Below are 72,089 nucleotides of genomic sequence, written 5' to 3'. Positions count from 1 at the left end.
CAGACCGCGCAATCCAGGGCTCCAGCTCGGGGAAATAAAGCCTCAAACCTCTGATTGAAAGCGCCCGTGGGGGTTGGGGCGGCAGCAGGAGAGACTCCCAGCCTCACAGGAGAGGTTGTTGGAGAGACCCACAGGGGCCTAGAGTGTGCACAGGCCCACTTACTCGGGAACCAGCACCAGAGTGGCCCAGTTTGATTGTGGGTAGCGGAGTGAAAGATTGAAAGCCAGAGGAGAGTGAGGCGGGCGCCATTGCTCCCACTCGGCCCCGCCCCCACGTACAGCGTCACAGCGCAGCGACCAGCGTTACCCCGCCCCGGTGAACACCTAAGGCTCCGCCCCTTAAAGTAACAGACGCGCCAAGACAGACAAAAAAAAAATGGCCCAAATGACAGAACACTTCAAAGCTCCTGAAAAAATACAACTAAGCGACGAAGAGATAGCCAACCTATCGGATGCACAGTTCAAAGCACTGGTTATCAATATGCTCACAGACTTGGTTGAATCTATTCGAAAAACAGATGAAAAAATGAAGCCTATGCTAAGAGAAACAAAGGAAAATGTACAGGGAACCAATAGTGATGAGAAGGAAACTGGGACTCAAATCAATGGTATGGACCAGAAGGAAGAAAGGAACATCCAACCAGAAAAGAATGAAGAAACAAGAACTTGGAAAAATGAGAGGCTTAGGAACCTCCCGGACGCCTTGAAACATTCCAACATCCGAATTATAGGGGTGCCAGAAGGAGAAGAGGAAGAACAAAAAATTGAAAACTTAATTGAACAAATAATGAAGGAGAACTTCCCTAATCTGGCAAAGGAAATAGACTTCCGGGAAGTCCAGGAAGCTCAGAGAGTCCCAAAGAAGCTGGACCCAAGGAGGAACACACCAAGGCACATCATCATTACATTACCCAAGATTAAACGCAAGGACCTACATCCAAGATTACTGTATCCAGCAAAGCTATCATTTAGAATGGAAGGGAAGATAAAGTGCTTCTCAGATAAGGTCAAGTTAAAGAAGCTCATCATCACCAAGCCCTCATTATATGAAATGTTAAAGGGAGTTACCTAAGAAAAAGAAGATCAAAAATAGGAACAGTAAAAATGACAGCAAACCCACAGTTATTAACGACCACACATAAAACAAAAACGAGAGCAAACTAGGCAAACAACTAGAACATGAGGGTTGCCAATAGGGGAGTGGGAGGGGGAGAGGGGGGGAAAGGTACAGAGAATAAGTAGCATAGATGATAGGTGGAAAATAGACAGGGGGAGGGTAAAAATAGTGTAGGAAATGTAGAAGCCAAAGAACTTATAAGTATGACCTATGGACATGAACTATAGGGGGGGAATGTGGGAGGGAGGGGGGTGGGCAGGATGGAGTGGAGTGGGGGGGAATGGGACAACTGTAATAGCATAATCAATAAATATATTAAAAAATAAAATTAAAAAAAATTTAAAAAAAAAGATTAAAAAAAAAAAATAAGAAATGGGCAAATGCATTGAAAGAGTCTTCAAAAAAATTCACTGAAGCCAAAGGCAGCCTCTCACAACAACACCAACTAGCCCACTGATACAGATGGGTCCTAGAACACTCACCTAGCAGGGGAAGACTATACTACTAGGGATGCACCCTCCAGAAGATAATTCTGGTGGTTTTTTGGGTCTCACTTCAAACAAAACGTATATATCACAGATACATGTATTACAGATGTGTATGTATATGTTGCATATGTTACATATTTGTGTAGGTGAGTAAAGTGATAACAAAGAATTCTGTTATAAACTTAGCCAAATCTTACACACATCTTCTTATGACCTTGAAAAAGAAGAGCAAGTTATTTCACAGTAAGTCAAGTTTGACAAAAGATACTTTGAACTACTGTCACATATTAATTTAAAGATTTTGTAGTCAAGGCACACATTGTACTCTGATGCTGGTAAGTCATGTGCTCATTCTCAGCGCATCAGTGATAAAATGGAAACTCTGCATGCAAATGGCAGATACCCTACTGAGAGTTTCTGTTTGACTGGCTAAATCAAATATGCTTGTTCTATTTCATCATAAATATTAGTATTTTAAAAAATAAGTTTTTTATTTTTCAGTTACAGTTGATGTACAATATTGTATTAGTTTTAGGTGTGAGTAGACGTTTATATAACTTGTGAAGTGCTCACCCTGATAAATGTAGTAGCCATTTGACAACAAATACTGTTATTACAATATTACTGACTATAGTCCGTATGCTGTATGTTACATCCCATGACTATTCTGTAACTGTCAATTTGTACTTCTTAATCCCTTTGCCTATTTCATCCATCCCCCCAATCTCCCTCCAATGTGGCAACTGTCAAAATGTTCTCTGTATCTATGAGTCTGTTTCTGTCTGCTTATTTATTTGTTTTGTTTTTAAAATCTATATATAAGTGAAATCACACACCATTTGTCTTTCTCTGCCTGACTTATCTCACTTTGCACAATACCCCTGGGTCCACCCTATTGTTGCAGATGGCAAGATTGTATTCTTTTTTCTTTAAGGCTGAGTCATATTCCATTGTACATATGCACCACTTCTTCTTTATCCATTCATCTATTGATAGATACTTAGGTTGCTTCCATATCTTGGCTATTGTAAATAATACTACAAAGAACATGTCCATGAATCCTTTTCCCTTTTTGCAAGAACAGTGTGATGATAGTGGGGTGGTGGTGGGGGGGGCGGGGGTATAAGGGAGATAAATGGTAATGGAACAAATACAATAAAAAAGAATTTAAATAATTTAAATTTTTAAAAATAAATTGTTAATATTTATAAAGTAAGAAAAAAGAACATATGGATGCATATGTCTTTTTTATTTAGTGTCTTGGTTTTTTTTTCAGAAAAATACCCAAAAGTGGAAATGTTGGGTCTTTTGTTGATCTCTTGTTATAGCCCCAGCTTTTTTTCTCACTTCCATTTTCAAGCAAATATCTTGCCCTGACTGGGATGGCTCAGTGAATTGAGTGCTGGCCTGTGAACCAAAGGGTCGCTAGTTCAATTCCCAGATCAGGGCACATGCCTGGGTGTACGGGCCAGGTCTCCAGTAGCGAGTGTGCAAGAGGCAACCACACATTAATGTTTCTCTCCCTCTTTCTCTCTCCCTTCCCCTCTCTAAAAATAAATAAAATCTTTTAAAAAGGAAGTATCTTTTACTATCCTTTTATTTTCAGTCTGTCTGTGTTTTGATCTGAAGTGAGTCTCTTATAGAGAGCATATGTAAGGATCATGTTTTGTTATTCATTCAGCCACCATATATCTTTTGAATGGAACATATCCGTTTGTACTTAAAGTAATTGTTGATAGATATATGTTTATTACCACTTTATTATTCACATTTTTTATCTTTTCTTTTTCATCTTAAAGAAGACCCTTTAACATTTCTTGTAATACGGATCTGGTGGTGATTATCTCCTTTAGCTTTTTCTTGTCTGGGAAGCTCTTTATCTGTCCTTCAATTCTTAGTGATAGCTTTTCTGGGTAATCTTGGTTGTAGGTCCTTGATTTTCATCACTTTGAATATTTCATGCCAATTCCTTCTAACCTAAAAAATTTCTCTTAAAAAATCAGCTGACCGTTTCATGGGAACTCCCTTGTGATAAATAACTGCTTTTCTCTTGCTGCTTTTAAGATACTCTCTTTATCTCTAACCTTAGGTATTTTAATTATGATGTGTCTTGAAGTGCACCTCATTGGGTTCATATTTTTTTTAGCCTCTTTGTGCTTCCTGGACTTGTATATTTATTTCCTTCGCCAGGTTGGGGATGTTTTCTATCATTTTTAAAAATATGTTTTCAATTCCTTGCTCTTCCTCTTCTCCTCCCAGCACCCCCATGATGCAAATGTTGGTATGCTTGAAGTCGTCTCAAAGTCTCCTTAAACATTTTTTGGATTTTTTTTTTTTTTTTTTTTTTTTGCTATTCTGATTGGGTGTTTCTGCTTCCTTATCTTCCCAGTAACTGATTTGATTCTCAGCTTTATCTACTCTTCTGTTATTTCCTTGTAATGTATACTTCATTTTAGTTAATGTATTCTTTATCTCTGACTGGGTTTGTTTGTTTTTTTATGTTTTCTATCTCTTAGTTGAAGTTCTCACTAAGTTCATCTATTCTTCCCCTAAGTTCATTGAACATCCTTATAACCAGTGTTTTAAACTCTGCATGTGGTAGATTGCTTGTCTCCATTTTATTTAGGTATTTTTCTGGAGTTTTGTTCTGTTCTTTCAGTTCGGACATGTTTCTTTGTCTCCTCATTTTGGCAGCCTCCCTGTGTTTGTTTCTATGTATTAGGTTGAGCTGCTCCTATGTATTAGGAGGAATTTCTCTGCTTGGCAACCTCCACAGAAGAGATATCCTTCCTAACCTCCCAGTCTTGGTAGTGTGGCCTTATATAGTAGGGTCCTGTGAGGCCCAATGGCTCAGCCTTCCCAGGCACCTGAGCTGAGTCCTCCAGATGCATCCTCTCCCCACCCAACCCTGTTTGGGCTACTATTGTTGAGCCTTGATTGTTGTTGTTACATCAATTGGAGGGATTTACCCCCAGTTCAATCTGCTTCAAGGACTAGCTGTGACTATTGTGGCAGAGCTGATGTGCAAGGGATGACTCCACAAAGCAGTACTCACTTCAGGGGGACCTGGGTACCCAATGAGTCCACCCCTTGAGTCTGTTGCTCTGGAGGTGGTAGGAGGTCCCCTGGTATGGCCTGAAGCTGTCCATCAAGCACACTGGCTCTGGGGCCTACCATAGGTGCAGCCAAAGATCAGCTGCTGCCTGCCTTACCCAGAGCCACCTGGAATGAGCTACAGAGTGATCTACAGATGGCTGCTACTTCTGTTGGGCTTGGCTGTGCTCAGAAGAGGCCAAGCTGAGAACTGAGGCTGGCTATCACTAGTGTGGGGTTTGGGGCCACTCAGCAAGAGGTATGGGAAATGCTGAGGCAAGGTGCTGCTAGTTTGGGATCTGTGTATCTTTGAAAGATTTTAAGAGAGCCCACAGCATGAGGTAAGACAGGCCATTTGTATGGAAGAGCCACTGGAAATGGTTTAGGTGAGCTTGAAGTTGGGTGGGGTGGGGGTCTCAGGGAATCACCAGGGTAGTGTGAACAGTGTTAGCTGTGTTGATAGAGTCTCAGATATGGTGTATGCCTGCCAGCTGTGTTGGGAAAGGCTCAGCAAAGAAATCATGGTCTCTACCATCACTTCTGTCTGGAATAAAGCTGTCCCCCCCAGGTCTTTTTCTGATGACAGACAGTTTAGTTCCTCCCTATATGTCCCTGGTACCTTTTGAGCTGCTTCCCTAGCACTGCAGCTCAGAGCAAGTGAATCTGAGTAAATTTGTTCATGGACTCTTTAAGAAGAATGTCTCAGACTCCAAAAGCCCTCCATCTCACTCACATACAATCCCCACTGGTTTTCACAGCCAAAAGTAATGGGAACTTCTCTCTGGCAGTGGAACCCTGGACTTGTGGGCCTGGTGTGAGGCTTGGGACCCTTTGATCCTCAGGGGCAACCTCCACAGCAGAGATATCCCTCCTAATTTTTAACCACCATCCCATTCCACATCTCTGTCCCTCCTAGCAGTCTCAACCTGGGTTACTTCTCTATATTCTTAGTTATAGGAATTAGTTACTAGTTATTCTTAGTTATTCTCAGCTAGATTTGAGGTGTTTTTCAATCATAGTTTTTCTGTAGTTTAGTTGTAATTTCGATAGGGTTGTGGGGGAAGGCGAGTACCATATTTACCTACTCCGCCACCCAGATGGAAAACTAAACATTCATATTTAAACTTTACTAAAGTCTAACATTCTTAAAAGTTTACTAAATCTTTTTTTAGTTTTTTATTTTTAATTACTGTTTGTATTCAATATTATTTTATAATAGTTTTAGGTATACAGCACAGTGGTTAGATAATCATATATTTATAAAGTGATCCCCCCAACATTTTAAGTACCCGCTTAGCACCATACATAGTTATTACAATATTTCCTACACTTTACTATACATCTCCATGAGTTCTACTAAATCTTAAAAGTCAAAGGGATAACCCAAATAAAATTACTCTGTAGGTCTTTGGTTTTCCTCAATTATAACAGAAGGTAAAATGGAAACTTAAAAAATATTCTATGTTATTACTATGTATTATATAGATTACTATGTATTTCATAGACAACTAACATGAAAAATGTATGCTTTTCAAAAAAGAATAAGAACTCATTTTGTGTTTTCTCAGATAAGCCAAATTTGTAGCATAGTAACTCTTCCCTTTATTTTAATACATATATCCAAATAGCTGTTAGAGTAAATCAAAGATGAAGTGTTTTGCAAAGATGAAATGTTTTTAGTAGAAGAAATGCTTAATAATAAAAATCCCTCCTACCTAAAATCTTTGTTTTTACTGCTTATTTGAAAAAAAATGACACATTTTCCTTCCTGTGCTTTCCTCATACATCAATAGTAAAATCAGCTTTTTATTCTCATGAATAGAAGTGCCAGCTGCAAATGTGCTGAGTACAAATTGCTTTCAGAAACATCAAATAATCACATTCATTTTAACATTGTGAATAAAAGGTTCAATGCCTAATAGGTTCACCCAGCAAACAAACTATTATAACACTATTTACTGCCAGCAGTATTTAATTATTACTCACATATAATATACATACTTACAATCCCAGGATCTTGAGAAAGACTACAACCCTTGAAAAGATTGTTTATACAACTTTGCCATAGTAAATAACTTGATTACTTTGTGTTTCTGTACAGCTGAAACACAAAGGTGAGGCTATAGTTGTCTTGATTAAGGTAATATGGTCCTGCAAAAGGTTTACCTGGAATAAACATGTTACATGCTTAGTATCAGCATGAGAGAAACTTCACCATTCTGATTTAAAGAGTCTGCTACTTTAATCCTGTCTATAACTGAAATGCCTGTGATAAAGATGACTATAATCAAATATCAAATTGTGTCATTAATAATTATTATACTTCATGGCCTCCAAAATAAGAGCTAAATTTCACTATTTTTGGAAATAGGCTTTGTCCTGACTTCTAATCTTGTGGAGTAATAATAATCAACAGAACCAAAAGGCAAGTGGGCAGTGGTAAACACCGAAGTTCAGGTTCCAAAGGTTCCTCAACATTAAGAAACACACTTAGAGTTATTATGCATACAAGTTAGAAAAGCTGGAAGTGCCTGAACTCTGGGAAACTGTTCACTGAAAATAAATTTCAAGTTGTCTATTTTTCAATTCAGTTCTTTAAACATTTGATTTTTGTTTTGTTTTTTTTTTACAAAGAAAAGAGCAGTTGACGGAAGGGCATAGACTGACATTTTTAATTATAGTAACAATCAAGTCTTTGCAGAAATTGACAATATAAAGACTCCCTAAGTGGCCTGCAGCAATGGTGTAGGGGATGCTGTGATGTTCTTTCCCAGAAATTGCCCTCCACAGAAAGGATCTGCTTTACCTAAAATTATACCCCTTCCCTGGGGGCAGCCAACATCTTATGACTAGCCCTTTCTCTCAATTAGAACAGCTCTGACAGACTATCCCTGCTCCAGAACCTTCCCCCCAAATCAGATGAGGCCTCTGTTGCAACTGTATCATGGTTCGACTTCTTTGCTCAGTACTGCTTCCCTCATTTTCTTGCACGTGGTATTGTTGAGAGCACACTCCAGTTAACCTCCTGCAAGCAAATTTCTGCCTCAGAGACTTTTCCCCATTGAACTCAACCTAAGACATAGGGAAAGTTCTTTGGTAGGATTAAAAATAACCATCTTTATACCATTGTAAATGATTGCTTTATTAATTTGATTTGAGTGAATGGACTGGCTGCATGAAGTAAATTCCTGCTGGTTTTCCTGTGGATCAATCTGATTAATTCTAAAGATGTAGACTTGGCTACATATATGTTAATTTTAAAAGGAGTTTGAAAAAATTAAAAATTGTGAAATATGTACAAGTCTGTTTTTTTTTTTAAAAAAAAAAACAGAATTAACAAGCTTGCCAAATCAGAGTAAATACATGAATAGATAGGAGAGACTCTTCAGTTGCCACTTTCTCAATGATGTGCATTCTACTTGTAATATAACTATGAATATTGGATAACTGCTGAATAAGAATTAAATACATGACCACGATGTACCTGGTAAAACCATGGTATATCCAGCCAGTAAAAGAGACAGATTTTGTGAAAGATCTTAACTGTCATCCCTGATATCAACTTCAACATGTCAGGAATTTTCTCCAAAACATTCATTTTTGGCACTGCTTCCTAGCACTGCTTTTGTAGAAGCTATCCTGTGATTTTTGCTTGTTATAACTCCCCCATTAGACTAGGACTGTCTCAATAGGAAGTTATTCACCTTTGGATCTTACCACCTCTTGAACAGAACACAATAATTAATAGATACTCATTGAATTTCAATTTCGATCAGTACAGGATTTATTAGCACTTATGAGATCATGAGCATTAATTGTTAGTCACAAAAAATTAGTCACAATTATTTCCCTCAAGGAAGTATTTTGGGGCTTACAATATACTTTTATATTTTTGGGTTTATTACATACTTAAAAAACTAGAGACCATTTGAAGGTGGACACGGTTTGAATATTCACATTTATTTTTTATATTCCTGACATTCCACTAAAATAAGTAAAGAAATACAGAAGTCCTAAAACCATAGGATGAAGAAAACTTGAAAGAATATCATCAGCAAATAGAATTTCAGCAAAAGTTTGGAACTATGTAATTGCCTATGTATTGCCTAAATAGCCTGGAGAACACTAAAACCTAAGCTTGCCAGGCAGAAAGCCAAGGAAGAAGTCAATTTTTCACACAAAACACCAGAAAGCCTCAGGAATTATAGATACCAGGATGACAGAGTGGAAGTAGGAAAAAAACCACTCACTTGAAAGTTTATATAGGGAGCTGTTAAAACGCAATTCCTCCCAAATGAAGTGCCAGAAACTGCCCTCTCCCCAGTACAAAAACAGAAAGAAAGCTTACTCTGGAGACGATGACCAGAGAGGCTATGGATTCAGGGACACAGGACACAGCCAATGAAGGTTGAGTTGCCTTACTGAAAACAGGAAGATGAGTCCACAAACTGAATGTTGAGATCACCTGGCCCTACTCATCTCAAAGAAAACTGGCCACCAGACTTATATCATTTTGTAAAATGTTAAAGAATTCCTTTCTGGGAAAAGGAGATGTCTACATACAATGACATTTAGACTATTGTTAATGAAATTCCCAGGTCCTGACCAATCATACAGTGGTGAAATCCATCAATCTACAAATCCAAGTCACATGCACAAAGCTTTCAATAAGTGTTTTGATTTCTCACTCCATATGTTAGAATACCAAGGGCTACCATATATTTGAGGAAATCCTCTAACATGAGTGACAGAGACCAAAACAAACCACAGAGAAAATTTAGAAAACTAAGAAGCAAAGCAAAACAGATCTTTAGAATGATAAGAGAGGTATTACTCTAAGAAACAAGAATAAATTTCATTAAACACATCCATTTAGAGAATAAAATTTCAAAAAATTAAATACATCTATATCAGTATGGGATCAGCATATAAAAACTAACAGAGAGCTGAAAATGAAGTTGAGAGAATCTCCCCAGAAGTAGAACAAAAAACCAAAGAGATGGAAAATAAGAAAGAAAGGAGAATTATAGATAAAAAGATACTAAAAGCTACTTGGAAGAAAACTTCAGATCACGTACAAATGATCAGGACTCAAAAGGAATCAGACTTCTCAACAGAAACAGGAGTTAGAAGACAGTGAACAAATGCCCTCAAAATATCAAGAGTATCTTTATATTTCCAGTGGAGATTTGGAATGTGTTAGTAGTAAACAAGTTGGAAAAAGTGAGGCAATTATTAATTCCAGAAAACACAGAAAGTTGTGTTTTACAGGATAGGCAATGTAATTATAGTATACTATTTGGCTAAGATGTGAATAATAATTACTTAGAATGTAAACACTGTATACTAATTTAACAAAAAATTATGATAGAAATCTATTGGGAAAATAAAGAAGAAAATGTGTGTGTTCATTTAGATGGCAAGCAGAGTAAAAGAGTTATAATTTCATTTAGTAGGATAATAATTGATACATCAAGAAGCAGCAGTAAAAGAATGTTATTTGGGACAAAAAGGTAAATACCAGAAGAAATTAAAGTGATTGCCCAGAAGAATAGAAATGAGGATTGGAGGGGGTAGAGCAAGAACTATCTTTTTATTATAATTTTACTTTTAAATTGTGCATGTGTTTTCTTGTAACATTAAACATATGTTCTAAAGAACTAACTATGATATTAAGTGGAATACAGGTGTTTTCTGTCTGACTTGTGAAATAATTCTGTTCTGAAAAACCATTTGCAGAAGGTGGAACTTGAAAGAAAAATAGAATTTGGATGGGCATAAGTAGAGATATTCAGGGTATGATCACATGACCTTGGATTTGGCAAATTATAAGGGGAAGAAGGGAGTAGACAGGCCAGTTGCCAGGAGTCAAGAAAGTAAGCTGTGAAACAGTGGGAAAATCCTGCTCACATAAGGGGCGTCAGATGACAATAGGTCTTGGCATCTAAGTAGAGGAATTTGAACCTGTTTGAGTAAGAAAAATGGGAGTTGTAGCTTGTTGAGCAATGAAATGATATAATAAAAGCAATGTTTTAGGAAGTTTAATCTGAAAATTGCATGCAAAATAGTGGATATGGAAGGAAAATTTTTAGTCTTTTTCACAATTGTGTCCCCAGCACCTGTCTTAGTGCGTGACTCATAAAGAGCTCAACCATACTTACTGAATGATCAAGTGGGAGGGAGGCTGAGAGCTGTAGCAGTAAGGCAGGCATGAAGTAGTAAACTCTTGGAGTAGGAAGGAGTAATGGAAATGGAAAGAAACAGATGTTTCTTGTACACATTTGAAAAAGAGAAATGCTGTAATGTCCTATTCTAAATGCTCATTTAAAAAATTTCATTTCATATTAAACATAAAACTAATTTCTTATAGTAATAATGTTATAAACAATATTTATCTTTTTAGAACCCCCTGCAAGTACATTAAAAATACAGTCCAATCTAACTACATCTATTAAATATAGGTAACATGTTATAGGATCATTTCCAGGAGATAAATTTCAAGTTCTAAGTTGTGGGTTATTATTCCAGTTATCCATTGCTATGTTACACATTTTCAAAATCAAGTACCTTAAACCAATAGTCATTTAATTATATCCTATGATTTTATGCATCAGGAATTGAGATGCCTCAGCTTGGGTGATTCTTCTGCTCCAAAGGTGTCAGTTCAGATTACTCACTGGTATTCAACTAGTGGGTGTGCTGCTCTGGACAGTTCACGGTGGCTTCCCTCACAATTCTGGTGCCAGTGGGGGATGGCTGGAAGGCTGGGATCAGTTGGGACTATTGACTATAGTGTCTACATATATGTGGCCTCTCCAGCATGGTGTTCTCAGAGTAGTTGGTCTTCTTATGTGAAAGTTTGGAGCTCTTTGGAAGAGTGTTCCAAGAGACCTAAGTCGAAGCTACATGATTTCTTGATTTCTTCTCACCTAGTCTTGGATAGCATGCAGTGTCATGCTTCTGCCACATTATAATGTTTACAAGTCAAAGGACCACCTTCAAGGAGAGAGGTAACACAACTATGTGAATCAGGTATTCATGGCCTGTTGGAGGACAATCTTTGGTGGCTAACTTCCACAGTGGAGAATTAATGTTCTAAGCTGTATAGATGCAAGTACCACTCACATTTTAACAAGAAAAAGTTATGTTAATGAGTCTCAAACTGTACTTTCAAGGAAACCTACTGCTTCACTGCTAATGTTGAATAATCATGGTCTTTTCTATATTTGGCAGAAAAACTAGGATTAACTAGTTGGATTTTTTAAATCAATCCTTTGTTTCTCTATAAAAATATTTCCTAAATCCTATTGCCTGGTACCAAGATTCCCCACTAACGAGAAAGGCCACATTTAGTACTTTTTTTTCACACAGCGTTTTTCTTTGTCCTGGTCTGTGCAGAGTCAGGCTCTTTGTCCTCCCTTGCCTAGAGGAGGTAGGCATGTCAAATCTGAAAGCAGAAGGCTCTTGCAGACACTTCTATTTTTGGATTTTGTTTTCATAAAGTGTGAGCTTCCAGGATCTGTTGTACAGGAGGATAGAAGAAGCAAGAATTGATAGGCAACCCAAGTGCCTTGAACAGCAGGGGTTCCTAGAGCTTCACTCTTTGTTCCTTTCATTTACTACTCCTTTCTCTTTCCACATTCATGAAATCTCCTTTCAGAAGATTTCAGAAGAAATCTGAAATTTCACATTCACAATGCTCCACATTCAGAAGAGTCACCTCTTCTGAACCTCTATTCCATGGAGTAGAAATTGAAAATCACTGCTGTAGATCAATCGTTCCTTGGGTCTTTTGAGTTGGGGAGCAAATGGGAATGGTGGGTGAAAGTTGAGGAACTTCAGATACAGACTACCATGTTTCCCTTTTGCATGTATAGAGGATGAAGGAAATAGTGGTTACAGGTGATTGAAACTCTTTTAGCCTGGGAGTATGAAAGAAGAGTGATTCTGTTACAGGGTGATCTGGCAAGATTGCTGTGAGCAGGGAGGGAATCCTAAAGTGGCAGGGAAGGGACTGCCTTCCCTGGAAAAGGGAGGGGTTGGGAAGTGTTGGAGTTGGTGGGACTGGAACTGCAGCTGGTGCAAGATAGATTTCCATACCCCTGGGTATATGATAAACAAACCAGCAAATGACTCCTCACCCCAGGCACAGGTGCTGATCACAGTTAGAAACCCTCCTTCCCACTTCTGGAACATGGCAGCAAGGGAATGGGCAGACCTGCCAGTCTAGCCAGGACTGGCTAGGAAAGCAGGATGCTTCCAGAGTGCATAGAATTTGGGGCCTGAATATTTAAATGGAGGGCAGGCAGAGTCTTGATCCTTTTCCCTTCTGCCCCCCTTGCTCACCAGGTCAGGAACTGCCTCACAGGGGCTGAGTCCTGTGCATTGGCCCCTCCCTGGGCATGCCCAGTGGCAGCCTGTGAGATGCTGTGGCCCCATGCCACATGGGTCCTGGACTGCGCCCTTTCTCTCGCTTTGAGACCAGAACATGGATGCATGGCCTGGAACGCCTGCCAGCCCCAGGCCGAGGTGGGGCGGAGGATGGAGGAGGATAAGCAGTCTCCGGCACAGGGCCTTGTGAATGGAGCCCCACTGCATGACCGACTGCAGTGATCTGGCAGCAGCCCTGAGCCCCAGGAAAGGGAAACAGCTTCAGGGAGGCAAAGGCAGCACTGGCCCCACAAGTACACATTCTAGAAAGGGAGCCCAAAGCCAGAGACTCATTCACGTAACCGCTTTGGACCCCAGGAGAACAGATAAAAATGGAGCGGGGTTTCTGGACACTGTCTCTGGTTTTGGGGGTGGTGGACAAGAGGAGCCTGGATCCAAGGGGTTCTCTGTTCCCCCAAATCGGGCAACATTTTAATAAAGACCTTTTTCCTTCCCCATCAATCTTTGTGTTAATGCTTGTGTTTGGTGGCACGCAGCTCAATCCCACTCTGGTAACAATTCTGCATCAAAACTATGAAGTTGAGTAGGTGAATTAAATATTTGCAGGGAGTAGAGAATAATTAATTTCATTTCTGAATTCTAAATTTGAGGTTGTCAATATAAAAAACATCCAAACCTGTAGGGAATTTTTATGAGCTTATTTGAGCCAAACTGACCACATATGCTGGTCTCAAATGCTCCAGAGAATAACGGTTTTACAATTTCTTCTATGAATTTGAAATTGAGGAGGAGATGTAAATAAGATTGGAAAAGCAAGGTGGGGATTAGATTACTTGACAGTTAAGATTATGTGCTGGTTTGAGGGTTAATTTCCAGGGGCATTACTTCTGGTATTTCAAAGGTGTTAACCTAGATGCACAAGAACAATGGACAGGACTTGTTTAAACTCTTTCATTAAAGAAGTTATGGACCTGGGGCATGACTACCTATCATGATCAGTTAGGAATTTATGATCAGATCACCTTGTGACATTACTTGCTGTAGAACTTTTTTTCTGTCTACAGGTAGAGCATTATAAACAAGGTGGCCTATAAGCACCTGGAGAGATGGAAATATTACACAGGTGAAAAGTTCTGAGTTGTAGAAAAGGGATTCCAGGAATTATTAAAGAAGTGAGTTCAGAGAGAAAAGAACATAGGGCTGAGGGCAGAACCTTCATGAGATCCTGCTGCCAAGGTTAAAAATTGGTGGTATATCTGCCACAACCTCTTCTTTGAGTGATTACTGCTTCCTTACTCACTAGAAACTTTGTTTTCCAAAACAAAGCTTATCAGAAACTGTTTGAAATTGCATCAGTAGGAATAAAACATTCCATAGTTGCCTGGAGGATCTAAGTCATAAGAAGCAGACTTGATTGATTTTTTAAGCCAAGCACAGAGCTTTGAGACAGGGGTTACTGAAGACAACATTCCACACCTACCTTAACTTTGTATTTCTCAAGGAAACAGGAATGAGGGGACATTTGTAGCCCAGACCTGATGTCACAGGTCTCCTTTGTTTGGAATCTATTGCTAAAAAACAAAATTGAACTGAGTAAATTTGAAGCTCTAATTTGTTTTATTGAGTGATTCATGTATCATGGAGCATCCCATTGAGCAACTAGAAGGGGGATCTGAGGAATTGTACAAAATGGAAGGATTTTATAGGAAGAACAGTGGGGCAAGGGAACTATTATCAAAAGAAAAGAAAGGATTATTCTTAAACCAATACATCTTTTCTTCGGGTGAAGAAAGAGTGGAGGATTTTTATGGTGTAGATTGTTTGCTTGTTCTTCCTATGAAGGTTGGAGAAGGCCTATGTAACATTACCTTACTGGTCCTTGGCCAGAAAATTTCATACTGGTTGATTAAGATTATGTTTCTGGAAGAGGTTGAAACTACAATTAAATTAGGTATTAAGTGTAGGTTTGGTATTCAGGGTTTTTAGCACCAATGATGCCATTTGGGGCCTCTGTTATCAAGCAAGGGTTCGCTGACCTACGTTGCATAGAAGCTGGTACTGCAGCACAGGCTTTGAAGAAAATTAAAAAAAAAAAAGCTTTATTGTGAGATTAACCAGCAGGGAGACAAAAGGAAGAGCTCAATTCTATCTCCTCATCAAGAGTTCAGAACAAGATTTAAGGGGTTGAAGGGAACAGGCTGTTTTGCAGAAATGCTGGCAAGGCAAATTTCAATTGAATAACTTTGGAACTTAGCCATATATGGTAAGATGTGGAAAGGGGCTTCAGCATTGGAACTTCCTGACAAAGGGCTCTTCATTTCTGAAATGGGTGCTTTAGCTGTGTGTGTGTGTGGCGGCGGCGGTGGGGGGGGGGGGGCGCGGGGGTAGGTGAAGTTGAAATTTTGGTTCCCAGTTTTATTGGAGGTCAAAATTCTCTCCCCTACTTACGCTTGGCTGCATGACTTGCAGTTTTGTTCTGTTGTCTCTGAAAAAACTCAGTATCTTGTTAGGAATAGAATAGGGACATTTTGAGGTGGTTCTGCAGTTACACCTGTGGTTTCAGTTTGTTTTTTCTTTAACACTATCAAAATGCAGATTCATTTAAATTTTACCTGAACTCCACACTTCCTCCAAAGCCCTGTAACAACTCCATCTTTTCCTTTGTGAACCCTGAGGGCCAAGAAGGGATCCTCGTGGCTAACTTGGCAAAACAACAACAAAAAAAAAACAGAGCCTAGCAGCCATTTCTGCACAGGGACTCCCTCACACAAACTACACTTACCAGAGAAACCTCTTCACTAGGATGCCTGCCTCTACACTGAACTGCCTTCCTGCACTGTGTTTCTGCTATCTAAGCCAGCCCTAATATAGGAGTTCCTGGAGTACTATTTCAACCAATACGATTTTTGGTTGAAAAAATCTCTGGTTGAAAAATCTTTCCCCATCTCATTGGGGTTGCAGAGCTCTGACCAATCAGAGCAGCTCTATTCTAACCTATCAGGGACCAGGGTTGGGGACTTCTGTCTATATAAGCTAGGTCCCCAATGGCTGTAGAAGTGTACTTTGTGGGGGACCAGGGTCCAGGGATGGACACCAAAGACTGGAGCAGAAGGTAGAGTGGGATAGAGTAGAGCAGGGTGGAGTAGGCCATCTCAGAGGAAAGCTTCCTAGCTGGAGGGGGCCTGGCCCTGGGCCATTTGGCCTGTGCTATAGCACTGGGGCCAAAGTAGGTTTACAGTTTTATATGAAAGTTTACTCTATTATTACATATTAATTATTTCCCACATGAACAACTGTAAATCTACTTTTTCCCCACCCTGTATTGAACTGTTCCACAGCATTGCTGTTTTTACAGCCATATTGTATTAGTGTTGAACTGTAAGCACTAAAGTTTCCTTCACCTCTCCCCAAACTGGGATCTCCTGTTGGCACTGAGTTGGCACCAAGGACAATGGACCATCAGTTAACACTTTTCTTTGGGGAGATGCTCTACAGATCCTATGGTGGGATCGTCCCCTCATTGCAGTAGATCAATAAACCTGAATCTGTTAAACAATGCATTCATTTTTGGAGGTATTAGGATTGGGCAAGGGCAGAGGGCATTGAAGGTTTTCATAGTCCAGTCCTTTACTTTACAAACCAAAACGGGGAACCAGATGAAGGATTCCTAATTATCTTTGCAGTACTCCTACCACAGCACTTCAAATACACTTTCATGAGAAGAGCCATTATGGTATTCTTCTACAATAGGAGGCAAGAAACAACTGTGGAGTGGTTTTCCTCAGATATTTAACCAACAAATTTGTCCAAGACCTTTGAAATCCAGGAGAATGACTACACTCCAGGTTAGTCATTCCTCTGGTTTTGAGACTGATGAGTTCCATTCGTTTATTCCTGGAGAAGAGGGACCTCCCACTAAGAGCCTTCTCCCACCTCACCCTATTTTTCCACATTTCTTCAGTAACCTTCATTCCTTAGAAGAAATTTCCTTTTTTCTTTTTTCCTGTCTCCCCAACCCACTGTCTCAGGAAATACCAACCGCTTAAACCAGAGAACATGTCTCTTCCTTGATTCAAATCTTCCCTTTTCTGGCAAAGAGCTCTAAAAAGGTGACTAGGAATCAATTTTACCTCCAGACCAAATAGAAAGAAAACATGCCTTATCGTAATACAGTATTATATTTAAACAAACGACAACATAGTTTTTAAAAATCCATTGTTCTCTAAAGACAGCTAACTGCGTTTTTGCTCTAGCTGTGCGGAACTCTGAGGCCAGACAGCAATGAGAGGAGTGGCCGCGTCACCAAACTTTGGGGAGTAAGCACCCAGTAAAACTTGAATCTGCGACCTCCGAACTGACAACTGGGACTGAGGGGCAGTGCCTTGGCCTGGCGCGAGCGCGGATTGGTCGGCGGGGGAGCGCGGATATCGGCGCCTGCGCTGTACTCTCGCGCACCGCCCGTCCCTCCGGCGGGTCGCGGGTTTGTGGGCTTAGGAGTGGCCGGGAGGTCCTCGGTAAGCCGGCAGGGACGCAAGTAGGCAGCCGCGTGGGGAGACAGTAGGCATCGCCTGCTTCTTTCGAGGAGAAAGGAGTGGGCCACTTTCCCGGGCTCAAGAATCTCCCCAGACTCCACAGTCTGCGCAGGCCAGCGAGAGGGGAAACAGAGGAACCTCGGCCGCCCCGCTCCATTCCGTGCCGCCGCCGCCTTGGCTGCCATGATGGATCGGAAGTGAGTCTCAACGCGATCGCTGCCGGCGCTTTGAGTCCCCGTTTACCGGCCGCCCCCGCCAGAGACAGCGCGACTCAGCGGACTGCTGATTCTCCTGCCCTCGCGACCCTAGACTCTCACCTCGGGCCTGCTTTTTCCAAGACTGAGCAGCGGGGAGTGGCTCCCGGCCTCCAGCCCCGGCAGCGAGGAAGATGGCGGATCCGGCGGAATGCAACATTAAAGTAATGTGTCGCTTCAGACCTCTTAATGAGTCTGAAGTGAACCGCGGCGATAAGTACATCGCCAAGTTTCAGGGAGAAGACACGGTCGTGATAGCGGTGAGTTACCCCCGCACCCACCTCCCGTCCTGCTGCTTCAGGCCTGGCTGGCCTGGAGTCCAGAGAAGTGGCGGGGTGCAGAATGTAGAGGGAGCAGTGGTGTCCATGACCTTCTCTGGTGGAGACTGCGGAGTCTGATATCCCAGAATAGGGAGACTGCGCAGCTCCACGGGTGCGCCTGGATCACCGCCACCCGGGTCTCCGGTGCCGGGAGACGGGAGGCGCCGAGTCTCAGTCTGGGACACTCCCCAACCTGGGGCGGTAGAGGAGCTCCCCGGGGAGCAAGTTCAGTTTGTTTGCCTCTATTGGTGTGTATGCAGTTACTGTTGCTGATGGCCGTTGGGGTTTTGGGCTACTCCCAATTTACCATTTGTTAAAAATGTAAGATTAGAATTCAGCTATGAACGTTGAGTTGTGAGAGCAGTCTTACTGTGTGTGTGTTTTTTTTTAAAGATTTCATTTATTTATTTTTAGTGAGCGGGGAAAGGGAGGGAGAAAGAGGAATAAAAACGTGTGTGGTTGCCCCTTGCGCGACCCCTACTGGGTGCCTGGCCCGCAAACGGGCTTGTGCCCTGACTGGAAATCTAACCGGCAAGCCTCTGATTCACAGGCCTGCGCTGAATCCACTGAGCTACTCCAGCCAGGCCAGTACTACTGTATCTTAAATAGTAAAGACTTTGTTTTATAGAAATGTAGCTACATGATGATGAACCATATCTTCCCCGCGAGAGGAGGACAAACTACCAAAAAACTACAAATATACTTGTACTTCAAATGTTTATACACCCACCTTTTAATTGAAAAAGACTAAGAACTATATAAAAAGTACTAAGTTCTTTTTTAAAACCGGAGTCCTCAATTTTGTTTAATCTTATAGCGGATGTATCCACTTCAGATTGGGTCAAAGATGTACCCAGAAAGACCCATAATCTCACTCTTACGGGGCTTTAGCAGGTAACAGTCTAGGTAAGAGTGTTAGTTTTTGTGTGTGGGTATCAGAATATTACAAAAGGAAGATTTTTAAAAAGAAAAAAATTGACCTGTAAACTAGACTTCATGTTAGTATTAGATTCCTACTTCTGTAATTAATGTTGTGGGTATCTAGCTTTAGGAAAGTTGATTTTTATGATTCCAAGGATGGTGAGATACTGTTCTTTTGTTGTATAAAACATAACAACCAGAGTTGGCTGAATCATTGTCAGGGAGACCAGAATGTAATGGTTATTTTTGTTGTGTTTTGGCTTTTTTTGAGGTTTGATTTCTGGTATTAAGTTTCAAATAGCACTCCCAGTTCAAGGAGATTAAAATGGATACTAAGATACTGCATACAGAACAATGTAACTAAAAATTCAGTGAAGTCTTTCTTGGTAACACCATGTGACAACTTTTTTCTACATTGTTATGATGGTGCAAATTAATGTTAATTTTTTCCAATGGCATTCCATAGTTAGCCTATTGTTTGGGCAGTTTAATTTGGAAATAAGACAAAGGGGTCATAGTAATGAGACAGTGATAATTAAAATCATTGACATGTAAGACAAGATTAAAGTTCATTAGGGTTTGTATGTGAAAGTTTGCAAAGTTTAGGTCTAGAGAATGAATGTTGGCCCATTGCTTGTTAGGCTTTTGGCAAACAAGTCATTAGATTACAACTGTCAGCTACTTCTATGTGAAGAGATGGTCAAGTTTTGTTAACAAGTCCACAAGAAAAACTTGCTATCGATGACATCATAGTGAGGTCAAGAAGCGAAGCACAGAAATAGTCATCCTTTTTTTTTTTTTAAGAATGATATATTTTACCTGCCATCAGGAGGCTTGCAAGGCAAACATGAGGCTCCTGTTTCTCAGAGTTTTTGTGATTGATTACTTAGGCTCAATAGTGTTCGACACATCAAAACTGTTTTTCTTTTCAACTTGTATTAAAAATGTCTTCTCCAGACTTTTTTGTGTGTTTACACAAATCTGTAAATATTACCAAGATTTATTTTGGGGGGATGTTAGAATTTAGGATTCACAAAATGTATGCAGATTATGTTAGATGGCAACGTTCTGATGCAGCTCAGAAATGACAAAGTATGAGGAAAGAATTAAAAAAAAAAAACCCAAGTAATTACCACAGGAAGCACACATTTTTGGTGGGTTTTTTCCTTTGGATAAAGTTATTGTAGGTTTCTGAGTAAATTGTAAATGTATTGTAAATGTTTACTTAGTAATGTAAATAAGCTTAAATGATAATAGAAATAATGGATAGATGATTGAGCTGTGTAAATCAATGATGACTAGTTCTGTTGGTCTTTAGGTAAACTGGAAAGCATTTTAGTCTGGTTTTTTAGAAATGTGTAAGCAGAAATACATGACAACTGAGTGACAAAGCCTTTAGAAATGTAAGGTAGTAGGTTTAGTTTATTATTTTCAGGAACTAGTCTTTTGCATATAGTAATGTCATTAATTAGTCTGAGGTCTCTTTTTTGTTCAGTTTTTTAGTGAATTATTTTATTTTTTAAAGGTTGTTTGGGAATTTATAAGGGCTGCTGGGGGAAGTAAATTGGAAAGTCTCTAGATAAAACCTCTTGGTTTGTTTTGTTTGTTTTATTGAATCTTGAACCTGATTCAAAATAAAGAGTTTAAGAGGGAATTGCTGTATTGAAGAATTTAAACGTGATTTTAAAAGTTTGTTTATAGTCTTCTAGGTAAGTCAAAATTTAGAGAATAAGCATTTTGGTTTATGTGACTGAATTGGAAGTATAATCAGTGCTAGTGTGCTTAGAAAATACTTTTTAAGGATTATGATTTTCATCTAAATAGTTTCCAATATTTTGTTCAAATTTTTTCATTTTACTCATGTAATCAGCTATTTTTAATATCATGCGACCACATGATAGACAGATCTTGTAATCTTACTGTATTTTTCTGTTTGGCTATTTTTCATAGATTTGTTTTTTGTAATGAAGAGCTTGGTGAAGTGCTGTGCATTGAATGAAATAAGCTTATTTTATGAAAACCTGTAAATGATACAAGCAGAATCTCTGCTTTAAATAGAATTTGATAACCACTGAAAACGGGAAGACAAGAGAAACTTCTTATGTACTTCATGTGAACTTGCTGAAAACAGAAAAAAAAAATCCATAGGAAAAATTATTATTGTAGTTATGCATCGTAAAAGTGGAACATTCACATTTGCATTAATTATCTTTACTAATCATTGTTCCTTACATAGTACACTGTAGAGGCTGCCAGAACCAGAAAAGGTGCCATTGTATGTAATTCACTGAAGGTGGAGAATAAACCTAATTATCTTGCCCAGTTCCTGGCCTTCAGCGCAGTAGGATTTCCCTTTCTAAGTGAATGATAATTTGGTGTTTGGTGCTGTTTACCTTAACAGTGAAAATTATTAGCCATCATTATATGCCTTTACAATTGTGGAATGTTCAGTGGCAAACTAAGGAAAATCTGATCTCCTATAATTCCATGTGATCTGATGATTACTATTGAGAATTTTAGAGAGAGTGTTATCCCTGCCAGATAGGTCTCCTTTGTAACCTAATTTGGTGTTCAGCCTGGTCTGTGCAGACACAGACACGAATCACTTCACCTAAGAAATCTAAGGTATGGTTGCAGTTCACACATTCCTATTCGGTTTTGTCCTGTCGAAGCCAAGTCATATGTCAATGAATCTTGTGACTTGGAATGTCTTTGAAGAATCACGTGGAGTGCATAATACACATTTCAAGGCCAAGAACCAGGCCTTCCCATGTAGATGTCCCAAAAAAGGGGGAAAAAAAGAAATATTGAGGTTTACTTTGTTTAATTTATTTAAAAGATTATTTGTTCAGAGATGTGCCTTAATTATAGACCATTAGAAATAGTTTTTATGTTTCATGAGTCTTGTTTTCATCCCAGGAAGTCAAGGTCAGTTAGTAACTTTATGGCTAGGTCTCTAATCAGAAATTTGCCTTAATAAAATTATAATTTAGTTTTGGAATTAAAATGAGGCTATTTTATCAACTTAACACTAAGCATTTAATTTTTTATTTAACAATGATATAACCTCTAAACAAATCACTCTGTCCCAGCTTTATTATTTTTATGTTTGCATGTTTGTAGTTGTACTTTAATTAGGTTGTAGTGGTAGTTTGCATATTTACTGTGTGGTGCTGCTAGAGTAATGGCTGCATAATGTACTTTTGAGGCAGGGCTTGTTATTATTAGTTATTTTTAGCATGTCTCTTTCTAAATGGAATAAAAGCACTGTTTTATTGATGTAAAAATGGAAATAACTTAAAAGTTAGGTATTCTTTCTGTTAAATGTTTTTAATATTTTATCATTTGACTTATTTTGGAGGGATGCAGTTGTCTTCATACTTTGGTTTTCTATTGATTAACTTGTTTCTTGTAAGCAAACTTAGAAATAATCATTGTTTAAATTTTACTTTCATGCTGTTTTTTAACACATCTTTTGTTAAATGTATATTTTAGCTAGTTGAAATCTCTTCTAGACTCTGCCAGGTTGTGAGTTAAGGCTAGAGACTGTCTCCATTTCAATTCAGTTAACATGGATCACTTGTATTAATTAGACCTTAATATAAAGCGTCTTAGCTTAGTATTCAAGACTCTATTATTACCCTCTGTTATTCTTTGGTTGTTTTTTTTTAATATATTTATTGATTATGCTATTACAGTTGTCCCATTCCCCCCCCTCACTCCACTCCGTCTTTCCCACCCCCTCCCTCCGACATTCCCCCCCTATAGTTCATGTCCATGGGTCATACTTATAAGTTCTTTGGCTTCTACATTTCCTACACTATTCTTACCCTCCCCCTGTCTATTTTCCACCTATCAATTTATGTTACTTATTCTCTGTACCTTTCCCCCCTCTCTCCCCCTCCCACTCCCCTATTGACAACCCCCCATGTGATCTCCATCTCTATGGTTCTGTTCCTGTTCTAGTTGTTTGTCTAGTTTGCTCTTGTTTTTGTTTTAGGTGTGGTCGTTAATAACTGTGAGTTTGCTGTCATTTTTACTGTTCCTATTTTTGATCTTCTTTTTCTTAGGTAACTCCCCTTAACATTTCATATAATAAGGGCTTGGTGATGATGAACTTCTTTAACCTGACCTTATCTGAGAAGCACTTGATCTTCCCTTCCATTGTAAATGATAGCTTTGCTGGATACAGTAATCTTGGATGTAGGTCCTTGCCTTTCATGACTTGGAATACTTCTTGCCAGCCCCTTCTTGCCTGTAAGGTCTCTTTGGAGAAATCAGCTGACAGTCTTATGGGAAGTCCTTTTCTCTTGCTGCTTCTAAGATTCTCTCCTTCTGTTTCTTCTTAGGTAATGTAATTATGATGTGCCTTGGTGTGTTCCTCCTTGGGTCCAGCTTCTTTGGGACTCTCTGAGCTTCCTGGACTTCCTGGAAGTCTTATTTCCTTTGCCAGATGAGGGAAGTTCTCCTTCATTATTCATTCAAATAAGTTTTCAATTTTTTTTTCTTCCTCTTCTCCTGGCACCCCTATAATTCGGATGTTGGAACGTTTAAAGATGTCCTTTAGGTTCTTAATCCTCTCCTCATTTTTCCGAATTCTTGTTTCTTCATTTTTTTCTGGTTGGATGTTTCTTTCTTCCTTCTGGTCCACACCATTGATTTGAGTCCCAGTTTCCTTCGCATCACTATTGGTTCCCTGTACAGTTTCCTTTGTTTCTCTTAGCATAGGCTTCATTTTTTCATCTGGTTTTTGAACAAATTCAACCAATTCTGTGAGCGTCTTGATAACCAGTGTTTTGAACTGTGCATCCGATAGGTTGGCTATCTCTTCCTCGCTTAGTTGTATTTTTTCTGGAGCTTTGAAGTGTTCTGTCATTTGGGCCTTTTTTTTTTTTTTTTTTTTTTTTTTTGGTCTTGGCGTGGCTGTTACTTAAAGGGGAGGAGCCTTACGTGTTCACAGGGGCGGGGTAATGCTGATTGCTGCGTTGTGATGCTGTACGTGGGAGAGGGGCCGAGAGGGAGCAATGGCGCTTACTCTACTCTCTGCCGGATTTCAATCACTCCCTCCGCTACCCACAATCAAACTGGGGCCCTCTGGTGCTGGTTCCCCAGTGGGTGGGCTTGTGTACGCCCTAAGCCCCTGTGGGTCTGTCCAACAACCTCTCCTGTGAGGCTGGGAGTCTCTCCTGCTGCCGCCCTAACCCCCACGGGCGCTTTCAATCAGAGGTTTGAGGCTTTATTTCCCCACGCTGGAGCCCTGGGTTGCGCGGTCTGCTTTGCTCCCCGCAGTTTGTCCGGTTTGTCTGTGCGCGAATGTGAGGCCACGGGGTGCTACCCGCAGCTCTGCCTGCCCCCTTCTCTGCCACTCTGAGTCCGGCCCTCTCGGTTTATCTGCGCAAATGTGGGGCCGCAGGGTCTGCTAGTGGTCAGACTGCCAGCCCCGTTCGTCCCACACTCTGGCAGTTTTGGTCCCGCCTCGGCCACACGAGTCGTCTCCGCCCCAGCTGCCCATCTCCGCCCCTCCTACCGGTCTGGATGAATGATTATTTTTTATATCCTTGGTGTCGGACTTCCTTGCCGTTCGATTTTCTGTCAGTTCTGGTTGTGCGAGGAGGCACAGTGTGTCTACCTACGCCTCCATCTTGGTTCTCCTCTCTGTTGTTCTTTGAATATGAAAGCCTGTACTAACTAAATCTCATTTATAAAATTGTTACTCACCTATTATATCTGATACCTTATAGGTGCTAAATGTTTGCTGGATAAGTGAAGAGGAAGAGTTGTTTTCTTTTTGCATAGAAAATATAGCATGGTTTCTCTCTTGAGTAGTGATTGTTACTTTTTATAATTTACTGGGGTGATACTAATAATATTATATAGGTTTTAGGTATACAGTTCTATAGTACATCATCTGTATATTGTATTGTTTGTTTTCCATCTGGAGTGAAGTCTCTTTCTATTACCAATTATCTCCCTTTTACCCTTCTGCCTACCCTCGTTCCCCCTGCTCTGGTAATCACCATACTGTTGTCTGTATACATCAGTCTTTCTTCTTTATTTTGTTTAATTCCTTCATACCAGTTGGGGGCTTCTTACCAGGCCCCCAACTCTGACAGCTATCACCGTGTTCTCTGTATCCATAAGTCTGTCTCCAATTTCTTTATTTTGTTCATTAGATTCTACATATGAGGGAAATCATATGGTACTTGTCTTTTTCTGACTGGCTTATCTCATTTAACATAATACTCTCCAAGATCCATTCATGCTGTCGCAAAAGGTAAAGTTTCCTTCATTTTTATGGCTGAGTAGTATTGCATCGTGTAAATAAATATACCACAGCTTTTCATCCACTCATCTTGGCTATTGTAAGTAGTAGTGCATATGTACTTTCAAATTAGTGTTTTGAGTTTCTTTGGATATATTCCCAGAAGTGGAATTGCTGGATCATAAGGCAATTCCAGCTTTAATTTTCTGAGATACCTCCATACGGCTTTTCACAGTGGCTGCACCAGTCTGCATTCCCACCAACAGTATACAAGGGTTCTCTTTTCTCCATCCTTGCCAACATTTGTTGTTTGTTGATTTATTGATGATGGCCATTCTGACAGGGGTAAGGTGATAGCTCATTGTGGTTTTAATTTTCGTTTCTCTGATGACTAGTTACTTTGAGCATCTCTTCATGTGTCTATTAGAGAAGTGCCTATTCAGGTCCTTTGCTTGTTTCTTATTTGGATTTGTGTGTGTGTGTGTGTGTTTTATACCTTCCTTATAAATTTTGGATATTAAGCCTTTATCCGTGATATATCTGCTCTCCCATTTGGTGCACAGGTTTGTTGCTGGTTTACTTTGCCATGCAAAAATTACTAAACATCAAGATGAGAGACAAACATCAATTGCTTGCTTCTCCTAGGTTCCTTGACCAGGGCTGAACCCACAACCCAGGCACATACCCTTACCTGGAACTGAACCAGCAACCTTGCACTTTGCAGGACAATGCCCAACTGACTGAGCCACACTGGTCAGGGCTATACCCCATGTGTTTTGATAGAGCATTTAAACCATTTGCATATAAAGTGACTAGTGAAAGGTATATATTTATTGTCTTGCTGCTTTTAAGATTCTGTCTTCATCTTTAACCTTTGCTGTTTTAATTAGGATGTGTATTGGTGTGGACCTGTTTGGTTTCATCTTGTTTGGGGTTCCTGTGTTTCTTGGAGATGTGTGTCTGTTGTTGTTGGGGTTTTTTTCCACTATGTCAGGGAAGCTTTTGGTCACTGTATCTTCAGATAGTTTTTCAACCCTTTGCTCTCTCTCCTCTCCTGGTACCCTTATTTTTGCAGATATTGATATGCTCTGTGTTGTCCCAGGTGTCCCTTAAACTGGCAGGCATCAGGGACCAGTTGTGTAGAAGGAGGTGGAGCTCAGGTGAGCTTCTTTCCTGGCCCAGTTCCTAATAGGCTATCAACCAGTACCCATCCTGGGGATTGGGTACCCCTGCCTTAAACTATTCTTTTTTTTTCTCATTCTTTTTTCCTTTTGCTGCTCTGATTGGGCATTTTTTTCCTACCTTGTCTTGATGTCAGATACTGTGTTCTTCGTTTCTGACTTTTTTTTAATGGTTTGTGTCCTTTTTCATGCTGTTGAGCATCCTTATAACCATAACTTTGAATTGTATATCTGATAAATTGTTTGCCTTTATTTCATTTAACTCTTGCTCTAGAGAGTTCTCTTTTGTTTGGGGCCTGTTTCTTTGTATCCCCATTTTATCTGCCTCTCTGTGTTGTCCCTGTGTATTAGATATGCTGTGGCTCCCATTCTTTCTTGGGTGACCAATGTCAGATGCTTTTGTGACTGGCCCCTGGCAACCTGTTTGGAGCTACAAGTGATCCATCATTTGTGGCTGCCTCTGCTTAGCTTTGATGCTTGCAGAAAAGACCAGGCTGCAAATAAAGGCCAGCTATTTTCAGCACCTGGCCTGGGAGGCAGGTCAGCAAAAGTTTCAAGGCACCCCAAGATCTGCCTCCACCTGTTGGTTGCCTGGTAGACTCATTCGCTGAAAGAGCCTCTGGTGTAGTTGGGAGGATGGGGCTAGATGATCTCCCATGAGGAGGTGGTTCCAGTCAGGCCTCTGGAAGATGGTGGGTGTGGTCCCCTCGGCAGAGCCATGCAGACTGTCTGTCTTGGATTTTGCCCTCAGTAGGGCGGGGCCTGGAGGTTGGGCCTGCTAGAAGCTGGAAGGATGGAAGGGTGGTTCTGTTGGATATCCCTTGTGGGAGAAGCACCAGTAAGGTTTACAGGGAAGTAGGGGGCATGAACCCTGCCCCAAAGCCAGACAACTCATTCACTGACACCCCCTGAGTCTGCCCAGACCTCTACACCTGGCCAAGGCAGCTGATGCCTCTGTGGGGCATAAGGTCTGCAGGCTGGTATGAGAGGGAGTCTATAGAGGATGGGGCAATTACATTTGCCTAGGCTGGTGTCACACGGAGGGGATTGCTCCACCCAAGAAAGATGGCATTTGCGGTATAAAGAATGACTCAGCACAGGGATCCTGGCAGCTGTCCTGCCAGCTCCCTCCCCAGAGCCACAAACCTCAGACTCCCCTCAGGTGACTCTAGTCTGCTTGGCTGCGAATGAAATTTTGTATATTGACTTTTTATGTACTTTTGTCTCCAGCAGACTCCCATCTTTCCCTGGCAGACAGAAGAAACATTGCTTCTTTACATAGCCAGATGTTATGTGGGTACCTCTTCCCAGATCTAGTGCTCTGGACTAGGGAGCCCGGCCTGGGGTTTAGACCCCACAATTCTCAGGGGGCACCCCCTGCATCCAAGACATTCCTTCAGAACCTAAGCCATTGCCTGTGAGAGCAGTGCCAGCCCATTTCACGTCTCCACCCTTACTACCAGTCTCCATATAGCTTCAATAAATCCTTGGCTATAAGACCCCTCTTCAGCTGTTCTTCAGTTGGCTATTCTGGATGATTGTTTTATAATTTGGCTGTAATTCTGGTTTGGTCCTGGAAGGACATAAGTATAGCCTCTACCTACTCTGTTGCCATCTTGAGAAAAAACATTGTGATTGCTATTTTGAATGTACTTGTGTTTGTTTCCAGAATTGTTAATCATGAATACATCTTACATAATCAGTAAAACAATAGATTTGCTCTTTTTTTAGCCACACCTGTAGGTTTACATATTAATGTGACAATGCCATTTTAATAAAAGGACACTTTTATATATGCCTTAGCCAAAGAATAATTAGACATTGGGATGTCTACTTTCAGTTTACACCAGAGTTGGTCCTCTTAGTAGATCCATCGGGAATGCTTTCAGCTGCATAGGGAAAACAAACAACAAATAGTGCTTTAAATAAATAAGAGGTTATTTTTCTTATAAAAATTCTAGATATAAACTCTTAATTGCTACTATTTATTGACTCTGTTATTCTTTGTCTTCCTTAGTTACTGATTTTTCATCATCATTTTTGTCATGTTTCCAAGATGGATGTTACAACTCCAGACATTTATTCCAGAAAGGAGAAAGGGCAGCCTCACCTGAGTTGGTCCTTTTTATCAGGAAAACAAAACCCTTCTCTAAGACCTCCCAGCAGACCATCACTTCATAGTATCCAGAACTGGGTCATTCGGCCAGTAGTTACAAGGAGAGTAGACTAACGGGGTTGGCTTTCCAGCCTATCTAGTGGAAGGTGTCAAAGGCAAGGGTGATTGGGAATGACTTTCTGTGGCCTTTAGGAACGTCTGCTTCATTCTTACTGTTCTCCTAAGCTTTGAGGAGGAAGATTGTGCATTAAAAAATATGGTTTTGTTTTTGTGTGTTCTTTCTTCCTCCCTTCCCCCTTCCCCTTCCCCTCCCCCTTCCCTTCTCTCTTTCACTAAGACCTAAGGAGTAGGGATCCCTAACATTCCATATGTTAGGGACTTTTTCTGGAGTCATGATTATTTTGTATTTTAGGTATCCTATTGTGAAGGTTATATATACAGTGATACCTTTGAAGGATCTTAGAAATCCATTCACCCTTAATTTGTGATGTTGAAAGCTTTGTTTCTGTTTTTCAGACCAAGCCTTATGCTTTTGATCGGGTGTTCCAATCAAACACATCTCAAGAGCAAGTTTATAATGACTGTGCAAAGAAGATTGTTAAAGGTAAATATATTTAACTTGCTAATTTGTCCCAGTAATAAGTAAAATTTTCTTTGTGATCTTCCCCCTTTACCCAACATACTTTTTTTTTTTCATCTTAATGTCCTTTTTTCTTATTTAAACAACTTTCTTCAGTAATTAGTTAACAAAAGAGTTGACTACAACTAGTATTTTCTTGAATTCTATGCTCTAATTTATATATAGTACATTGTGAATGGTATTGTTAGAAGAATTATAGTATTGTACTATGCTGTTATTGGAAGATGCATTTCTATTAGATACTCCTGGGAGAGTTTATGAGGTGGCAGTTTAGAAATACATCAGTGTGAGAATGAAAATAAGATGGTTAGGCAGGTTTCTAAACAGTAGTAGATAACAGCAGTTTATCATTCTTCTATTCCATTGTTATTCCTCCCCCCAAGACTTAACCTTGTAGTCAGCAGAGAAACCCTTGGGGAATTTAATGTGAGTTACTGTATTTTTCGGACTATAAGATGCACCAGACCACAAGACGCACCTAGGTTTTAGAGGAGGAAAATAGAAGAAGATGAAAAACCCTGCTCCACTGCTGCCCCCCGCCCCCCCAAGCAAGCCAGGTAAGCTACATTCAGACTATAAGACACACCCCCATTTTCCTCCCAAATTTTGGGGGAATGTGCATCTTACAGTTGAAAAATACGGTACTAGGGTGAGAAAAAAGGTGCAACCCAGTTAATACTGTTAACTTATAGAAGGATATTTTTCAATTTTGTATTTTCTAAAACCGTAGAATCTCAGAGCTTAGAAGGTATTAAGTGATTATTGGGACTCCCAAGTTACAGAAATCCCTTTTCTCAAAGAGATCTTATACTCAAGTGGCCTTTACTTTATATTTTCTTCTTTTTTCTTTTTTTTTGGGGGGGGGCAGCTCTAATTGTTAAAAAATGCTGCTTATATTGGGGTAAAATCTATCTTGTAGCATTCACCAGTGATGAAGAGAGGTTTGGATTCAGAAGTAGGATTAAGTAGGAGCACAAATAGCTCATCCAGTAACAGAAGAGAAGGTAGAGTTTACTGATAGTAGTATGTTCATAGATGTGAGGGACAATATAGATATTTTTATCATACTAATTTTGTTTACGATGTATATAGCAAAGTCATCACAGAGTGAAGATGGAGGAAAAGATTCTAGAAAAAAGGTAGGGTGAGGAGGTTCTAGGAAAAGGTAGTAAGTCAGCTGTTTATCAATATAGAAGTGAATGCATTAGGGAAATGTGGCGATATTGCCAGGCACCATTAAGGGCCCAATTCAGGTTAGCTTCCAGAAGAGTTGAATTTACCCAGTTGGACTTTTGCCAGGCGAGGACAAAAGAGGAGGAGAAGGATAAGAAAATTGAGGGTGTTGTCAAGAGAGTGATGATAGTGGTGAGCTATGAAATCTAAGGTGGGTGAAAGGAAGGAGGACATGATGGGGGCAGATACGAGGTACAGTGAAAAAGGATGGTATGGTTAGTGGGTTAAAGTCACTTGAGTCAAAGATTTGTTGAAATCAAAGAGTAATGGGAGGTGGATACTTGAAGTTGAGAATAGAGAGGCAGTACAGTTAGTAATGAAAAGGTCTAGAGAGTATGACACTAGAGAAAATTCTCTAGAAAAAATTCTCTTTTGAATTCAGAATCTGAGTGTTGTTTGCAAGTTTGTTTCACCTGTATTCAGTACTTGCTGTATTCCAGTCGTTCATGGATTCCCCAGTTTCCTACCGTGGTGTCCTGACCTGGATTGTCTACCCATGAATCCGCATTCAGTTTTTCAGATGTAGCCTGCCAGATATTTATATAAGTTCTTGAGTTACTTGATAACATAGTGTGGTGATTAAGAGCATGTCTTGAGCGACTAAGAGACTGTCTGGGTTTGTACCCCAGTTCCATCTTACTAGTTCTGGATTTGTAGACAAGTTATTTAGTCTCTCTATGCCTCCATAAAATGAGACTGACTAAAAATAGTACAAGATGTTATAAGGATTAAGTACATTACTATATGAAAAATTATTAGAGTCTGTACACTTTAAATGTTAACTAATAATTTTGTATGGTGACTTGTAATTCTTACAAACATTTTGCTAATGAGGAAGCTAAAGTTCACAGAGATAAGGCTACTTTTAGAAAGTGATGTGCTGTTGTCTCACTAAATATTTTTCTTGTTGACAAAGTATGACAGAAGTAATACTTGTCAGTGGTTGTCTACTTCCGTTTTTCACAAGAACAACAAAAGTATATTTTAAAAGGTGAGAGAGGCTTTAGGAAGGTGCTCTGTGTTAGTGGTGATGATGATGATAATCATTCAGCAGGCATTTGAGTTCCTAGTAAGTACCAGGTGCTGTGCCAGGAGTTAAGTACAGGCAGGCCTCAAGGAGTTCACAACCTGGTGAGGAAGGCAGACAAGTAAATTGATAGTTGCAATACACAGCAATGAGTATTATGATTAAGTTAGGTGCTGTAAGAACACATAGGATGGGACTCTTAACCATACTTATCTGGGATGGGGTTGGGTTGGAGGAAGGAGTAAAAAGTCTGAGCTAGTCTAAAGGGATGCATAAAGAGTAGGGAGAAGGAGGTTTGCCTTTCAGGTAGTGAGAGGACACATGAGCTAATGCATGTCCATATGAAAAGATTACATGTGTGGGGGACAACATCCATTATGGTGCCACTATGAAATTGAACTGTGTGTAATTGTCAGATTTGACCACTTTTACCAACAAAAACAGCAATGTGAGGGGAAGGATGATGAGAGATGGAGCTGAAAAAGCAAACAAGAGCCAGGTCAAAAAGTTCCTAATTTTATCTGATTACAGATATGCACCCTCTAGGATTATCAAATAGACAAGTATTATTTGTATTGTTTTAAAGATCCATACTTAAGATAATAGATGTTTCATTGTATGTAAATTTTACCTCAGAGATATAAAACTCTAAAATATTGAATTCTAGTTAATGGTACATGTAAGGCAAAGTATTTAGGTGGAAATGTATTGAAGTCTGCATTTTACTTTGAAATACATTAAAAAATAAGATGGAAGGCTGAGTACATGATTAAAGCAAAAAGTAAAAATAATAAGATGTTAATGGTAGAATCTTGGTTCTGGTTATGTGGGCATGTGCACTGTGAAGTTCATTCAATGTCTAAATTTTTTTAAGATAAAATATCAGGAGTTAAAATTACTATAGAAAGCAAAGTCAGAAATAGGTATTAAATTAGGTAAAAAAGTGATTATTTTCCTACTTGATATAAAATTTATTACTTTGGGTGATGCATGACATATTTAGAAATCACCTAATCGGTCACTGCCATATTATCTATCCCCTGCACCCAAAGAAGAGCCTAGGTCATAGCAGGTGCTCAATATGTGTTTGAATGTTGAGTATTTTCTAATCTCCGTAATCATATAAAATTCTTAAAGTTGTGCTTGCTTGAAGTCCCAAATACAAATGTTCTGCATACCCCCTTGTCTAGGAGCCCTTGTATTACATAGTTTCTTCTAACACAAATGTACTATAATATCATATATAGAAATAGGCTACTAATGCACTCTTTGGAAAGTCACTTTTTCATTCACCTACAAATATTAACTACCTATTGTGGTAGTTGCTGTGTAATTGGATCATACCATGAATGGACCTTGTATAGATCTTTAAAAATTTGAAACTTATGGTTAGGTTTTATGTGATTGATTAAAATACCTTAGGCAGAGGGTATGACATAGCCATGCCAAGAAGGACTGTATATGAAGAAAATGAATCAAAGGGTCTAGTGCTTTTTTTTTTCCAGGTGATTTCTTCTTCAGAGTTTCTGATAGATATAATGCAATTCCATCTATTTTAAGTGTGATTGTTGAGCTTGTTTTGCTTTCCTTCTTAAAACTGAAATGATTTTGACAGAAAGTTCTAAATGTTTGAGGTCTATTAAATTTTTATCAGGAAAATAAGTACTCATGTCTTTTTCTCAATAATAAATATTTCTGTAGGAAATCTATTACCTAGTTAGTTGTGCCCAATGTTGGGATAGTCCCCCCCTCCCCCTTTAAAAACCTCAATTGAAAAAACAAGGAGTAACTTGCTTACTAATTTACTTTTTACTGTTATTCTCTGTGGATTCCAACAGAGGCTTCTCTCTTTACTTAGGCTTCCTTTAGAATAGAATGTAATTTCATAATACTTTTCTTGTCACCAAAACCAAAACAGAACAAACTGAATCCTTGAAAACTGGAAATCAAAAAGGTGACTTTCTTGTTCATTCATACTCTTGTTACTCCTTTACTCTAGTAAAGGAAGGTACTTAAATGTTTACAGTAGATTTGGGGGTACAGAAAGGACTAGAAAAGATGTTTTTGATTTCACAGGAAATTTTCTAATTGATTTTGAGGTAGAACTGGGCTTGTTACACTTTGTGAGATTTAACTACCGATTAACCACCAATCAGTAGTCCTATTTCTAAAACTCATTCATATCTCTATGTAAATTGGTGGAACATTTCTTTTAGGTCATATAAAGCTTTAGAATATAGGTGTAATGACATTTGAGATGTACACTGACATAACTGATAAATATAAGCAACAGAATTTGTTTCTTGTTCACCACAGAAAGTAATCTGGGCTGAAGAGAGTAATTGCGTTCTAATTATCTGAAGATAATTATCTGAAGATGGATCATCAGATAATCACTAAGAAAATTACTATTAAATATATTACTTATTTTATCTAGTGTCTTCATAAATCTTTCATATACTAAATTTTGACTTTGATGGACTCTTTCATATTGGTGTAAAGACAATCTGAATCTTTCTCACCATTCTTCCCATAAGTAATTTATTATGGTTACATATGGATAAGGAACAGCATTCTGTGTATGTGATTTTTTAGAGTGTTTTCTGACATTCTTAATTTCTTAAGAATCTTGATTAAGGGAAAGAATCCCCTCAAGTATACAATATCTTACTTTCTTATAGATGTACTTGAGGGATACAATGGAACAATATTTGCATATGGACAGACATCCTCTGGGAAGACACACACAATGGAGGTAAAATTTTGTAATCTGAACTTGGATGTAGTTTGCAGTACAGACAGTACATTCAGTCATTTGTGAAATTATTTTACCATGTTTAAACATCGTCATTTGCTCTATACTTTGCTTTCTCTCATGCGAATAATATGCAAGGAACTTCATTGTCAAAATCTAATCAGTTCTTGAGTTTGAATAGTGAAATTATGTATTTTAAATCACCTCTAGCTTTATCAATTAGCATAACCACAAAGTATGAACATTTTAGAATTAAACAGGAATTTTCTGTCACCTTACAATGGGAAGAATTTGAATGTGTGTTTTCAGTTCTATTTAAGATCAATTAATTTCTCACTCCTCTCTTTGGTCCCTCCCTACTCCCTAACTGCCATTCTTCTCTGGTAAGAATTAATAATAGATGTAGACCTGTTTGAGCTTTGCTTCTAGAAAACTTTTACCACTGCTACCGAGCATCTGCTTTTATCATACAGCTGAGCATTCTATATAAAATAAATGACAGCTTATTTAAATCTGTTAACTCATTTTCATAAAGTCTGAGAACAAGGATATTCCTAGCATTTGCATGAATTTGACTTGAAGTACGAAGGACAATGCAGATTTATATGGAAAAAAACCAAAACCTTCTAGAATATGTTCATTTACAAACATGGATAATCTAAATCTAATGATTAAATAAAAGGCCAAGATTAGTTGGTAACCCATGTAGTTATGTAGTACTTATATGTAACTTACCAAAGTTTTTATATATGTATACATACATATTTATACACAATATTTACATGTAACTTCCCAAAATGTGAAATAGTTGAATTGGGTTTTTTAGATACTTGTAGAGCCTTTTTCACCAAAAGTGGCAACAATTCCAATTCTCTATTGACTGTAAAGTATACATTGAAAGTTTTGAATTTTAATTCATACTTTACAATTGATTTAAAAAGTCTAGTTTTGTTTTCTGTTTAGGGAAAACTTCATGATCCAGAAGGCATGGGAATTATTCCAAGAATAGTGCAAGATATTTTTAATTATATTTATTCCATGGATGAAAATTTGGAATTTCATATTAAGGTAAAATCCTTATGGAACTTGTTTTACTTCATACCTAGAATAATTCTGTTATAAGTATATCAATGCTAATTTCCTTTTTAAAACATTTTTAAATATTTCAAGAATTATTTTATGGACTGATACAGTTAAAGATCATTAGAGTTAGTAAACTTGTATTCTTCATCTGCCATTAGATGACCTGAAACAAATTAGCCAAGTCTCTTTTGCGTGTTCTGCCTACTTTGTAAAATAAAGCTGTTTGTTTTACTATGGAACTTAAGGTTCTTACTACTCTTACTCCTTGAATTCATTTTAGATAAAGATACGTAATGGAAATTGTTTTTTAGTTATATAAGCAGTTTGGTGAATTTAGGTCTATTGGTTAGAATATTAACTAGGGCTGAGTAGTTAATAAATAACTCTATTCCCCTAGTCTAGATGGTATCTGGCACTCAGACCCCAATAACTATTTAATGATTAAGTAAATAAATAACTTTATATTTTTAATTGGTTGATCTTTTTCCCTTTATTTCTTTGCCTTTTAGGTTTCATATTTTGAAATTTATTTGGATAAGATAAGGGACCTATTAGATGGTAAGTTAAATTCTTGCCTTTTGATCTAGGAAATAGACATTAATTTTTTTTCTTTTAAAGTTAGAGTTGAATGCCTTTTGACATGTGGAATAACTTATTTAAAGCAGATATTAATCAGTGTTTCATAAGTACTAATTAGAACATTGAACTGCAGTTAGAGAACCTGAGTCCTGAGTTCCGGTCTTCTATCAGCTGTCAATTAGATACATTGTTTTGGGACAAACCATTGAACCACACTGGCTTAATGTTTTTATTTCCAAAATGTGGGTGGTAGAGGTTGGACTGGATCTAAAATTCTATATTGCTACATTGGTTTCCATGTAAATCTACTATTTTTACAGGGTCTTATTTTAATAGTGATGTTTTCATATATTTAAAATTTACCTATTGCCATCAGGCTGCTTTGGGAAGGAAACGATTGAATTTCACAGCCAGTGTTAGAGTTTAGGGAAGTGTTGCTAACATTATTTCTTCTTTTCAGTTTCAAAGACCAACCTTTCAGTTCATGAAGATAAAAACCGAGTCCCCTATGTAAAGGTACTAATTAAATAATATAGAGTGATTATTCAGAAAAACTCTAAAATAAAAATTAAAAGTATATTGACATACTAAACAAAATTATTTTACAGGGATGCACAGAGCGTTTTGTATGTAGTCCAGATGAAGTTATGGATACCATAGATGAAGGAAAATCCAACAGACATGTAGCAGTTACAAGTAAGTTGAATATTTACTAACACTAGTTAAGGTACAGAACTGCCTTAAATCATCTTTATCCTTAAATCAAGATGATTGGGAGATTGTTATGTTAAATAATGCCTTAAAAATTATTAGTAAAGGAAAGCCATGTTTGTTTATAGTTGTTTGTGTAATTTCATTGCAGATATGAATGAACATAGCTCTAGGAGTCACAGTATCTTTCTTATTAATGTAAAACAAGAGAACACGCAAACGGAGCAAAAGCTGAGTGGAAAACTTTATCTGGTTGATTTAGCTGGTAGTGAAAAGGTAAAATCTTTATGTATATCTAAAGCATTTTTTGAGAGTTTTTTGTTGTAAGATTGATGTCAATGCTTTATGATTATATAAACTTAATAATCAGATCTCTGTTATCTGGACCATAGTCCAGTTCAACTAGTAGGTGTTACCTTTGACTTAAGATGTGTGTTTTTATTGAGAACCTTTTCAGCTTATGTCATTACAAATTCTATAGGTATCCTTCTAATTTTTGGCATCTTTTTATCCATATTGGCAAAGGGCTCCCTGTGAAAACTGGTAACTATCCATTAGTCCTTTCTGCTTTGATTGTACTTTTATTTCCTTTCGATGATTATTTCATTATTACAGTCCTGTATAATCTGACTCTCGTTTCTGTTAAAATAAATTCAAATGTTTTAATATTGACCTCTGTGACCATTTTTGCTGTTCTACTAGTTTGTTTTTTCTGATTTAGAATAATGTGCCTATTTCCTTCTACTCAAAAGTCTTACATACAACCTTTAAAACCTGTCTCTATTTTGCAGATTGTGAGATGCCAGTTCTTCCACCAACATTGCAACATACTCATTAATAAAATGTATTTCACATTTTTTAAAAGAAGCAAGTTTGTTTATGTATTTTTAGTTTGTTTTCTAATGGTTCCATCAACTTTATGCTGTAGCAAATTTTATTTATTGTTTTTAAGATTTTATTTATTTGTTTTTAAAGAGGGGAAGGGAGGGAGAAAGAGAGAGAAAGAAACATCAATATGCAGTTGCCTCTCATGCACCCCCCTACTGGGGACCTGACCCACAACCCAGGCATGTGCCCTAGACTAGGAATTGAACCAGCAACCCTTTGGTTCACAGGCCGGCACTCAGTCCACTGAGCCACACCAGCCAGGGCATGCTCTAGCAAATTTTGAGAGATTCCTCTTTTCTAATCTACCAAAAGGGAGTAAAAAATTAGTAAACTATATCCCTGGCTGGTGTGGCTTTCTTTAGTGGACTGAATGACAGCCTGAGAACCAAAGGGTTGCTAATTCAATTCCCAGTCAGGGCGTGTGCCTGTGTTACAGGCCAGGTCCCCAGTTGGGGGTATGACAGAGGCAACCAATTGATGTAGCTCTCACACATCAATGTTTCTCTCCATTTTTCTCCCTCCATTCCCCTTTCTTAAAAAATAAATAAAACTTCTAAAAAATTAGTAAACTATGACTGTGTGTGCGTGTGTGTATAAATGAATTGGTTACGTTGAAGAGCACAAACTAAAAATAAAATCTGGCATTTCCTTAATTACATTCTTGTCCTGCAGATGGTTACTTATTTAAGTTCTTAAAGTAATAATACTTGAGAAATAGTGGTACCTGAGAGTATACACTTGGCAAATAATGTGATGAAGCTTTTTGTTTTCTTTCTTTTTTACTGGTTATTGGTGACTTCTGAACTTTTTAGTACATTCAAGTAAAATTATCTTAAACTTAAAATTTTTTTGAAATCATATATATAGGTTAGTAAGACAGGAGCTGAAGGTGCTGTGCTGGATGAAGCTAAGAACATCAACAAGTCACTTTCTGCTCTTGGAAATGTTATTTCGGCTTTGGCTGAGGGTAGTGTAAGTATATATGCCTTCTATTTCCCTGTCTTATCCTATGGGGAATTACTTGTGTGTATATGTGCATGCATGTGTGAGTGAGAGATTCACTGTGTTTGACTCAATATATGTGAATCTGTTGTCTCCTAGAAATTTATTTTTAGTACTAGTATGTATATCCTAGTTCCCATCTTAATACTAAACAAAATAACTGAAATCACTTTGTAATTTTCTTAAATAGCATATTTATGTAACAGATTTTATTATGTAGAAGAAGCCCATTGGTTTTCTGTGTTTTTGTTTCCTTTCTTTATAGACCTATGTTCCATATCGAGATAGTAAAATGACAAGAATCCTTCAAGATTCATTAGGTGGGAATTGTAGAACCACTATTGTAATTTGCTGTTCTCCATCATCATACAATGAATCCGAAACAAAATCTACACTCCTTTTTGGCCAAAGGTTTGTTGTTAATAAAATACAAAGTCTGAACGTAGGTAGATTGGCCTTTTTGCTCATTAAACCTAGGAAAATATCAGGTAGACAGTATTCCAATCAGTTCATATTGTTAGTGTGTGAGACACAACTTTTAAATTTAGACAGTACAAGTAAGGTCCATATTTTTAGATTGCTTGGATTTGAATTAAGTTTTAGTAAACATGAAAGTCAACTGTTAACTTTAGTCAAATATATGTGTGAAGCTTTAACTCAGCATTAAAGAAATAGGCATTTGAATCAGGTAGTACAGGACAAGTCTGATACACATAATCCTATGTTTAACATGTTGTCATAATTGACAGGGTTCAAATAATCTGTATGAGATTGTTAGCCTGGGAAAATAATGATAGCTTTATTTTTGACTTTTCAATAGTAGTTTCTTAATTTAACCTTGCAAAGGAATTGGAAAATAAAGGTCCTCGTGTTTTATCTTCATCAGATTAATGGGTTTTTGTTTTGTTTTGTTTTGTTTAAGCTATTCACAGATGTTAGGGCTGACCCAAATTTAGTTGGGTGTGAAAAAGCATTATAATAATTAAAACTCTCCATATTTAGTCAGAGTTAATTGGACAAGAATAGTTAAGTTATACTGATTACTATATATATATATATATATATATATATATATATATATATATATATCTCCTAGAAAGATTAGATATCAGTTGAAAGTAATTTCAGTCACATTCTTTTTTTCCCCCGATCACTTCTCTTAGGGCCAAAACAATTAAGAACACAGTTTGTGTCAATGTAGAATTAACTGCAGAACAGTGGAAAAAGAAGTATGAAAGAGAAAAAGAAAAAAATAAGACCCTGCGGAACACCATTCAGTGGCTTGAGAATGAACTCAACCGATGGCGTAATGGTAATAACTTAAGAATTTGTTATTTTTAGTTGTTGAATACAGATTTAGAGCTATTTCATAAATTTGAGATTCACATATGAATGTAAATAAAATAACATTCATTTTCAGGTTAGGCATTAGGAATCATCAAATAAGAATGAATAAAGTCTTTTACGTTAAATTCTGGTTCTATCTAAAATAATAAATGAGGCACAAAAGCCAACTTGGAAGCTATAAAAGTCACAAGATGACAAGGTGCATAGATTAGGGTAGAAATAAAGATTGATGACTGGATTTAGAAGATGGAGGAGAGTCAAAAATAATTACAACTTTTCAGACCTCTGGGACTAAGTAGATAAAGTTGGTAGGAGCTGCTGAAATTGGATAAAATTGAGATTAGTTTTAGACAGGTTTAGAATGGACATTTTTTATTGACCATTCTGCTGTCACATTTTAGGAGAGACAGTGCCTATTGAAGAACAGTTTGACAAAGAGAAAGCCAACTTGGAAGCTTTTGCAGTGGATAAAGATACTGCTATTACCAATGATAAACCAGCAGCCACAATTGGAGTTACTGGAAAGTTTACTGATGCTGAAAGGAGGAAGTGTGAAGAAGAAATTGCTAAATTGTACAAACAACTTGATGACAAGGTAGGTATTACTCATGTTCTGTTTTCTGAATATTATTAATATAGATATTTTTATTTTCAAATTTTATTATTGGTCCTCATGACCTATATATATATATCTTTCTTGATTTTTGTTAGCCTTTTGAAAAATTGTGTTTATAAAAAATAGAAAATCACAATTTCTGTATCTTTGAGGAAACTGTATGAGGCATGTCTTTTTTTTCCCCCCCTCATTTTTAAGCTAAAAAAAACTTTCTAAAATAATTTGGCATTGGGTCAATGGAGAGACTTTATGAAATGGCCTCTTAGAATCAGGGATCTGAAGACTAATAAAAGGTGATTAGATAGTGGAGCAGAATAGAGTGAAAATATCTTCCTGCATTGATTATATCAATCAGTAGTGTGAAAAATAACAAATTATGAACCCACATAGAGAGGAAGGGAAAAACAAAAAGAGACTAGAAGAAAATTGTTCTAGTTTTGTTTTTGTTTTTAGGTGGTATTTTAAGCAGAGGTGGCAAGTTTGATGTGGTTGCATGGCTATTTTCAATAATAGCTTTGAATGTTAATTATTTTTTTGCATTTAAAATGCTTAGCTTTTTTTCTTATTGCATGATAATAATGTTTATAGCCTTTTTTCTTGCGGCATGATAAGTGTTACAATTACTGATAATTGAAAGAGATTACATTTGTTTCAACATTTTTGTAAAAGATTGGAATAAACTGTTGAATTTGGGGAAATAGTTTTAAAGTATTTTGGGGAGGATAGTTTTCTTACATACTATGTTAGGAAACAGTCACAACCAGGTTGTGAGCTACTTGTTATATTAAAATTCTAGGATGAGGAAATTAATCAACAGAGCCAGTTGGTAGAGAAATTGAAGACACAAATGTTGGATCAAGAAGAGGTAAGTTGAATACCATTCATATTATTCCCAGTAAAGCTTTATAGTTTGTCATTGAAATTGATGAGAAGAATGTTGGATCAGGAAGAGGAGGTAGTTGTATACTTTTCATATTATTTCCAGAAAATCATAAAAGTTGAAGGAATCTACAGAGCTCAGAATATACTAGAGTACATTCAAAAATTTTTTTAATATGTGCATGCTTCATTGTAGGTATGCTATGAGATTGATACATCATATGGGTTGAAGCACAGATTCACTTCCTATAAGATTTAAGATTTGATTCCCAGTCAGGGCACATGCGTGGGTTGTGGGCCAGGTCCCCAGTAGGGGGCACATGAGAGGCAACCGCACCTTGATGTTTCTCTCCCTCTCTTTCTCCCTTCCTTCCCCTCTGTCTAAAAGTAAAATAAATAAAAATCTTAAAAAAAAAATGAAGTAATTAGGAACTAAAGAGATTTGAGTATTTATTTAAAAAAAAGATTTAAGGTTGAGTTCTATCTAACTAGAGGGGAGAGGATAACTTTTTAAAAATATGTACTATTTAACATACAGTTACTGGATTTTTAAAAAACCCTGTCTTGGTACTTGCTTGAATTCCAATGCTGTTTTGTCTACCCAAAACATTTCTTATTAATCCTTGGGAAAGACATATTACAGTGGGCTGGAATAACCTTAGTCTCCCCCTCCCTTAATGAAAAGTACAGTGTTTTATACACAGAAATGAGGAAAGGAATATAAAAAAATACAATGTTTTATTTTCACTCATTCACTTCAACACAGAGATATAGGTTAGGTCTAAAGGAATTGTTAAAGGAAAGAAAATACTGGTTTCTGAGTCCCTGACTTTGTCTTTAATAATTGTGTAAGTTAGGAGAATGAGAATGTCAATGAATAAAATCAATTTATATTCCTTCTTCATATTCCTACTCTCATCTAACCTGTTGTTCATTTCTGCCATCTTTACTTCAAGGTTTCTCCTCCATAGTTTTTCACCTACCTTGGACCTTCATTTTATCTCACCTGCAAAGCAGGGGAATAATTTAAAAATGGTCCTTCATTTAAGGTTTGTTTTGTGGAAGGGTGGCAAAGACTGTACAGTTTCAATAAGAAAAGGTACCCACCATTACCAGATCATCTTTCTATTTATTTCAACTATAGCATTCTTTCTCAATGGGGCACTAGTAATATTTGCGTATTTCTTCATTATATTATTTTGTCTTGTGCATTATAGTATATTTAGCATCCCTGAATCCTGCTTCTAAAGGCCATTAGTATTCTGCCCCATTACTAATACTCCCACACAGTATCCTTCTAATTACTAGTCTCCTTGCATCTTTCCAGTTCAGATTTTATATGCTGATACTAAGTTTTCCTGAGGCATAGCTCAGAAGTCACCCCTTGTTGCTCCCCCCAAATCTAAACTTTAAAGAAAATTTTCTGAACGTGCATTAATTTTTCTCTCTCTGTGCACAGTGTTCATTAGCCTAGAATGTCTTTGTCTATTACATTAATTTATACTTGACTAAAATCTACCTATCCTAGGTACCTTCTCCATACCCTCTGCATTCCCTGCAAAAATATTCCCCCCACCCTCCTTTTATACTATCAAGTACTTTATTTTTTATGCTCTGTCCCTTCATTATGGCTGTTACATTTCATCTCATATTCTATTTATTTATGTTCTTGTCTTCTCAGATTCCTCAGTGACAAAGTCTTTATTTGATTTCCTTCCTGTCTCCCGCAATGTACAGCCACAGTGCCTGCATGTAGTAGACATTCAGTAAATATGTTGAGTGAATTAATGTTAGCACACTTAATAGCATCCTCATCTCTTCCCCTTTATGCTTAGCAAATAGATTTTTTTGTAAATAACCTGTATATGTTTGGTGACTTTGCTCTTCTACATAGCTTCTGGCATCTACCAGAAGGGATCAGGATAATATGCAAGCTGAGCTGAATCGCCTTCAAGCAGAAAACGATGCCTCTAAAGAAGAAGTAAAAGAAGTTTTACAAGCCTTAGAGGAACTTGCTGTCAATTATGATCAGAAGTCTCAGGAAGTTGAAGATAAAACTAAGGAGTATGAATTACTTAGTGATGAACTGAATCAAAAATCAGTAAGATAATCATTTTTTACCTTCTTAATACTTTTAGTGTTCTTAAATGACAACTTACCTAAGTAAATTGTCAACTCTAAGTAGGTATATAGACAGTAAAGAAAATATACCAACCATCTAGAAAATTGTCAGTTCCATTCTGCCATTAATCTGCTCAGACTTAGGTAGTAAATGAAAATTGAATCTAATTAACTTGGAAGTTTCCCATTTCAAGGCTGAAAACATTACCCAACATCAATAATTACTGAAGTAATACTAATTATTGCTCTTCCTGGAGTGGTAATACTAATTACCACTCTACAGGGAGCACAACATGGCAACTTTACATTGTCTATTAGGTCTGAAATATTTTTCAAGTTTGAAATGGAAGCTATTCTAGAACAAGATAGTTCAAGAAAATGAAAGCAAAAAGTAATAATTTCATGAGTATTAAGTGAAAACTTGAAAAACCTGTCAATATTTACATTAATATTTTCATTTAATAGATGTAACTGTACTGTTTATTTTTGAATCTACTAGGCAACTTTAGCAAGTATAGATGCGGAGCTTCAGAAACTTAAGGAAATGACTAACCACCAGAAAAAACGAGCAGCCGAGATGATGGCATCTTTACTAAAAGACCTTGCAGAAATAGGAATCGCTGTAGGAAATAATGACGTAAAGGTAAGTGTAATAAACCAATATTAGGAGTTATTTTCTGTATGCAGCTCATACTTTTCTTTATGACTGGTTACTTTTACAAAGTTCTTTTCTTACCCTTAAAATCATCATGTGTGGTAGATGGATAGTATTATCTTTATTTTAAATAGATGAGAAAACAGGAAGAGAATGGGGTATTCAAGTAGATGAATATTCGTAAGTAGCATTTTGTTTTTTGCACTCCATGTTTCGTTTTTCTAATATTTTGCACTTAGAAATTATGTTAATGAATTGCCATACATGACAGGATATAATTGGAGAAACAGTGAAGATTGGCTCAGGGAGTAAAATCATGAATGAATTGACCTATAGTTACTTTAACTGTTTAAAAAGAAAAAGACAAGCACTGCTAATTACTTTTTTCTTTTAATTTTATTAAAAATTTCAAACATAGAATAATACCATGAACCTCTGTTATCAGTTATCAAAATTATGAGATATCACTTAACACTTTTTTCTTTTTTATTAATTCTTTTAAGGATAATACTGGTTGTATTATCACTGGACATGTTATAAAAAAAAAATAGTGACCTAGTAGATTTTACAACTTAGACCAAAAAAGATAAACTAAGACTCTTAACTGCAAAAACATGTATATACCATAAAAGATTTATATGTCAGGTGTTCATTTGAACTTCTCTTTTTTGATTAAAGCTTAATTATGGTTACAAACGAACAAATTTATACTTCGGTTTATGATGAGGGCATACCAAGAAGCCAAGTTAAACAAGAATTGGAAGTAAAGATTTTCAGTATGGAACATACATTCCTTCTATTACTTGTAATTCAAAGTCTGTTGATGAAGACAAGAATTGTAACATTTCTCCTCATGTGTCATTTCTTTTTTTCTTTTTTTAAAGATTTTATTTATCCATTTCTAGACACAGGAGAAGGGAGCAAGAAAGAGAGGGTAAGAAAAACCAATGTGTGGTTGCCTCTTGCGCACCCCCTACTGGGGACCTGGCCTGCAACCCAGGCATGCTCCCTGACTGAGAATCGAACCTATATATCCTGTGGTTCGTGGGCGGGCGCTCAATCCACTGAGCCACACCAGCCAGGGCTCATGTGTCATTTCTTAATGTCAACTCACTTCATTGAAAGAAAGGAAAAGTATTATTGTTCAATACTGGCTGGCTTGACTTAATCTCTCTAATCTCTCTTCACATCAGTCTGAACATTCTGTTCTGTCCTTTTCATGGTAAAGTAATGGGAGGTGTTAAACCTATATGGGAATCTTTGGAGATGGAAAAGTGCATTCATTTCATATCACTGAATACTAGAAAGAAATTACTCAAAACTTGCTTTGTAGATTTGCAACTTCTTTTTAGAAGTGGTAAAGGTAGAGAAAATAAAAAGTGGAAATGGCTTATGTTCAGTGGCAGAGTAATTAGAATACAGGTTCCCTGACCCCTACACTTGCATTTTGAAAGCAGGTCAGCCTTGCAAATAGGTTCTTTAAAAATAAATCTATGGATTCTCAGTATTATTGTCATTTGCACATAATTCTTTTCCTGTTAACATCATCAGTTAAACCCTGCTGAACTCCACTTAACATTTGTTTTGTGTTTTTACTTTATGGTTCACTCTTTATGTGTACAGTTCTGTGTATTTTGACAAATGCATAATACAGATTCACCATTACAGTATCAGAATAGTTGTACCACTTCAACATCCTCTACCATCTCCCATGCTTTATTCATCCCTCTCCCCTGAACCCTTAGCAACCACTGATCTAAAAAGATCTCTGTAGTGTTGCCTTTTCAAAAATTTCATATAGTTGCAATCACACAGTATGTAGCCTTTTCAAACTGGCGTCTTTTACTCAGCATGTGCATTTAAGGTTATTTCATGTCTTGTTATGGCTTGATAGTTCATGTTTTAATTGTTTATGGTATGGACATACCATTTTGTTTGTCCATTCACTTATTGAGGAACATCTTGGGTACTTTCAGTTTTGGGCACTTAAAATTTAAATAAAGCTGCTATAAACGTTCATGTGCACCTTTATCTGGGAACATAAGTTTTCAATTGAATTGGGTAAAAATACCCAGGAGTGTGGTTATTAGATTGTATGTTAAGACTGCGTTAGCTGTGTAAGAAACTCCCAAAGTGGCTGTACCAGTTTGCATTCTTACCAACAGTGAGTGAGAGTTCCTGTAACTTCACATTCTCCTCAGTATTTACTATCATTTTTTTGGTTTTGAGCCATTCTGATAGATGTGTAGTGTTGTCTCATTGCTTTAGTTTGCAATTGGGTTGTTTTATTACTGAGTTTTAAGAGTTATGTTTTGGATAAACTCTTCATCAGATAGGTATTTTACGTATACTTCTCCCAGTCTATGTCTTATCTTTTCATTCTCATAACAGTGTATTTTGCAAAGCAGAAATTCTAACAAAGTCCAATTTATCAATTTCTTCTTTCATGGATTATGTTTTTGATGTTGTGTTTAAAAACCCATCTCCAAACTCATGGTCACCTAGACTTTCTCCTGTGTTATCTTCTAGAAGTGTTTTATTTTTGCATTTACATTTAGGTCTATGATCTATTTGTAGTTAGTTTTTCTGGAAAGTATAAAGTGTGTCAGAATGTATTGTTTTACATGGGGATGTCCACTTGTTCCAGCAAATTTGTTGAAAAGACAATTCTTTCTCAATTGAATTGTCTTCACCACTTTGTTGGAGATCAGTCAATTGTATTTGTGTGTGTCTGTTCCTGGGCTCTGTTGTGTTTCAATGACCTATTTGTTCTTTTGTCAATATCACATCATTTTGATTACTATAGCTTAATGGTGAATCTTGCAGTTGGGTAGCGTTAGTCTTCTGATATTGTTCTTCTTTAGTATTGTGTTGGCTATTCAGGGTCTTTTGCTTTTCTGTATAAACTTTAGAATCAGTTTGTTGATATCCACAAAATAACTTGCTGGGATTTTGATTAAGGTCACATTAAATACATAGATCAAGTTGGGAAGAATTGATATTTTTAACAGTATTGTCTTCCTATCCATAAATGGATATCTTCATACCTCCATCTATTTAGTTTTTGATTTCATCAGCTTTATAGTTTCCTCATAGATCTTACACATACTATGTTACATTTACACTTAAGTGTCTCTTTTTTTCCTGGTACTAATATAAATGGCAATTTCAGATAAGCTAGTACATAGAAAAGTGATTAACTTTTTGTATGTTAACCTTGTATTCTGCAATACTACAATAATGGCTTATTAGTTCCTGGAGTTTCTTTAATAATCATGTCATCTGTAAACAAAAGATAGTTTTATGTTTTCTTTCTCAAGCTCCACTTAATTTTGACATTGAGTATTATACTGGAGTTTTATAGGGAAACCCATGGAAGTTATGGAATGTAAAGTGACCACAATTCCTCCTTGGTGAGCTTAAGTCATCCTTTTTGTGCCACCTAAACATCCTTATTTGTTAAGTTTTATTTTTTTAATCCTCACCCAAGGATATGTTCACTGATTCTTAGAGAGAAAAATATCAATCAGTTGATTTCTGTGTGCACCCTGACCAGGAATTGAACCCACAACTTTTGGTGTACAAAACGATGCTCCAGCCAATTGAGCTACCCAGCCAGGACTTATTTGTTGTTTTTTTTGTTGTTTGGTTGGGGTTTTTTTTTAAGATTTTATATATTTATTTTTAGAGGAGAAGGGAGGGTGAAAGAGAGGAAGAAAAACATCAGTGTGTGGTTGCCTCTCACCCGCCCCCCACTGGGGAACTGGCCTGCAACCAGGCATGTGCCCTGACTGGGAATCGAACCAGTGACCCTTTGGTTCGCAGGCCAGTGCTCAATCCACTGAGCTACACCAGTAAGGGCTTATTTATTAAGTTTTAAACTGAAGTTACACATGATTAACAATAAATTTACTGAAAAGGGCCTATGAAGGGGAAATTCAAATATTGAAAGAGATTCATCAGGTTTTGTTTGTTTGTTTTTTAGTTGTGCATTCTTTTTTCCTTGTAGGCATGTATTAGCGTTAAGTTAGGAAAGGAACGAAGGCCAAAATGAAAGTATTTTACTTACCCTTTATTAAAACAATATTTAATAAAAGGAAAACTCTAGACTTTCCATGAATATTGAGTAATATCAAAATATATTTAATTTTGTTCTAAGACTTTAGAATCTAATTGGATAAACACACGCTGGACATTTTTGTCTATTTTATTTCACTTCTCATAGCAGCCTGAGGGAACTGGCATGATAGATGAAGAATTCACTGTTGCAAGGCTCTACATTAGCAAAATGAAGTCAGAAGTGAAGACAATGGTAAAACGCTGCAAACAATTAGAAAGCACACAAACTGAGAGCAACAAAAAAATGGAAGAAAATGAAAAGGAGTTAGCAGCATGCCAACTTCGTATCTCTCAAGTATGTATTAACAAAACAAACTCTATTAATTTTCTGAGTAGCCATGTAAGTTTTATTTATTGTATGAGTTACAAGAAAAATGAACTTCCATAGGTTATTCTGAGTAACAAAATAAAACAGTTAATTTGATCAGTTTTCCTAATCTAGTTGCATTATAGTAAAATGAATGATTTAACTGGGTTATAGTACAATGAATGATTAACTTGGTTAAGTATCCAGATTTATTAGAAAGATGTGACTGATGTGACTGTTGAAGAACCTAGAAGAATCTTGGGTGGATAAAACTGCATGGCCAGTTTTCTGACTTTGGCAACTGAATAGAGGAGGCTATTCACTAACATAGGAATTGTAGACAGAGGGAAGAGGGTAATGTCATGTGGAGAAAAAAATAAGAACATCTCTTTTTTTTTCGGCCTTCATTGCCTTTGTTTACAAGTGTTATAAGCTATACAGGTGACCATTTCATTGATTATATTCTTTTTCATGTAAATTTGGCCCCTGAACATTTAGTATCCTGAAGAATTTTATATGTTTATATACATTGCTAAAACTTACTTGTTTTTAAATATTTGTAACAATAAAATGTGTGTGAGGTTTTTTCCACTTCATATCAGTACATTTTCCCCAAAAGCATGAAGCCAAAATTAAGTCATTGACTGAATACCTTCAAAATGTGGAACAAAAGAAAAGGCAGCTGGAAGAATCTGTTGATTCCCTCAGTGAAGAACTAGTCCAGCTTCGAGCACAAGGTATTAACTTCTCATTGTTTATAAGTTGTGTCTACGTTAATTTGTTCTTACTTTAGTTAATTGTATTAAACTTATATCTGCACTGATGATCTGGATAATTTGGAATAGTAAACAAAAAATATGTTGTAGTATAGCTTTCAAACATCTTTAAAGTTGTGTTTGAATATGGAAGTAGCCAGTTTGTGAATTTCCCACAAATTTACGAAGTTATGTATATATATGAAGTTTATGCACTCATGCAATTTTGACATAGGAACTTAGAAAGCTGTCTTGTTTCCCTACCATGCCCTAACCCATTTGTTCTGGGATTAGGTAAAGAAAATAAAGGAAACCATAATTTCAACAGAAGGCTATAAATGTACTTAGTCAATATTTCGTTAACATAAATAGCAAAATTTATCATGTGGCATTTGGATAGATTAAAATCAAGAACTGCTAAGAAACACATCCCTCATAAAACCTGAGTTTATGAAGAACTTTAAGTCTATGTCCTCTCTTGTTTTCTCTCCCTATCCAAACAGAGAAAGTGCATGAAATGGAAAAGGAACACTTAAATAAGGTTCAGACTGCAAATGAAGTTAAGGCAAGTTTGATGTAATTGGATTGTAATGGCTTTAATTCATCATTATTAATCTTTATTAGTCTGACTTAATATCCTTTTCCCCCAAAAATTTTAGCAAGCTGTTGAACAACAGATCCAAAGCCACAGAGAAACTCATCAAAAACAAATCAGTAGCTTGAGAGATGAAGTTGAGGCAAAAGAAAAACTTATTACTGATCTTCAAGAGTAAGTATACTGTTTTTTCTTTTAAATATTAAAAACTAACTCAGAAAGATTGACTATTTAGACAAAAGGAAATAATTGGTTACTGATAGATTAATATAGTCTTATTAGATATACCTGCATTTTTCATTGAAATTATAATTTTTGAATTAAAAAATAATTTTTTAATTTATAACTTCTGAGTCCCTGGTGAAAATATTTTGGGTTTTTTTTAATGTAACTATTCAGGAAAAGGAAAAAAAACAACTAGCTATTATTGCAAATAGAAACCAGTCTTCTACAAATCATTTTCTTCCCTTTTAAAAAAATTCTTAACTGAGAAAAACTTTATTGGAAATTGGGGCTTTAAATTTTTTTTTTTTTTTAATAGAAGTTGTCTTTGTAAACCAGCACTGATGGAAACAGATTTCTCTCTGAAGATAACTACAATACCAAATTTAAGATCACTAATCATATATAACTCATATATTTATATAACCACTCAATTTTCCTAAACTGAAAATGAGAACAAGTTTTACCTGAATCACTGTGAAAACAACATTCACTTCTGGAACTAGACTGTAATGTGGGCCATATAGCATGCACAGGGCAGGCTCTCTGTGAACCTCTAGGTAGTGACTGAGCAAAGCACAGTGATGGCAACACAGGAGAGCATTACCCATCAGTTACATAAAATATCACTCCTAGAAAACTATTTTGGTTTCAGTGAGAGTCAGAGCATCATGTGGAAGAAAATAAAGCTGTGGGTATAAGCAGGCCTGAGATAAAATCCTAATTTGACTACTTACCCACCAATTAACTGTGTACAAGGTCTTTTAGACTCATGGCCATATGTAAACTATGAATAAAAATATCTACCTTGTAGGGTTCATGTGAGAAGTTAATAAAAGAACAAGAAAAACAGCCCTGGCTAGTGTGCTCAGTGGATTGAGCACAGGCCTGTGAACCAAAGGGTCGCCAGTTCAATTCCCAGTCAGGACACATGCCTAGGTAGCAGGCCAGGTCCCCAGTGGGGGGCATGCCAAAGGTAACCACACATTGATGCTTCTCTCCCTCTCTTTCTCCCTTCCCCTCTCTCTAAAAATAAATAAAATCTTTAAAAAAGAAAAGAAAAACAGTTTGTAAAACACCCATAATAGGGGTTTAATAGGCTATTATTTCAGAAATAAAAATGTTAATATAAAAAACTTATCTTCGTTATTTATCAAGAAGACATTTTCCCACTTTCATAACCATATGGATAAATAGCGTTGAATTGATAGAAATTGGAGGTCTGCACCTAAATCATGATATGAGTAGGAACCAGAGGAGCCATAAGAAAAAAATGAAGACAAAGTTTGAGGTGTAGATCTTATTAATGAACCTAATGGATTTAGGGACAAGGATTGGGGGAGATGAAAGATACAGAAAACTAAAATCATGATTTCAAACCAAAATGGGAAAAATATTGTACAGTTGAACGTAGCCAAGTCCTGTTACTCCCCCTGCAGTGGGCCAGGATCATAGGAGGCCCTGGTTGTTTAAATGGTGAGGTTGTAGAATTTAAGAGTTCGAAAAGTCTTAATGACAACAATCAGAAAATGTTCGTGTTGATGTTGTGGGGTTTGTTTGGTTTTTTCTTTTATCAGTCAAAACCAGAAAATGATGTTAGAGCAGGAACGTCTGAGAGTAGAACATGAGAAGTTGAAAGCTACTGATCAGGAAAAGAGCAGAAAACTACATGAACTTACGTGAGTAAATGTTTTAAATTCAAGTTTAAAATTAAAACTAAATTAAAGGATTATAGGCATTACTAGCAGATATATCCAGTGGATACTTTCTGTAGGGTAAAGAGTGTTTTTCTTAAACCCTCTTCATTGGTTTGGTATCTGCCATCATTCATATAGAACAATTTTAAGTAAAATATGTAGACTTTTAATTTTCGATAATTTATAATCTCTGTAAGAACCAGTTAATCAGATTTTGGATAAAAGCAGTATGCTATATGTGACATATTCTAAAATATAAATAAGAACCACTCCTTATTTAGATACTGCAACATTTTATCGCTTTCTTCTAATAATGGATATAGAAGGAATTGTAAGGCATTATAAAAATTTCTTTGAAAGACATAATTGAGAGTATTTTTAAAATAAGTATCTTTCATTTATTTGAATTTAGGAATTAATTCAGATAAATATGTGCTTCAGCTTCTATGCTAAGTAAAACTAGAATTTTATGGACTCATAGTTGAAAATGTATATGTCTGTTCTTCCTCTGTTTAGGGTTATGCAAGATAGACGAGAACAAGCAAGACAGGACTTGAAGGGTTTGGAAGAGACAGTGGTAAGATAAACTTGAAAATAAATTACGATGTGGAATGTTTAATCGGTTTTTCCCCTTTGGTCATACTAAACTTGAAGTCTGAATTCCAAAAATACTGCTGTTCTTAATTCAAGGCAAAAGAACTTCAGACTTTACACAACCTGCGGAAGCTCTTTGTTCAGGACCTGGCCACCAGAGTTAAAAAGGTAATAAAACTATACTGAGGTATGGGTATTTGTATAAATGCTGCCTACAGTGTGTAATTATTTGCATGCATAAGTGAAATAATTTTATATTGTCCTAACAGTTTTTGTGTAGTTAAGATTAGGGTATTTTTGATCTTTAAATTTGTTCATGCTATTCATTGACCTTTTTTTCTTTAGAGTGCAGAAATCGATTCTGATGACACTGGAGGCAGTGCTGCTCAGAAGCAAAAAATCTCCTTCCTTGAAAATAATCTTGAACAACTCACTAAAGTGCACAAGCAGGTAATAAAGGATATATTTTGTGATACCCTGAACATTGTAAGAATTTTAAAAGAATGGGGAGTGGCAATTTTTTGAATTTATATACCCTAAGCTACTCCATTATTTTTCAAATACTTATATAAAGAAACCACTAGCAATTTTTAGGGAAGTTAATATTTTTAACAACACTTTTATCAAAAGAGGCCAGTGGAATCCTTTCTGGTATTCTAGGTCTGTCAGCTTTCTTAATTGATTCATGGTGATTTAAAATTCTCTGGTAGATAAGTCTTTGCAGTTTTCTTGTTCTTTTACATTTAATGCCCTTAGCATGAAACATAATAATGTGAGGCAGTTCATATTTTTTAAAAAGTAATGCTTTTGGTAATGCATGGTAAAAAGTACCATGTCTTTTAATTAATGGCTTGATAAATGATTTAATTACAAAAATACTTTTAGTGCACTAAATTGTGTATCTTTGTTATTGTAAACCTGATGTTTACACCAGATGTTTGCACTAGAGTAAGGTTAAAGAAATTTTAGCCCTTTCTGCTTTCAACACTGTTATTAAGGACCCTGCCAAACGTATGTGTATTTGTGGGTCTGAAAGGATATTCATTTCCATCAGATTAGTATCTTACTAAGGGACCTAGTACTGTGTTTCAACTTACTGTCATTACCTAGTAGCGGGAAAGAACAGCCCTCTCCCCCCAAAAAATCTAAATGAAATTGTATATTTGTGAGAAATATATGTATATGGGTACATATGTATGTCTTGCTTGAGGTTGCCTAAATTAAATTAGCTAATTGGCAAACCTTAATATAAAATGTAGTTCTTTTCTAAAGAGGAATTATGAACTGTGCATACTTTCCCAAGTCATCTTGTTAAAGCTAGAATCCTAATTTTCTTTATGTATTTTTAGTTGGTACGTGATAATGCAGATCTTCGCTGTGAACTTCCTAAGTTGGAAAAGCGGCTGAGAGCCACAGCTGAGAGAGTGAAAGCTCTGGAGTCAGCTCTGAAAGAAGCCAAAGAAAATGCATCTCGTGATCGCAAACGCTATCAGCAAGAAGTAGATCGTATAAAGGAAGCAGTCAGGTCAAAGAATATGGCCAGAAGAGGACATTCTGCACAAATTGGTTAGTAATCCACATGAAAACAATTAAACCTCATTTGGTTGGAATATTTTCATTTACTTGAAAACATAATCTGATTCATTTAATTCTGTGTTGTAATGTGGTATTTGTCTGTTTTTATTTTCTAACTTGCCAAAGAGTGTCATTGTTGGAAGAGCAGCACAAAGTTGAGGAATAGCCACATTAACAGGACAAGAAGATAAGAACTAGACAAGCAAGAATGGTCAGGGGTAGGAGATAAACTGTACTGAGCAATGTTATTAAAACAAAAAGAATTTGCTAATAGTATCAGCAATATTTCATGCTCCAGAATAATGATTGAGGTAGGAGTAAAGTGTCTCAGAGGCTAGAGAAAAAAGTATATAAGAAAAGAGAGGAATCTAATGAGCAACAAAAAGGCACAGAAAAAAACCCTTAAGAATTTGTTGTAAATAAAGAGAAGAGACCTAAAAAGTTGTTACAGTCATATGTTAAGATTTATTCTAAAACCAGTTTTTGGTTTTTGTATTAGCTAAACCTATTCGTCCTGGGCAACATCCAGCAGCTTCTCCAACTCATCCAAGTGCAATTCGTGGAGGAGGTGCATTTATTCAGAACAGCCAGCCAGTGGCAGTACGAGGTGGAGGAGGCAAACAGGTGTAAGCGTTAACACATTAACTACAGGTTTGTAGTTTATATCTGGCTTTAGAATTATAGCTATAAATGGAAATGTTCAACCATTGGTTGTTAAACCACATTTTTGGATTCTTACATTAGTGTCTTGATATTTTTAATGTATGTAATTTTAAAAGTAACTTGGCACAATTTCTTCTAGTCTTCATAATTCACATAGATATATGCAATACTATATATTCAAATTTGTGTTGTTAACCTAACATAGGGTCATTTTTTTATTTTTAGATTTTTATTTATTTATTTTTAGAGAGAGGAGAAAGGAGGGTGAAAGAGAAGTACAGGACCATTGATGTGTGAGAGAAACATGAGTCATCTGCCTAGCCCAAAACCCAGGCATGTGCCCTGACCAGGAACAATCCAGTGCTTAATCCACTGAGCCATACCAGCTAAAGCAAACACTGGGTCATTTAAAAAAAGATACTTCTATTCTGTCTAGTAGATACACTATGTATGGTTTATAACTATATTCCCTTTTACAGGACATGTAAATAGTATGTTAATTTTTTCCATACTTGAAATTTTCAAAATTGAAGTTTCTTACATGAAATTTGAAGTATGAAAAATCTTTTTACACCCTTTTAGATTATTTTTGAAGATCCCCAAAGTGGAATTATAAGAAAATGTGGACATTTTTAAGGCTCTTTAAAGATTGCACCAAACTGCCTATTAGCCAAGGATACTGTCCATTTTGTTGAATCTTTGCCAACATTGAGTATTAATAGTTTTTAAGCTACTGATGTAATAGGCCAACATAAGCATTTCATTGCTTTATTAATGAAGTTGGATTTTTTTTCATGTATTTATCGGCCCACTTATTTTCTTTTTTATGAGTTATTTCTGTGTCCTTTTCAAGTTACCTATTGGGAGTGAATTTTTTCTAACAGATATATGAGTTCTTATAGTTATTAATATCTGTTCCTTATAGAGGATTAAAAATTATTACAAAGTAGAAGATAAATATCATCTAGAAAAACCACCCAATATATTGTGTGTGTATAGAAGACCTTTATTTAGCACTGGCTGGTGTGTCTCAGGGGATTGACTGCTGGTCTGTGAACCAAAGGTTGGCGGTTCAATTCCCAGTCAGGGCACGTGCCTGGGTTGCAGCCAGGTCCCCAGTGCGGCACACTCAAGGGGCAACCACACATTGATGTTTCTCTCTCTCTCCCTTTTCTCCCTCCTATCCCCTCTCTAAAAATAAATAAATAAAATCTTTAAAAAAAAGGAGCTATATTTATATAAGTTTTAAATTATTGATAAATATTCTAGTCACATACTACTCCTTTTCTCTATATGTTACTTTGTAGCCTGCTTCTTTATCTTAATAGTGTATTCTGAAAATTTTTTTCTGCAACTTGATACATTAATTAAGTAGCTGCCTAATATTTCATCATGTGGCAGGAGCTCAGATTTTAATTCTTTAGGAAGTCCCAGATGTGTAGGTGTTTTGGAAACTAAAAATGCTAGATAATAATGATGCTTAACTTGTTTCTGGCACATACTAAAGTCAGTCTATTTTAATCTTTGCTTTTACTTTGATATTTTGCATAGTATTGCCTCCCAATTTGAATGGAGAATTAAGCCATATTCTGGAGGATTAGCATTACAAACAAATTAATATTTTTTGTCTATATAGAATAGGATTTCAAAGATAGTGATAAAGTAAAAAGAGCACAGACTGTGACGTTCTCAGTTCAAATCCTGACTTTCATGAATTTCAGCATTACTTTTTTAAATAATTTTTTTCTCATTTTGACTCCTTTTAAAATTCTTTAGCGTAAAAATAAATTACACATTCATAACTTGTTGAATGTATTTTCTAAAACATACAACATTTTTCTTTATAGTCACAGAAACATTATCAACAAAATACTGTTAAACAACTGAAAACATTTTTAATATTATCTAATACCAATCTATATTCAGATTTCGCTGTTTTTAAAGTTCTTTAGCACTGAATTCTGTAAAGCAGCAATTTTCAACTTTTTAAATCTCATGGCACACATAAACTAATTACTAAAATTCTGCAGCATACCAAAAACTATACTTTTTGTCAATCTCACAAAAATAATAGGTAAATTTTGATTCATTCACACCAGACAGCTATTATTTTGTTGGCTGTTGTCATTTTTTATTTGACAGTCTAAGGGGAAAGAGGTCAGTGCCCCTGACTAAATAGTCCAGTATTGCACATTTTAAAAATCCTTACAGCACACTTGTTAAAAATCGCTGGCTTAAACCAAGGTAAAATTTAGGGCTACTGTTTATATTTGATTATGTCCCTTAAGTCTCTCTTAATCTAGAATTACCCGCTTTTCGTTAACATTGATATACTGAAGAGAATAGGCTGGTTATTTTTGGCATATGCCACCTTCTGGATGTGTTTGATTGTTTCTATATGTAATTGCTTTGTTCCTCTATTCCCTATATATTGAAAACATTTATTAGATTCAGTGCATTTTTAAAAAAGATTTTATTTACTTATTTTGAAAGAGAGGGAAAGAAACATCAGTGTGTGTTGCCTCTTATACACCCCCCACTGGGGACCTGGCCCACAACCGAGGCATGTGCCCTGACCAGGAATGGCAACCCTCAGTTCACAGGCTATCATTCAGTCCACTGAGCCACACTGGCCAGGGCTCGGCACAAACATTTTTAAAAAGACTACGTGGTAGGTAATATGTGCTTGATACTGTGTTATATTAGTAGATACAACATAGCCAGTTTTCCTGCCAGTTAGGGATGGTCTCTGTTTTCCCCCTTTGAAATACAGTAAGTTCTCACTAAACAACATCAATAGGTTCTGTGACTTTAAGCAAAAAACGATGAAACCGATTTTAACACTGGCTGATTGATATAAACAAGGGTTAAGTTCCTTTACCTAGTACAGAGCAGGTCCTTTGCTGCATGAGCAAGTGGCTTTTTAAAACATAAATATAGATGAGAACTTACCTTTTTTGGATACTGTGCTCAGATTAAACTTTGAATTTATATCTCATTTGTAGAGAAGATACACCATGGCCTTGGTTAAATACAGTTGGGTTTTAGCTTAAAAGTGGAATGCTGCTTAAAAAAAAAAGTAGAATGCTAGTGTAATACAGCAGTTTAGCCCTTAAGGGAGATAGCTAACCTTGCTAACCTAGGTTTTCAAGACCTGAAGTAATTACACACATATAAAATTTACAGGTTTGTCTCATTGCTGGTCCATAGACAGTAGTTGCTATTTTTTTTAACTCTTACTCAGTCTTAAACCATCATTGAGGAGCATATGATCTACTTAAGTGATAAATTACTGAAAAATTTAAAGCTTTGTAGAGAAATTTTGAAATTCATCTTTTAATTATCAAGAAAAACATTCTAAAACACTGGGTTTATTCTTGGGAACAATGGCAATATATTAGTAATACTGATACCTTTAGTACCCAGCTATACATGGCTGGTCTTCTAGCTTATATAATACTGTATTTTGCCATGTGAAATGTGCTCCCATGTATAATGCATGCCCACAGTTTTGACCCAAACTTACAGGGAAAAAATGCGGATTAAAAAATTAATCGTTTTAATTTTTTAATTCAGTTTTTTAACTTATATTTAGATACTTCCTTTTTGTATTATAAAGTAATTTTAGCATTTATTTTTGAATATATTATGGTATACAAAATTTTATATAACAAATAATTACAAAACACAAGAACCAGATATTAAGTATTTCAGGTACTACCCATGTATAATGTGCATCCTGATTTTTCCCTCAAAAATCTGGGCACATCGTACACGGCAACATATAGTACTTTGAAAGTTGAGTTTTTCTAAACACATAGGTAAGTAGTTTAATACAAGGAATCTTCCAGGTAACAACTACTAAAATTACTTATTAATTGCTTATTTTCCTGTCAGTTTCCTACCATATATATCTCTTATGTATCTCTCATATATCTCTTATGTATCCCTATCCCTCCCGCTCTTTTTCCTCCTCTCTTTTTTTTTTTATAGCTACCATGTATTATAACATTGCTGGTTAATGGTCCTTAGCTTTAAGAATGTTACCGACAGTGTCTACTGCTTTCCATCTTATTTTTTAAAAAAATATAATTCATACATGGGCCTTGGCTGGTGCGGCTTAGCAGGTTGAGTGCCAGCCTGAGAACCAAAGTGTCTCAGGTTCAATTCCCAGTCAGGGCACATGCCTGGGTTGCCGGTCTGGTCTCCCCAGTTGAGGGCAATCGAGAGGCCACCGCACATTGACCTTTTCCTCTCTAAAAATAAATAAAATCTTTAAAAAATATATAATTCATACATCAGCTTACTTTTATAGGCTCTCTTGGGAAGAATAAAAACAAGTGAAGGACTGACCTCTTCTTAAACATTGTACTACTCATAAATAGCTCTACTTAGGAGGTAAATTAAAGGAGAAAAAAATAAAATCATTTAATGTTGACAGTGTAATTAATTTTAGCAGAAATAGTCCAAAGCTGTTGGACAAAATGTTTTTAAAATATTGGTGTATTTTATTTACTTTGTTCCTTTCATGATTATCTCAAACACAGGTTTTTATGCAAATTAAAAATATTCTCTCTATGCATTCTCCCATTTTCAGATGCTGACAGTAATTAAAGTGTGAAGAGGATATAATATCAAGCAGTCATTCAATGACTAACCTTTACCCCCGGGAATTATAGAACTACAACTTTTTTAAATCTATAAATTATATCTGGCCTGTTCAGCTGTTTCCTACCCACTTTCTTATAAATTCTGCTGCTTCCCAACACAACTAGAGTGCAATTTTGGTGTCATAGGAGAGGAAAATGAGTTTACAACTGTGGTCCTATTTATTACACAGTTTGTCCTTTGTGTCTTAAATTTAGTCTTCATTGTGCCAAGCTAACTGTACAATATAGGATTGTGTTTTTTGTACTTGTTTGTTTGTGTGTGTTTATTTTTTAATCTCAAATTACGTAGCTACTACTGCTTCTTATTTTTCTTATTAAAGTGTGTCTTCCTTACTTTAGAGGAAATGAAACATTTAGGTTATATGTCTTAAATTTTACCACTTACACACTACATGCTCACAAAATATATCAGGTCAGTACTGTACTTTAAAATCCCTTGAAATGACTTCAGAGTCAAAATCATTTATATCTTTATTATTTGCTTCTGAAAACTACTATTTGAGCACTGAAACCTTAAAACTGCTTAAGTAGGCACTTGAGATTGAGCACAGCTACTTAATTGTTACCTTATGAAATGCCTATTGCTCAATTTTCTTGAATAGATGTATTTAACAGTATCAAAAACAAATCTCAGATTAAGAATTTGGAAAGGAATTGGACTTCCATTTTTCTCGCTTCTATAATCAACATAGCTTGGTGGAATGAAAATACTCCGCTTCATTCTGGTGAACCTGCTAATTATTATAAGAAATGAACACAGTTTGTCTATTTAATATAGTGAAATGAATTAAAATATTACAGGATTAAACATAATTTTATATTGTTAGTACTGTATTAGTTGATCTAAATTTATAGCCTATGGAAATAAAAAAAAGTGGAAGAACTGGACAAATGTATGGTGAATTTATATATATGTAGGTAAAATTTGGTATAAAATCCTTGAGGTATTTTTAACCTGCTACACTAATTCGTACGCTAATTTATTGTTTTGCCTAGAAATAGTTAATTGTTTGCAAGTTACTGATAATCCTCAAATAAGTTATTTTGTTGGTTATAACCTTTAATTTTATAGTTAGTAGTTAGTGTACCTGTTTTTGCCTCTTCTTTCCTCAGCTGATTAAACTAAGTGAACAGTTTTACAAAACTATAAAAGTAATAGGGGAGGAGATTTCAGTATGCTTCGTCAATGGGGTGGTGACTGCAACCATGTCAGAACTTTTGCAGAGAATGGAGATAAAAGGGTGTTCAGTTAGTAGAAAAACTTCAAAAGTTCTGTGTTAGAATCTGACTGGCAGAATTAACTTTTTGAAGAAGTTTTATACACAGATATTTGTAATAAATTTGGAGCCATCGTCAGAAGACTCAGATTATAATTGGCTTATTTTTCTATTTCCTTAACTATTGTAATTTCCACTTTTATATAATTTTTGATTTAAAAGATAAACTTATTTTTTTACCAGTCAAAAATCTTTGCTGTTGAAGTCTACAGCCTTTGAAATGATTGTGTTGCCTTCAGGATTGATCAAAATAAAGGTTCCAAAAATTTAGATGAAACCTTGGTGCAGCAAAAGTACTACAGCTTATTATTTACGATGGTACTTATCTAAAATGAAAAATGTTTGGCTGCATACACATAGACATTTATATTTTGCTTTTAAATGCAAACTAGCTTCTTTGGCAATATCCATAAATGAAGCAGAATTTTTTTTCCCTCATGTCTGAATATGGTAGTTTCTTGTTAGACGTATCACGGGTATTAGTGCTGTGTAACAATGAATTGTAAGTAGCATGTGGTTCAGTATGTATACAATGTTAGGTTTTTTAAAATATCTCAATTTTTTTTCTATTTATAATTTCAAACTTTCATAAAGTATACAGAGAATTTCATAAATTTGTTTTAAGTGAACTGCTCTTTTTGCTATAGGTTATTAAACAGCATTAACTCTTACAAATGAAAATTTCTGATCATCTAGAACATTGACACATTTTTAATTTGCAGTATCTTTTTTTTTTTTTTACTGAATATATCAATGTTTCTCTGAATGGTATTGATAAATGGTTCAGAAGATAAACGCAGTAATATTAATATTTATTCATGGTGATCAATTAAATTATTTCCCTAACTTAAGAAAACTAGTGTGCATAACTCAGTTTGACATGAGTTGATACAAGAATATGAGTCTACCTGTAGAATATGTTGATTTATTTTCAGTGTTTGGAGATACATTCAGAGATAATTGGTTTGGAAAGACAACATATAATTTTAAGTTTTACTTTAACCTGCATGCTGTAAATGTGTCTTCTGTTCAAATAAAGAGGAAAAATTTTTTTTAAATGTAATGACTTTTTAAAAACTTACTTGATAAAGTATTAGGTTGATTTTTATACTCAGTGGCCTTTTGTCTTGACAGAATAGTGACTAATATGTCATATTCATATATACTTTGTTTCCTAATGTATTACATATTCTTTGGACAATTGGTATTAAATATGTAGGCTGGAGGATTGAGACCTAGAAATGAATTATCAGTCTCTCTATGTTACTTCACTTTAGTATAATTTACCTGTTCTTTTCTCATCTAACCCTGATTTATTAAGTGTTAAAGTTTGATTTTCAGTACTTTCAGATCATTCAGGTCTAGCTGGAGAAAACTTAAAGAATGACTTCATAAATTCTAGCGATGGTTGTTTTTTTTGTTTGTTTTTTATCTTCTAAAATTATTTATTATGGAAATTTTTATTCATACATGAAAGCAGACAATAAATAATGAAGTTCCAAGTACCTGTCACTCAATTTGAACAATTATCAGGTCATAACCAATCTGGTTTCCCTTATAACTCATTCTTGTGCACACACCTCCATATTATTTTGAAGCGATGTCAGGTGTCATATGCTTTTATTCATAAGTAATTTCCTAAACAAAATTTCAGTTTTTGTAAACAATTTGTTTGAATCGTGATCCAATTAAAATCTGTGTATTATGATAGAGTTCCCTCTGTCTATTTTTCACTTTTTCCCCTGCAATTAATCTTTGAAGAGAGAGAACAAGGTTAGTTCTACAGTGTTTCCCAGATTTTCCTGAGTGCATTCCTTTGATATCATGCAACATACTTTGCCCTTATGATGTTTCCTGTATGTCTCTGGATTCACAGATTTAATCAGATTAATATTTTTGTTTGATTTCGTTGGGGGTGTCTAGTATTATCTTATAGGTGGTGGTGGTTTTCCATTGGGTGGCACGTAATGTCTAGTCTCATTGGATTTAGCCGCCATTATTCTAGAAATCCTAATTCATCAATTTATTAAAGGTTAAAGAATGGCAGTATTCCAATACTATCATTTTTTAATTGTTATCTGCAGTAGAGAAACTTGCCCTCATCCACTATTTGGCTACTTGGTGGTATAGCTTACAGATGAAAAATAAGATAAATGCTTGAGGCTGAGGGAAGATGGCAGCAAGATAGGTGGGAGCAGAGTGAACTTCCCTCTCCACCTGGGTGAAACACCTACCCAATCTACTGAGGGACAAAGCAAACAGCCAAAAGCAGCCCAGCGTTTATGAAGATAGGAGACCAAAAAGTACCGAAGACACTGATAAAACAGAAGGTAAGGGGATTGCTTCAGGACAAAAAGATCCCGGGGACCAAGGTGGCTGCAGCCCCAGGCCTGCCCCTGCTGGGCCTGCCGCAGGACTCCTAGGAGAGAACTGGGTTAACAGCTCCCCTGCCAAACAAGGCCTCAGCAACAGTCTGAGACCTGGTTGCTTGAAGTTGCAGGGGGAGGAATAAGGACGAAGTGGTAAACCCACAGACTGTGGGCACGGGCTGCGGAGAGTTGAGAGTTGGGCCGTGTGCAACCCTGACTGAGACAGTACCCTGTCTAGCTGGAGAGGTGGGCTGTGTGAGAGGACAGGCCCGCCCTTGTATGGAGCGGCAGAATTGAGCAAGAGGATTTCCTCAGAAAGACCCTCAGGGGTGCTTTGGGGAATTCTCCTGCAGAAACAGCTCCAGGCTGCTCTCCACCCTGCCACCCCTCCAGGGACTGTGCACATGACCTGGGAGTGTGCGCACCTAGCAGAGAGTGTCCCCACCACATCTCAGGGGAACTGAGACCACAGACACCAACCGAGTAGTGTGTCAGTTACCGGGGAGTATGCCCAACCCTAGGGACTGCGGTATCAACCTGGGAGTGTACGCACCTCATCTCACAGGTAACTGACACCACAGGCACCAGGAGAATGCGAATCAAGGAAGGCTCTGCGTGCACACAGATAGCCCGGAGGAGGCATACCATAAAAAGAGTGGGTAGAAGCCGGGAACACCAGGATAGCTCCTGGAAGAGGAAACCCACCAACAAAGGAAACACCAACAGCTAAGAACAGAAGAAGGTGAAGGAGGGAGTGAAAGTCACACTAACTCAACCCAGGACCTATCTGGAGATACAACTAAATAGTGAGAACAAACAACTGAACAAGAGCAAGAGAAAAGCCTCAAAACCTTGTAAACACGAAAGAACCAGCTCCAACACAACCTGCCCACACCTGCACAACAGAAGACAAGACGTGGTGGACAGACTGACCCTCAGATAACCCCCTGGTGGGAAGGACCCACCAAAGAAAGACCCAACAACAACCAAAAACCAAAGACATACACAGAGCCCACAGAAACCACAGCCCAAGATCAGTAAGATCGGGAGATCAAGGAGACTATACCACTAAATCTCACAGGTATTCTATCACAGAAGTTTACATCAAAAACCCAGGGGGTCAGAACAGAGCAGCTTAAGAAGAAGAGGCTAACAGGAAGAGCCTCTCAAACAATGGGAAGACAAAAAATCCCCAAATGAAAGGAAAGGAGGAAGTCTCAGAAACAATGCTAAATGAAAAAGAGGCAAGTCACCTATCAGATAATGAGTCAAAGGAATTGGTTATAAAGAAGCTTCATGAGCTCACACAGATTACCAAAAAGTACAGGGAAACTACAATGAACTCACTGCAAACTGTATCAACATGAAAAAGGAAATAGAAACTATCAACAAGGGTCAAGAGGAAATGAAGAATACAATTTCTGAACAGAAGAACACAGTAGAAGGGATCAAAAGCAGGCTCGATGAGGCAGAGGATCAGATCAGCGAGCTAGAGGACAACGTAGAAAAAAATACCTGGAATGAGCAAGAAAAGGAAAAGAGGCTCAGAAAGAATGAAGTGGGGTTAAGGGAAATGCAGGACAGCATGAAATGTAATAATATCTGTATAATAGGGATACCAGAAGGAGAAGAGGAAGAGCAAGGGATAGAAAACCTGTTTGAAAAAGTAACAATGGAAAATTTCCCAAATCTGAGGAGAGAAAAAGTCACACAAATCCAGGAAACACAGAGAATCCCGATCAAGAGGATCCCAAAGAGGCCCACTGCAAGAAACATCATAATTAAAATGGCAAATTCCAAGAAAAGAAAGAATCTTAAAGGCAGCAAGGGAGAAACAGGAAGTATACAAGGGAGCCCCGATAAGGTTAGCAACTGACTTCTCAATGGAAACGCTCCAAGCCAGAAGAGAATGGCAAAACATATTCCAAGTAATGAGAACCAGAGGCCTGCAACCAAGGCTACTTTACCTAGCAAGGCTCTCCATCAAGATAGAAGGCCAAATAAGGAGCTTCCCAGACAAAAGAAGTCTAAAAGAATATACCTCCACCAAACCAGCTCTGCAGGAGATGCTAAAGGGGCTGCTGTAAGGAAAGGAAGGAAAAGAGAAAGAGGGAAGAACACATGTACAAAGAATCGGCAATGAATAAATACCTATCAAACATAATCTTAAATGTAAAAGGATTAAATGCTCCAATCAAAAGACATAGAACAGCTACATGGATAAGAAAGCATGACCCACACATATGCTGCCTACCAGAGACCCACCTCAGGACAAAAGACCTACTCAGTCTGAGAGTGAAGGGCTGGAAACAAATTTTCCAAGCAAATGGACAGGAAAAAAAAAAGCAGGGGTAGCAATACTCATATTGGACAAAAGAGACTTAAAAAGAAGGGCCATAAAGACAGACCCATGAGAGAACCAACATGGCGGCATAGGTAGACACACTGCGCCTCCTCGCACAACCAGAACTGACAGAAAATCGAACGGCAAGGAAGTCCGACACCAAGTAGATAAAATAGAAACATACATCCAGACAGGTAGGAGGGGCGGAGATGGGCAGCCAGGGTGGAGAGGACTCGCGTGGCCGTGGCGGGACTGAGACTGGCGGAGTGTGTGGGGGACGAAAGGGGCAGGCAGTCTGACCACTAGCAGACCCTGCGGCCCCACATTTGCACACAGATAAACCGAGAGGGCTGGACTTAGTGTGGCAGAGAACGGGGCAGGCGGAGCAGCGGGTAGCACCCCGCAGCCCCACACTCGCGCACAGATAAACCAGGATGAACGGCGGGGTGCGAAGCAGACTGCGGAACCCAGGGCTCCAGTGCGGGGTAATAAAGCCTCAGACCTCTGATTGAAAGCGCCCGTGGGGGGGGGGGGTTGGGGCGGCAGCAGGAGAGACTCCCAGCCTCACAGGAGAGGTCGTTGGACAGACCCACGGGGGCCTAGAGTGTGCACAAGCCCACACACTCGGGAATCAGCACCACAGGGGCCCAGTTTGATTGTGGGTAGCGGAGGGAGTGGCTGAAATCTGGCAGAGAGTGGAATGGGCGCCATTGCTCCCTCTCGGCCCCTCCCCCAGCACAGCAACCAGGGTTACCCTGCCCCGCCCCGGAACACCTAAGGCTCCGCCCCTTTAAGTAACAGACTTGCCAAGACCAAAAAAAAAAAAAAAAAAGGCCCAAATGACAGAACACTTCAAAGCTCCAGAAAAAATACAACTAAGTGAGGAAGAGATAGCCAACCTATCGGATACACAGTTCAAAACACTGGTTATCAAGACGCTCACAGAATTGGTTGAATTTGTTAGAAAACTAGATGAAAAAATGAAGGCTATGCCAAGAGAAACAAAGGAAAATGTACAGGGAACCAATAGTGATGGGAAGGAAACTGGGACTCAAGTCAACGGTGCGAACCAGAAGGAAGAAAGAAACATCCAACCAGAAAAGAATGAAGAAACAAGAATTCGGAAAAATGAGGAGAGGCTTAGGAACCTCCAGGATATCTTGAAAAGTTCCAACATCCAAATTACAGGGGTGCCAGAAGGAGAAGAGGAAGAACAACAAATTGAAAACTTATTTGAACAAATAATGAAGGAGAACTTCCCCAGTCTGGCAAAGGAAATAGACTTCCAGGAAGTCCAGGAAGCTCAGAGAGTCCCAAAGAAGCTGGACCCAAGGAGGAACACACCAAGGCACATCATAATTCCATTACCCAAGATTAAAGAGAAGGAGAGAATCTTAGAAGCAGCAAGAGAAAAGGACACAGTTACCTACAAAGGCGTTCCCATAAGACTGTCAGCTGGTTTCTCAAAAGAGACCTTACAGGCAAGAAGAGACTGGCAAGAAGTATTCCAAGTCATGAAAGGCAAGGGCCTACATCCAAGATTACTGTATCCAGCAAAGCTATCATTTAGAATGGAAGGGCAGATCAAGTGCTTCTCAGATAAGGTCAAGTTAAAGGAGTTCATCATCACCAAGCCATTATCATATGAAATGTTAAAGGGACTTAACTAAGAAAAAGAAGATAAAAAATATGAACAGTAACAATGACAGCAAACTCACAGTTATAAACAGCCACACCTAAAACCAAAACAAAAGCAAACTAAGCAAACAACTGGAACAGAAACAGAATCACAGAAATGGAGATCACATGGAGGGTCATCAATAGGAGATTGGGAGGGGGAGAGAGTGGGGAAAGGTACAGAGAATAAATAGCATAAGTGGTAGGTGGAAAATAGACAGGGGGAGGGTAAGAATAGTGTAGGAAATGGAGAAGCCAAAGAACTTATAAGTATGACCCATGGACATGAACTATAGGGGGGGAAATGTGGAAGGGAGGTGGTGTGCAGGATGGACTGGAGTGAATGGGGGTAAATGGGACAACTGTAACAGCATAATCAATAAATATATCAAAAAAAAAAAGAGAGAGAGACCCAGAAGGGCACTTCAGAATAATCAAAGGAAGAATCCACCTGGAAGACATAAACATTGTGAATACATATGCACCCAACATAGGTGCACCCAAATACATAAAGAAAATCTTGGAGGACTTCAAGAAAGATATTGACAGGAACACAATTAAGTAGGGGATTTGAACACCCCACTGTCAAAGATGGACCGATCTTGCAAACAAAATATCAACAAAGATATTGTGGCACTGAACAATTCCCTAGATGAAATGGACTTAACTGATATAAATAGAGAGAGTCTTTCATCCCAAAGAAGCAAAATACACATTCTTTTCAAATGCACATGGGACATTTTCAAAGCTAGACCACATGATAGGACACAAAACAAGCCTCAAGAAGTTCAAGAGAATTGAAATCATATCAAGCACTTTCTCTGACCACAAGGGACTGAAACTAAAAACAAATCTCAAGGAAAGAAACCCCAAAACACTCAAAAACATGGAGATTGAATAGCATGCTATTAAACAATGAATGGGTCAGGAATGAGATTAGGGAAGAAATCAAAAAGTTCCTGGAAACCAACAAAAATGAACTCACAGCAATCCAAAACCTATGGGACCCAGCAAAGGCAGTCCTGAGAGGGAAGTTCATAGCGATACAGGCCTACCTAACCATGTCAAATAAACAGCCTAACCCTACACCTACAAGAACTCGAGGAACAACAACAAAGACAACCCAGAGCAAGTAGAAGGAAGGAAATGACCAAGATCAGAGCAGAATTAAATGACATAGGGACTAAAAGCACAATTCTAAGGATCAACGAATCCAGCAACTGGTTCTTTGAAAAGATAAACAAAATCGACAAGCCCTTAAGCAGGCTCATCAAGAAAAAAAGAGAGAGGACCCAAATAAACAATCAGAAATGAAAGAGGAGAGACTACAACTGATAGCACAGAAATACAAAGGATTGTAAGAAATTACTACAAAGAACTACATGCCAAGAAATGTGAAAACCTAGATGAAATGGACAAACTTCCAGAAAAATGTAACCTTCCAAAACAATGAAGAAGCAGAAAGCCTGAACAGACCAGTAACGCCTGATGAAATTGAAACAGTAATCAGAACGCTCCCGACACCCAAAAGCCCCAGATCAGACAGTTTCACAGGAGAATCCTACAGAGCATTTAAGGGAGAGCTAACCCCCATTCTCCACAGATTATTTCCAAAGATTCAAGAAGATGGAAGACTCCCAAACTCTTATATGAAGCCAACATCATCCTAATCCCAAAACCAGATAAAGGCATAACAAAGAAAGAAAACTTCAGGCCAATATTGCTGATGAACATAGATGCTACAATCCTCAACAAAGTACTGGCAAACCGCATCCAGCAATACATTAACAATATCATATACCATGATCAAGTGGGATTCATCCCAGGGATGCAAGGATGGTACAATATTCGCAAGTCAGTAAACATAATAAACCACATAAATGACAGCAAAGACAAAAACCACTTGATCATATCAACATGTGTGCAAAAGGACCTGATAAGGTACAGCACCCATTTATGGTAAAAAAAAAAACACTCAGCAAAGTGGGACTAGAGGGAGCATTCCTCAATACTAATAAAGGCCATATATAAGACACCTACACAACCAACATAAGACTCAATGGACAAAAACTTACAGCTTTCCCACTAAGATCAGGAACAAGACAAGGATGCCCTCTCTCACCACTCCTATTCAACATAGTACTGGAAGTCCTAGCCACAGCAATCAAACAAGAAAAAAAAATAAAGGGCATCCAAATTGGAAAGGAGGAAATGAAACTGTCATGGTTTGCAGATGCCATGATAGTGTACATAGAAAATCCTATAGATTCCACCAAGAAACTACTAGACCTAATAAGTGAATTTGGCACAACGGTACAAAGTCAATATTCAGAAATCAAAAGTATTTTTATACACTGACAATGAAACATCAGAAGCAGAAATCAGGAAAAAAGTCCCATTTGATATAGCAACAAGAAAAATAAAGTACATGGGGATAAACCTAACAAAGGAGGTGAAAGACCTTTACTGAGAAAACTGCACAACACTGAAGTAAGAAAGTAATGAAGACACAGACAAATGGAAGCATGTACCATGCTCATGGATTGGAAGAATTAACGTCATCAAAATGGCCATACTACCCAAAGCATTTTATAGATTCAATGCAATCCCTATTAAAGTTCCAATGAAATACTTCTGGATATAGAACAAACATTTAAAAAATTATGTAGAGCCATAAATGACCCTGAATAGCTGCAGCAATTTTGGGAAAGAAGAAAAAAGTAGGAGTAATCACATCCTGATTTCAAACTGTTACAAAGCCAATGTATTCAAAACAGCCTGTTACTGGCATGAGAACAGATACATAGACCAATGGAACATAATACAGAGCCTAGAAACAAACCCAAGTCTCTATGGTGAATTAATTGACAAAGGGGACATAAGCATAAAATGGAGTAAAAATAGCCTCTTCAACAAATGGTGTTGGGACATCTGAAGAGCTACATGCAAAAAAATGAAACTTGATCACCTACTTACACTGTACACAAAAATAAATTTGAGGTGGATAAAAGACTTAATCATAAGTTGTGACACCAAAAAAGTCCTAGAGGAAAACATCGGCAGGAAAATCTCAGACATTCCATGTAGCAATATTTTCAAAAATGTGTCCCCTAAAGCAAGGGACATAAAGGAAAGAATAAACAAATGGGAGCTCATCAAAATAAAAAGCTTCTGCATGGCTAAGGAAAACAGCATTAAAATGAAAACAGAATGAACTATCTGGGAAAACTAATTTGCAAATGAATCCTTGGACAAGGATTACATCCAGAATATATAAAGAACTCACACAACTCCACTGTAGGAAGAAAAACCACCCAGTATAAGAATGGGCAGACACTGGACAGACTTGAAGAGACACTTCTCCAAGGAGGACATATAGAGGGCCCTGAGACATATGAGAAGATGCTCAGCATCACCGGCCATCATAGAGATGCAAATTAACACCACGATGTGATATCACTTCACATGGGTCAGAATGGCCAACATAAGCAAATCAACAAACAAGTGTTGAGGATGTGGAGAAAGGGGAATACTAGTGCACTGTTGGTGGGGATGCAAACTGGTGCAGCCTCTGTGGAAAACAGTATGGAATTCCCTCAGAAAACTAAAAATGGAACTGTCTTTTGACCCACCAGTTCCACTGCTGGGATTATATCCTAAGAATCCTCAAATACCAATTCAAAAGAAGCTATGCACCCCAATGTTCATAGCAGCACAATTTACCATATCCAAGTGCTGGAAGTAACCTAAGTGCCCATCAGTAAAGGAATGGATAAAAAAACCATGGTACATTTACACAATGGAATGCTATGCAGCAGAATGAAAGAGGGCGCTACTACCTTTGCAACAGCATGGATGGAAATGGAGAGCATTATGCTAAGTGAAATAAGCCAGGCAGAGAGGGACAAATACCATATGATCTCACCTTTAACTGGAACCTAATCACCAAAACAAACAAGCAAGGATAATATAATCTATGAGACATTGAAATCAAGAACAATCTTACAGTAACCAGAGGGGAGATGTGAGGGGGTAATGGTGGGGAGGGGGAAGAATTTTCAGGAACAACTATAAAGGGCACATGGACAAAATCAAGGGGGGTGAAATGAAGGTAGGAAGGTGGGGATGGCTGTGCTGGGGGTGAGTGGTGGGGGGCAAATTCAGACAACTGTGATTGAACACCAATAAAATAATTAAAAAAAAAAAAAAACTGGGAGAACCAAGATGGCGGCGTAGGTAGACACACTGCGCCTCCTCGCACAACCAGAACTGACAGAGAATCGAACAGCAAGGGGGACCAACACCAAGAAAATAGAAAATAACCATTCATCCAGACTGGTAGGAGGGGCGGAGACGGGCACCAAGGTGGAGAGGACTCGCGTGGCTGTGGCGGGACTGAGACTGGCGGAGTGTGGGACAAATGGCGCAGGCAGTCTGAGCACTAGCGGACCCTGCGGCCCCACATTTGCACAGATAAACCGAGAGGGCCGGACTCAGAGTGGCGGAGAACGGGGCAGGAAGAGCAGCGGGTAGCACCCCGTGGCACCACATTCGCCCACAGATACACCGGCCGAACGGCAGGGAGCGAAGCAGACCGTGTAACCCAGGGCTCCAGCTCAGGGAAATAAAGCCTCAAACCTCTGATTGAAAGTGCCCGTGGGGGTTGGGGCGGCAGCAGGAGAGACTCCCAGCCTCACAGGAGAGGTTGTTGGAGAGACCCACAGGGGCCTAGAGTGTGCACAGGCCCACTTACTCGGGAACCAGCACCAGAGTGGCCCAGTTTGATTGTGGGTAGTGGAGTGAGGGATTGAAAGCCGGAGCAGAGTGGGGTCGGCGCCATTGCTCCCACTTGGCCCCTCCCCCACGTACAGCGTCACAGTGCTGCGACCAGCATTACCCCGCCCCGGTGAACACCTAAGGCTCCGCCCCTTAAAGTAACAGAGGCGCCAAGACAAAAAAAAAAATGGCCCAAATGACAGAACACTTCAAAGCTCCAGAAAAAATACAACTAAGT

At 37.5% G+C, this 72,089-nt stretch overlaps 1 protein-coding gene across 1 annotated transcript; it reads left to right on the top strand.

The window, feature by feature from the left end:
* The first annotated feature begins 17,527 nt into the window (after window positions 1–17,527).
* On the top strand, window positions 17,528–62,395 carry KIF5B (kinesin family member 5B). Its single transcript, XM_024574748.4, has 26 exons — window positions 17,528–18,135; window positions 29,192–29,279; window positions 34,257–34,330; window positions 35,294–35,398; window positions 35,923–35,971; window positions 36,453–36,508; window positions 36,601–36,688; window positions 36,855–36,979; window positions 38,459–38,563; window positions 38,859–39,004; window positions 39,757–39,905; window positions 40,342–40,535; window positions 41,353–41,421; window positions 43,330–43,536; window positions 44,056–44,199; window positions 48,437–48,625; window positions 49,257–49,374; window positions 49,896–49,957; window positions 50,052–50,161; window positions 51,787–51,888; window positions 52,423–52,483; window positions 52,597–52,668; window positions 52,846–52,950; window positions 53,850–54,066; window positions 54,575–54,726; window positions 59,336–62,395. Exons 1-25 carry the CDS (start codon window positions 18,010–18,012, stop codon window positions 54,703–54,705), a joined length of 2,892 nt encoding a protein of 963 aa, XP_024430516.1. The 5' UTR covers window positions 17,528–18,009; the 3' UTR covers window positions 54,706–54,726; window positions 59,336–62,395.
* The last annotated feature ends 9,694 nt before the right edge of the window (window positions 62,396–72,089 follow it).

The sequence above is a fragment of the Desmodus rotundus genome, chromosome 4 (assembly GCF_022682495.2).
Source record: "Desmodus rotundus isolate HL8 chromosome 4, HLdesRot8A.1, whole genome shotgun sequence".
NCBI classification, from domain to species: Eukaryota; Metazoa; Chordata; class Mammalia; order Chiroptera; family Phyllostomidae; genus Desmodus; species Desmodus rotundus.
This window is presented reverse-complemented; position numbering and strand designations above follow the sequence as displayed.

What these genes read in the sequence shown, in the direction of transcription:
- KIF5B (XM_024574748.4), top strand. Translation starts at nt 18,010, where the DNA reads ATGGCGGATCCGGCGGAATGCAACATTAAAGTAATGTGTCGCTTCAGA. An exon ending in TGCAAAGAAGATTGTTAAAG is followed by an intron (nt 29,280 to 34,256) that starts GTAAATATATTT and finishes ACTTTCTTATAG; the next exon opens with ATGTACTTGAGGGATACAAT. An exon ending in ATTTAGCTGGTAGTGAAAAG is followed by an intron (nt 36,980 to 38,458) that starts GTAAAATCTTTA and finishes TCATATATATAG; the next exon opens with GTTAGTAAGACAGGAGCTGA.